This window comes from Netta rufina, assembly GCF_964035555.1.
Source record: "Netta rufina genome assembly, chromosome: 15".
Classification (NCBI taxonomy): domain Eukaryota; kingdom Metazoa; phylum Chordata; class Aves; order Anseriformes; family Anatidae; genus Netta; species Netta rufina.
Window position 1 is genome coordinate 8,555,202 of NC_140138.1, and position 56,141 is coordinate 8,611,342.

At 40.8% G+C, this 56,141-nt stretch overlaps 1 protein-coding gene across 1 annotated transcript; it reads left to right on the top strand.

Annotated features, from left to right (window-relative positions):
- Positions 1–1,436: 1,436 nt before the first annotated feature.
- Positions 1,437–49,288, top strand: BMERB1 (bMERB domain containing 1; the record flags this gene model as incomplete). The annotated part of the gene is made up of 6 exons (XM_084296128.1): positions 1,437–1,572; positions 26,443–26,566; positions 44,320–44,393; positions 47,262–47,376; positions 48,479–48,561; positions 49,176–49,288. The coding sequence occupies exons 1-6, from the start codon at positions 1,449–1,451 to the stop codon at positions 49,286–49,288; spliced, it is 633 nt and encodes a 210-aa protein (XP_084152254.1). The 5' UTR covers positions 1,437–1,448.
- Positions 49,289–56,141: the final 6,853 nt, after the last annotated feature.

The window sequence follows — 56,141 nt, forward strand, 5'->3', positions numbered from 1 at the left end:
AGTTCTCAGATCCACCAAAAAAATTGGCCCTTTCTCCCTAATCAGCCTGTTTCCCTTAGTCCAAGTCTCATCCAGATCCCAGATGGGCTCTTGTCTTCCTCCCACACTTGTGTTCCTCACTTCTACTACTGAGTCAGTCCAGCCCACCCCAGCAGGCAGCTGCACTGTCACCCAAAATCAGCTGTGCAGAGTGCTGCCACCAGCTTTCCTGCTTGACTCACAGCTTTGTTTGGGCTTCATCTCCAAAGGCCAAAACCATCGCGGATGGGGCACTGCACAGTCAACAAGAGCTCTCCAAGCAGGTCTGGTGCACAAACCGTGGCAAATCCCTGCGGAGCACAGCTGACAAGGAGAAATCACTGTGCCCTGCACATCTTCCAAAATATTGTCTAGCTCATTTTAATTTGGTAGCAATTTGTTAACAGCTCTCAGGAGAACAAAATTAAATACAATTTCGTTGTTACAGTTTTAAAACTGATGCGGAGGTTCTCTCTCCTCTAACATGTAAAGCATGACCCCTAAACACAACTGTTCATGAGTATAGCAACAACATGCATCGGTCCAACTAGTAAGTACGTCACTGAGTATAGCAGTAGTGCTTTTGTAGCGCTGAGGGTTGAAGGGCAAGGCAAAGTTTGTAGGCAAAGGTATGTGACAGACGAACTTTCATGCACCCAGTATGTATTCAGCATTACCAGTACACCACCGCTCATAAACCAGGCACGGAGTGCTACAAACCCTGATTTACTGAGGGGCACTGGGCAACCTGTCTCAACTCCTGCTTCATCATCTCTGCATAAGACATAACGATACCACACATAATAAAATGCAATGGGATTTCACCAGGAAAAGTACTCTGTAACTGCAAAATGCTGTTGAGGGATTTGATCCATAAGATTTCCCCTCCAATAAAACAAATAACAACAACAACAATAATTATCACTGCATTAGTGCTTCCTGCACAGTCCTTTCCTTCTCTTCTATGCAGGACGCTGCATAAGCAGCAAAGCTCCGTGTTTAGGAGAAACACAAAACCTCACCGCTTGCTGGGCTGCTGTCCTGGGGCTTTTGCTCGGGTGAGGGTGGGATGAGGGACATGCCTCTGGGGGCAGGTCCGTGGGGCAAGGCGTGGGGTGGGAGCAGGGGGTGAGGATGCAGGGGGGGAGGATGCAGGGGCTGTGGGAGCAGGGGAGGAGGATGCAGGGGAGGAGGATGCAGGCGGGGAGGATGCAGGCGGGGAGGATGCAGGGGGTGCCTCTACCTTTGCCCGCCCGCCTCCCCCGGCCCAGCCCCGCACTGAGCATGTGCACGGCGCCGCTGCCTGCCCCCGCCGGCCCCCGGGGAGGGGTTGGAAGGATCGGAGGGCTCGGCAGCATCGCATCGCCGCCCGGCCCTGCGCCTGCGGGGGGCTCCGGGGGGTGGCGGGGCTCGGGAGAGCGGCGGGGACCATGGAGCTGCGGAGGGCCGTGGAGCTGCGGAGGGCCATCTCGGCCGGCACGGAAGCCGAGAGAGCCGTGAGGCGCTACGGGGCGCTGGAGGAGACGGAGTGGAAGGCGGAGGCGCTGGGGAGAAGTGAGTGGGGCCTGCCCGGGGGCGCTGCGGGGGGTCCTGCCCGGCTCCGAGCGTACCCCCGGGCTCCGAGAGCAGGGGCAGGCGGCGGGGTGTGGGGGGCTGCCCCCGGCCGGGGCCGCGGTGCTGTGGCAGCGGGGGCTCCGGTGTCCCCTGGTGAAAGGGAAGGGTGGCCGCACGTTAGGTCTCCCTCGCTGCTTGCTAGGTGGGGTTTCATACCTGGCTTTTCATAAATGGGTAGCCTGTAATACACCAGCTCTGAAAGGCGCGGATGGCAACCGCGTTATTCGCCCTCGTTATCTCCGGCAGAGGGTACAGCGCTACGGAGGGTACAGCGATGCGGCGCGATGTATTTAGGAGCTCCACTCATGCTCTTTGGTGGAGCAGCTTTGCTGAAATCGTAATTTTCCAGCAAACAACAAGTGACATAACCTGTCCAAAGTGCTGGTGGAAAGATCAAGTTAAAAGATAAACAGTTGCCAATCTGAGTTATCCTCAGGACCTTGTCTTCCCTGAGGCACGGGGGTTATTCTGTTGGCAGGACTATCTTCTGTACAACCCAGTAAACCCCTCTCATTGGCAAGGTAACCATTGAGGCAAGAAATCTTACTAACGATCACAAAAAGCTCTGTGCTACTATAACGAAAAATATTTTCTAAGTTACAGCAAGTGTTTGGTTAGGTCACGGGAAGAAAAGCTTTCTGTGCATGTGCTGGGATATCGTAATCTTTGCTGATACCGGGCTTGCCGATACTCTTGTTTCACGAGCTATCTGATGTGCATCATGAAGACTCACCTGGATGCCTTTTAACATCCTGGAGCTTTGCAGCATCCCGGTAGCAAATTTTCGCCAGCACTTCTGCTATGTTCAGGCTTCTCAGCTACTGCTGTGTTTGTCAGGCTCTGTTCTGGAATCATATTTTACCTTTGGGTTTGGTTTTTCAAGAATATGTTGCTGTCTGCCATATGCTGATGACAGAGGTGTAACTTTCCCACTCCAGTGCTTCAGTTGCAGTGTTGGTTTTGTTGCAGTGCCTGGCATACATTCAGCACTGAATAACTCCCCACTTGCTAAAATGGAATCAAAGACTGAAATTGCTGTTGCCTGAGCTGGTTGACTCAGCTGCGTGCAACAGTTTTGGAGGTCCTCTGACATGATACAGACTTGTGCTTGTCTTATTCTCATAAATAAGTCTGGTTTTGTTGCAGAGTCAGCTCACAAACTGAGTGCAGTGCAGTGCCTGTAATAATAATAACTGGTACCTGGAAGTGACAGGAAGGTTACATCTTGCAAGCTTTGGATCATCTGTTTGGCAGAGGGGAGTGCGGAGGCTGAGGGGGAGGACTGATCTGCTCAAAAATGTGTGCTCAGCATTGAGCTTCCACCCAACTCACAGCTTGACCTGGTACCAGAGTGGGCTGTTGGCAGGACTGGAACCAAGTGTCCAGGTGTCCGCACCCTGGCTCTGCTGCTGAGCTGCCCTTCTACACACTAGATTGGGTTTAGTGAGAATATTTCTGTACGTGTAGAACAATGTAGATGTAGAATAAGAAGTAATCTAGAGGCTGTCTGCTCTTTGAGAAGTAGAAAATTATTATATTTAGAGTTTGCTACAGGAGTAATTGCTTTGTTTGTTTGTAGGCTTCAACCAAATACTGTAGAAATGCTTTTTATGGTAGCTGTTTTATATGATCTCATGTCTCTTTCCTATTTTAATGCTAAAAATGATTCTGGTCAAACATCTTCATTGATTAAAAATAAAGAGATCTTACTATTTGCTTTATTGCTTCCTTACAGCATAGGTCCTAAATTGCATGGCACCACGACAGTAATCTCCGGAAGGTCTGGAAAGAAGCTGAAAAAACATCATCCGATTTTCAGTAATGTCATCAGTTAGCCTTTGGTATTTGCATATCAGTCTAAATATGAAATGCTAAGTGGTATTATTAATGAAAGCAGGAGTCCATTAGTGCACAAAGGTTTGCCCTCTTTACTCTGACGATTTGTGTTGTCTTAAACCAGAATCTCTGTGGAGGCAGAACTTGTTAGGTACCTGTACAACAGTCTGCACAATACAATGCTGTTTCCTGGTTGGTGCCTTTGCATGCAAGTGTTGTTGTCTCACAAGGAAATGCACATCTTGATTACATCAAGTTTTGGTAGTTGTTAGTTTCTACTTCATCTGTTAAATGGAGAGGGGAGCTCTGTGTTAACATCTCTAACTGTGGCATAGAAAGCATTGCTGGTTATTGGCTTTAACATAGACGAGTTACTTCACAGCTGTGAAGCATAGTATCAGGCACATTTCTATTGTACAGTGCTCTCTTTCAGCCAGATTATCAGTGCTGCTTCTGTTCTACCATAAATGAAGATCTGATGCCCTTACATCCCAAGAGGGATCTCCATTGGGTTTGCATGCACAAATACAAAGTAGGTGGTTTGAAGTTTGTTCTTTAACAAGACACTGGAGCCGCCTTCTTTACATACTGCTTACCATGTACTGAGCAACTCATATGTTTTCTAGTGCATACATGTTCAATACAGTCAGGCTCATACATTGAATGACTGTGATAACGTGGCTGAGCCTTCTCAGTAAGTGATCTTTACGATATAGTCTCAGGGAGTCTGCTGTGAAGCAGAGCACTCAAGCATTTTGGTCAGTCCTTATTATCAAGTGCACAGCTTCATTTAGAATCATCTGTCTTGCCGTCGGCAGGGACTCGTAAATGCCCTGATTAAATAACTGCATGCCGTGCCAGGAAAATCGCCACAAAGAAATGAAGCAGTTTTTCCACCAGCCTTTTAAACATTGCATTTCTGCTTAGCTTTTCTTCCTCTTTCAGTTAGTATGAGGTATAGAAATAAATTCAAAATGCAAGGTGAATGTCTCAGCTTCAGTCAGTATAAAGAAGCAGAAAAACGCAAAAGATTATTTTTGATGCAATTTAGTACACCATGAAATTATTTTCATTTGAATGGTAACTGGCTATGAGCTGCCACCCCTATTGCAAAGATTCCCTTTTTCAATTGTTTTTGAGTATGAAGTGGCAATTAGGGGGAAGGGGGGAAGGGGGCCTCAGACCAGCACTGAAGACTGCAGTAGCACAGACAGTGGTCTTGTAGCCAGGTCTTTTCTCTTTGGTGAGGAAAGGGTGAAGAAAAGGCATCTGTGAATGCCCTGGGTTCGGGCACTTGCTTTATCTACTGGGAACTACTTGTGTCATTGTTAAGGCCTGATTTTCTTATCAGAACAGGATGACTACCTCCTAGGACAGGATCTAGCTTGTGATGTTTCAATGTTGCTTCTTAACACTTCATAATCATTTGAAGAATGTCTGTTGCAACATTACAAATAATCAAGTGGCAACAGAGAAATACATTTGTCTTGCACAGCAAAGATTGCACAGATAAGAGTCCTGTGACATCTACCTGTCATTCTAATCACCAAAGAGTAATTAGGATGGATTTGTATTAATCAAGTGCCTGTAGGTATTTGTCAGAAAGCAGGTAAATGTCAATTTGTTCTTGAATTTGTGTGTCAGCTTGACGGCATTTGGAGATTTAATAGCTCTGTATATCTAGTGTGGACATATTGGATAGCGTGTTGGTTCTTGTGACTTCAAACGGACTCCTGCACCTTCATGCTGTATCTGTCCCACGTGACTGTAGAAAAGCAAATTTGTTTGACTCTTAACAAAGGTGGCCACAGTCTTGATACTTGGTGGGGTGACAACTGGATGTCCTCATTCTTTCTGTCCTGCCTCATGAGAGTGAGGGGTGACATGCATTGTCCCATTACACAGAGAAGGCCCTGAGAAATGTGGTTAGAAAGATGCAGTGGTGCTCTGGGCTGTCAAGACAGAAACTGCAGAACAATGCTGGGCATTCAAGAGTGTTAGCATGAGGGATGAAGGGGCTGAAGTTACTACCCGCCCTCCCAGTTAAATCCAAACCTGTATCAGTCACAGCTGTTTCTACCATCTAGCAGTTAAGACAAACACATACCTCTACAACTTCTCCTGTGATGCCCCGCAGACCACACAAACTGTGTATTTCAGTACCTCTGGGTGCATTACTGATGAAATATTGGTTAGTAACAGGATGAACCGTGACTCTTAGAGCAGCTTCTTCCATGTGCTACTTCATGTTGGTCTCCAGAGCAGATCCCCTTGGAGATGCACTTTCCTATCTGGTGAGTCTCCCTATCACATGAGTTTTGTGCTTCCTTTGCTTTTCTACCTAGCTATGGGCTATGCATTTCCAAGGCTTCTCAACAAAAAGGGCAACAAATTTACTCCCTAACTTGCTCCATGGTTCCGAACATAACTGTATCCTGATGATACCTTTGTATCCTACACAGTCCAGCCTGACCTACAAAACACAAACAAACAACTACTCCAATCTCATCGAAGTCAAAGGGGCTAGTTGTAGCAAAAATCTGGCTAATTCTGGATGCTATCAGGGGCAAAAAAGAGATGTTGGTTGCTAATGCAAAATAGTCAGGATCTTACTGCTCTGCCATCTAGTTGCACATCAGCAAAGGCATTTCTCTCTGCTGCGATGCTCGTAAATCAGAGGGTTAATGACTCCCAAAGTCTCTGTGCCCAACTGTGTGTACCAAGTAGGAAATGAACACTTAAGTGTGTAATGCAGTGTTTATATCCAAACCAGTGCCCATCAATAATTTCTGGAAATGATGAGGCTCAAGTGCCATATTTGGGACTGTTGCTCATGATTTTTTGTATTTCCTTTAAAGATATTTTACAGAGAAAATGCATTAGACCTGGAAAGTAGGACACTTTGAACCGCACACATCATCTATGCTGCTGGTAGCCTGTGGGATTATGGATTCAGTCTCTGTAATTCTTCTGATTATGTTCAGTAATTGATCCCTTAGTTGCATAGCATGTTTTCATCAGAGTAACCACTTTTTAGAACGTATGTGTGTGTCTCAAGGGTGCTTTATAAAATAGGATTAAAATTTGCATTTGGGATTGGGCATGCGCTGCAAAGTACTGTGTATCGTGCATGAAGTTTTCGGAATTTTCTTGTAGTTATTGAGCACTGTAAAGGTTGGAACTCAGCAATCCTGAATCCCAAAGTGCTTCTCCTCTGTAGCTGAATACGTTCCTTTTTCATAAAAGCCTTCCTTAATACAATAGTCCCAGAGACTCAACGAGTAAATAATGCCAATTCGTTTCCATGAAACGCGTTCTGTTATCTAACTACATAAATGATACAGTACAAATGCATTCACAATCCAAAGATGAAAAATGCATGCTTGGAGGGCAAACTATATGAAATCACCAGGAGCACTGTTGGATAATTATTAGTTGCCCTTCAGGATCAGCATCGAAACATTAATTATCAACATTTTGTCAGCTCATAAAGGGCAAAATGTTTGAGAAAATAATCTCAAGAGAATTCATCATTAAATAAGGATGAATGATTTTCAATGAGACAGGTGGCTCATTGCTAAAGTCTAATGATTGCAAACACTACCAAAATGTAAGAGGTAATTTGTTACTGTAAGAACAGCAGTGGTTTAAGGATCTTTTTGCTACCCTGAACCTTCCCCCCTACCCAAGAAGCCTTTACTGATTAGGGATTTAAGAGTTTTTCTACAGGCACATTTGTTTTTTATATACTGATAAAACTGGCATAAAAGATTCTCATTATAAAGTGATTTAATGGTTTTGTTATTTTTTGAAGAAAAAAACTTCCAAAACCAGAAGAGGCACTAACAGCTCATTCTACCATGGAAGTCCTTTCAGTACACAAAGCCAAAGTAAATTTTAGAGTAATGTTACTGAAGCCAAATGAGCAAGACAGTGACCTGGCCTCCCTGCAAAATGACACAGAAGTTTGACTAACATTTTCTTAAATACAAACAAAATGCAGTCGTGACTTCATTGACATCAATGGAAATTTCCCCAGTGATTTCAGTGAAAGAAAAACTGGGCTCTGTGTGTTTGTCTCCTGGAGTCCTGTTCACCTTGATTCTCTTTAGAAAGCTCTGAGGGGGAGTCTGAGGGCTGCATCAGTTCCACAAGGATTCCCCTGGGGACTGGTGTCCGGCTGCTCTGAGTTGAGCCGCCCAGCCCTCACCTCTGGCTGGGCAACTCCTGCAGTCTCGGCAGGCAGTGGTGAGCATTTGCACCAGCAGGGGCAATGCCATTTCAATCTTGTCTCTGAGCAGTGAGTGATTAGCTAATAGATTGGAGTCCCTATGGTGAAAGGCTGGCCCTCAAACTGTGTTTCACAGAAGAGGAAGCCAAAGAAATTAATTCAGTTATGCATTTGTGCCCTCTCTCCCCTCATCCAAACTCTAGTTTGTGCCTTCTCTCATCTTCTACTATGAGTGTTTCCTCTGGGCATTGTGTCTGGGAGGGGACTGAAATTATTGCAGTTTGGCAGACTCTAAGAAACAAGGCAGAGACATTTTCCTTCAGGCTGGTACTTGTCTGTAGCACAGACAAAGTATGTGGAATATTATAGCAAAGGACACAGCCAAGAAAATCAAGATCCATTTGCCTCTGCCTTTTGGTAAGTTGCTGAAATTTGTTGCAATTACAACATTTCTAGCAGTGATTTCCTACACAAAGAGAAGGTGACAGCCAGCTGTCCATTTGTGTCAGTGGCAGAGATAAAGACTGCTGCGTGGCCTTTGGGTCCTCACCTCAGAGACCTCCAGGGAGGCAGTCAGCTCAGCCTCACGTCAGCCCAGTGCGAGCTGTGAGGAAGAATGTATTAGTATATTTAAAGAAAACTGAATCAAAATGAAGGATGCCAAAGCAGTTAACTTGGTGAAAACAGAGGTGCCTAGAGAATGACTCCACTTCTGCAGATGAAAGGCAAATGCAAAAGAGATTTGTGTGCCAACTGTCATCATTGTTTTTTGTGAGGTGAAGAGATGGGGCCTGCGCTGCTCTACAGGAGCACATGCTGAGGAAGAACCAGCTGGTTTGGGATCTGCTGGCTCCACGGGCTCTGGTGGTTCCCACCTTTAAAGGGCCCAGCTTTTACCTGGCTCCCTGGAAGTGCTCTGCCCTGTATGTTAGAGAGCAAGGCCCTGGTATGATTCTCCTCAGCCTGGCCTTCTGCTTTGCTACCGGACTGTGCACCTTGTACGCCAGGGGGCTTCGCAATATCAACATCCAGCCCCCTGAGAAATTACCAGCCTTTTCTCCTATGAAATGTGAAACTCCTCTCTGGGCTTCTGAGGAGCATCTTCTCAATATTTAATTACTTGCTGGAGTGGGAATCTGTTATGTGAAGCAATTTATTTAGTGTCTAAAGCAATTCTCCATACCAGTATCACTTTGGCCTTTACTGGATTAGACTCAGATGTTTATAATATTTATCGAATGGTTTTAAGGGTGCCTAAAATTATCTACCAGTTGCTGGGCAGATGTTTAGAGCACTGTTAGACAACTGTGTTATTAGAGAATCACATCACAGAGAACAGAGAAAGAGAGAAACACACTTTCTAGTACATAATTGGATAATTTCAAAGGAGAATATTGTAAAGATGTGAAATTTAGAAATGTCACTGGCCATTTTGCTCCAAATTCACTTGCAACATATGCAGCTGTTTATCAATTAATGCTTATGGGATATCTTGCATAAAGCCATATATTCCTGAAGAGGTTTTGCAAGACTTAAAATTGAACATTTTGGTGATTTTTCTTTTTTTATGAAATGAAAAAAAAATAACATAGATAAATAAGTATTTTTTTTAAATATGAAACTCAGTAAGCTTTAAAAAACTGAACATAAGCTGAAGCTGCCACTATCACAGCATCAAAACACTGAAGCTTTGTGTTAGGATTACAGGATCAGAAAATGACTCCAGCAAGGAATAAAATGGAAAGTCAGGGCTGTTTCCTTTGACCACTGACAAAAATGACAGTAGGAAATGAACGAGTCATTTTTGTTTAATGCTCCCTTTTAATTCTCTGTTACATAAGAGTAGAGCATGAATTGTTTCATTGGAATGCGCCTTAAATACAGTCTTGCTCCTGAACACACATTATCCCAGATGGGAATGTGCCTTGGTTTCTTTGGGAGCTCTGCACCAGGGAAGGTACCTACCACAGTAACTAACTGTACCGGTTGCTATTTACAGCTCTCTGATAGCACCGAATCTCACGCAGGGCTGTGGCAGGGTTGGGCACGGAAACCTCTTCCTGAGCCTTCCTGATTCCTGGCTCTCTTCCTGAGCCAGACTAAAATAGCTCCTTGCAGATGAAGGTCCAACCCAGTGCCACTAAAAAACCTGACAATGAGGGCTTTCAGGTCAGACTTTCAAAGGCAATTTTCCCTCATTTTTTGTGTCTCATTTTCAATCCATTTTCTCATAGAAACGGCTGTCAGATCATATACACTTTGCAAACTTTCCCACCAGGCTGCACACAGCTGAATATTCTCCCCATTCTCTGAGGGACACGCTGCTGTGTGAAGTGCACAAGGCAGCATTTTCAATTCATAACATGATGGGAAAAGAGGAAAGGAATATGCAAAAAGCAGTGACAACTACATCATCAGTATCATGATTTATTTGAATGTAAAGTGAGTTTTCATCTCACAGATTTATTTTGAGAAGGAAAATGCTATTTTAAGTAGTCAGCATGCCCCTACCCTGCATGAAGTGCCCTGCACTAAAGAACAGCTACCAGGAGCTTTAAGTAATGCACTGCCTTTAAGATAATTGAAGAAATGCTAAAAAGATAGTCCCTTGTTCTCACACATCTGGCCTCTAAAAACAGGTAACTAATGCAGTTTGATTTCTGGACTTTTTTTTATTTCTGCATTTTTGAGGCACTGGAGGCCACTAGAGAGGGACTGACTGGTGGTTGTGGTGGAAGGTGAAGCACGGAGGCATCTGGAGGCTGTGACTAGCATGGTCCTTTTTTTTTTTTTTTTCTTATTCCTAAAGTGATTGAAGAACAGAGGTGTAACAGTGATACAGGACTATAATTGGGGAGGAGGGGAATATTAAGACCTATTTCAAAGCTTGGCTACAGTATATGGAATTATTTCCATATACTACGATGGGGTTCTGATCAAGGTGAGTGCCAGAGCTCTTGTACTGGCTTCAGCTGCGATTCCCACTACATTCAAGTCTTGCCCTTGATTCACAGACATGGTGTGTGCTACAGTGAATGACTGGGCTTTATTCATCTGTTCTCCTTAATTCCTTCTCTCTTTACTTTGTCTCCCTTTGCCTAATCCTCTAAGTACGTTCTTTCAAAGGAAAACAAAACAAAACAAACAAACAAACAAAAAAAAAACATCAACTACAAAAAACCCTATAACTCAAAATACAGCACTCCTACCCTAGAATCATGGAACATCCCAAGTTGGAACGGACCCGAAGGATCATCAGGTCCAACTCCTAATAATACGTGAAGTTAGGCAGGAAGCTTACACACAGAGAAGTCACACTCTGACTTACACAATATTGTTTGTACACATTCCTAGATTTTATTTCACAGTGAGTACCTGACTCCAGGGTTCTGAGTACCCTAGGGTTTGTATAGGCAAAACTACAGTGATTTGAGGGCTGGACAGGCTACATCCAGTGAATATAAAGCACTCTGAGCTTGTATAGTCCAAGTTGAGTCTCTGCAGCAGAAGCATAATGCAACAGTGCATAAACTTCAGGTTAATTCCCTATCGAACGTGAAAGGAATGTATGAGAGCTGTTGCTACAGGAAGACAGGCAAAGCAATTTTTCAAGCATCTTCCTAGTTCGTTTTGTTACACTGATCTCATAACTGCTGATGTAAGTTATTTTCTCAGTAACTGGTAACAAATTCTATTGTGTTTACCTTTTATGTAGAACACTCTGGATATAAAGTACCTTGGTGATAATCTCTTACAGTGAAGAAAATCACAGCACTTAATTTCATTTTTAAAAAATTGTGTCTAGCTCACAACAGAGTTAATCTAAGGTGACTATTTCCCTCTGGAAAGCTGTTTCACCCTCATGTTGCAAGCAAAAAAAATCTGTCTCCTTTAAGTTCTCCACACATATGGGCCTCTACACAAAGAACCCAGTCCTCGTAGCATGCTTTTGTTCGCTCTGCACAAGGCAGAAGAGATGTCTTTCAGATGTCCGGTCATGTTTTTCCCATTCTATGTTTAAATGAGAAGGCCACCCCACTGCCTTCCATGGGAGTAAGACAAGAAGCAGGAAACAGAGCTCCTCCTCACAGAATATCCCCTCAGTAATTTCCCCAGGCCTCCTTATTCTGTAGGAAGGAAAAAAGTCCCAGCTAGAAGCCATTTTAGATCTACTAGAACAGATGATCAGAGTTCTCAGTTTCTGGGTACTCCTCTACAAACAGCAGGGAGAGTTTCAAGGAGACTGGAGAGCAACGACACGTCTGTGGGCAAAATCAGGCGTTGGCTGGTGTTCGCTGGTGAGCCCAAGAACCAAGCAGCATGGGAGACAGTCACTCTGAGCTGTTTATCTTTCTAACCAAATCCATACTGCAAATGAGCTGAAACCAGATTCAAATAAAACAGCGTGAAATGTTTACAGCAATACTCAAGTATTACTTTATATCTTGCTCTGCATCAACACAAATTAGGTCAGAGATAATCGATTGGGAGAAAGGTCAGAAAAAATGGCACTCACCACAAAGCCCTACTTAATCTAGGAGGTGATCAACTTTGCATAGTGATTTCTGAGGAAACAGTTAAAAGAAAGGTATCCTTTCTTTACGAATACATTTCTATGAAAAAATATTATGTAAGCAATTTAAAAATGAGAACAAGAGGTAAATTCATTATTTAATGCTATATGTTTTTCTTAAACTTCTGTATGATCCATTATTAACCTGCTGATAGCAACATATATGGGCAGTAGGCTGAAACAGGTTACAGTGGCTTTTATCTATCTGATAAGAGTTTTTTTTTGTTCTCTGCTGGTTGTGCGACGTTTTCATACAAAACCAGGGGAGATATAAACACCTAATGAAATAGGAAAATCTGATTGTAAGGCCAAAGAATTGAATAGGAAAGATTACCCGAGGGGGAAAGAGGAAAAAAGTGAAGGAAGCAATTCAGCTTAATTCATTTTTAAAAAACGACAGACTTCATCCTGGTGGCATCCCAATATTTTACTGAATGACAGATCTGTTTACAACTCTTCTTGAGCTTATGTTTAATTCACACAGGGAATTTCTACCCCTAGGAAACAGAGGAGGAGTCTGGTCTGTCATTTTTGTGGTGGCAGATTCCCAGAGATGTGTATGTCCAGCATACGTCAAAGACCTAAACCTCAGTCTTTGTAATCTGGAGATGTACTGAGATCAGATTCTGGATGCAACTGAAAAAGCTAATTGTTTTTCCAAGACCTCCCTCATAATAAAGTTGGCTTCCTATATAAGAGATCCCTGACTTTGTACTGAGTACTTCTAACACACACAGTCATGACTTTTGCAAAGCAAGGAGAAATTTTTCATTTTCTTTTGTGAGGGGGTGAGGTCACCTATTACTTTGGTACTGAGAATTTCTCCAGGAAGTATTTTAAATGGGACATACTCCTGGGTTGGATATATAATTAAGAAAATCTTTTCCAATGCTGTGATACATGAGGTAGCTGTTGTTCTGAGAAGAAACAACTGTTCAGGAAAGTCAGCAACTCCCTTTCCATACCAAAACTGTTCAAATCTTGGCTCTAAGCTGCTTATGTACAGCAAGTCAGGGGCCTCTATCTTCCCCAAAACAGGCAGGTGGGGAATGGGCATGGACATTGCTTTGTCACTCTTGTTGACTGCTGGAAAGATTTGTCAAGTGCACATTGAAATGGAAAGAAGTATGGGAATTTCCTCTGCACTTCCTCCTGAGCCAGGAGGAAGCAGAGAGCACAGCTGGACGCAGAGCCCTTTGGCTGGTGCCCTTCTTCCCATGTCAGGAAAAACCAGCCCCTGCACCAAAGCATCCTGCCCTTCCTGAGCTCAATTGCTGCAGGGCTCTGCATGCAGCAGTTAAGTGCCGAGACAACTTCATGCAACATCAGCTAATTTGCTTCATCTGCAGAGAGTTATTTATTTATCTGTGGGTATGGGGAGAGATAAGAGAGAAACCGGAACAGAATATTAGAAGCTTGCTGGGATATTGAAGGCACCCTTCTGTCAGGTTGGGTCAATAAAGGAAGCACTGATCTGAAATACTCTGTGGTACAGCACAGAAAGAGGAGGAAAAATGCCACTTACTTCAGTTGTAACAAAACAAATTAGGTTGCTTAGTTTCAAGCTGACGTGTAATGTGGTCTGGGGGAGATGCCTTTCACACCTCATCTAAAGCCAGTAGCCAAACATGAAAAATCCTGTTGGCAGAGCATCTGGCTTGACTGCAGCACTGATACCCAAACTAGAGTTCATTTAGAATTGGAAATAACAGTAGGAAGTCTGGAAAACATTCTTGCACAATTCAATTACAGTACTCTGTTAAGTCTGTCATAATTCTCTGCAGACCTCATTATATGGACAGCTCTTCTTCAAATCCCACTCCAAAGCACTTGATCCTTCTTTACGCACAACAAGAACGGCCAGCTGATACACCACAGGCTGTTTCACAAATGGACTGCAGTAGTCTTGAAGAGAGTTTGTAGCTCAGTTCACGCCCTGTGGATGTTGGAAATCAGTCTGAAATGCTCGCACTGATACTGCAGATGCCCCTCCAGGGTGCTGTAACTGCTCCGAAAACATTCTGTCTCTGAGCAAGTCCTGTTTCCTCTCCGACAGTATATCTGAGGCACTAACAAAGCTCTGTGGTGCTAGATTTTTGAGTCTGATGTGTGGTAGTAACTGTACTGCAATAATATTAAGCAGGATATTGAGCAGTCAGTTGCAGACCAGCAAGTGTGAAGGCGTGCAGGTCATCTGTAATGACCTCATCCCAGTCACCATAAGGGGAAAAATGAGACCTGCCGCATTTAGAATCTGGATCTTGACAACTGCCTCAACTCAGAAATGCAATTTATATTAAAACAGAGGATTCAGTTTCAGCTGAGTGGAGAATCACATCTGAATCCACAAATAATGTCTCTAGGGTTTCTTAATTCAGTGGGACTTGAGTTTAAAAAGGATTTTAGAAGAAGACATTAATTCCAAACTGCCTTTGCTGTTTTCATGATTCTGTTTTCCTAATTTATATGCATCTGCCCTCTAAGAGGCTGAAGAGATGTGTGCAGCTTTGTTATCATTGACTGTAATGGCAATTGGCTGAGGCATGCAAATTGCCTAGACAGTCTTGGAATCAGCTTCAAAGTAGCAAGGTTGAGCCCTGTAATTGCAATGTCAAAGGCCCTATGGGTTTTCAAGACCCAATCTGTAAGTCTCATTATGGTGATTTATGGTAGTGGGCATTAATTCTGCATACCCTGAATTTATTTATATCAGAATCACTCCCTGCAAACTTCAATCACGTTAAAAAACTCTTTATTTCTGTCTTAATAGTAAGACACTATCAAATCAGGCCTGGGGCTTTCATTTCTTTGTTTATGGGAAGACTTTCATAGGAAGTTAGATTTATCATATATTTTCAAGGAAACAATTCAATATTAATCTTGGATTCCTTAGGCATTTGTTGTGGTAAACGCTGAAATGCTGGTTTCTGATCTGTAAATATGTTTTGTATCGGCTTTAAGCTGCTGCCAGAGGGTGTGCTACTGAGGAAAAGTCCTCTCTGTCCCCCTAAAACTGTCTGTTTAGGGGACTGTCCACAGCATTGTGAGTCACAGATCAAAGACATGATATAAAAATACAGAAAGCTAGTAGAAGTCTCAGTGGTAGAAAAAAATTACATGTAGATAGTAATGATAACACTATAAAATAGCATCAGATCATACACAGATTTACAACTAGAAAGAAATTATTCTAGTTACAGATTATTAGGTAGCAAACTGTCCCATCATACTGAATCAGTTCCTTGCATAATCGAACACCCTTAGATCCAGGTAGAAGAATGTGAAAGCAGGGATGGTGCTGTCTCAATGCGATAGTTTGATTTGACAAGATGCACACTTACGACTTCTTAAATGGAGAAAGTCTGGAGTCTGTGTGGACAGTGTCTGACTGCAGAAACACTGGACCTCAAAAAGCTAAATTCTACCTTAATACTGAAAGAGTAAAGCCCCAGATAATGGTCAAATTATTTTTTTCTGCTTCCTGAGTCCACCCTCCTGCAACTGCAGGCAATCACACAATACCTGAGCTTATTCGCAGGACTTCTGCTGTTTGCTTTGTTGCCATGAAAGGAGGACAGTCCCTTAAAAGACCCAAATGCTCTGATCTTATTTTAAAATACCTTTGGTCCATTCATCCAAAGACTGCTTCAGAGTGTCATTGCTTTGGATAGTTACTAGTCTTCATTCTAAATATATTCTTTACGTAATGGCTTACAGCAGCCATTATCATTTAACATAAGTAATGCTTTCCACTGCCCTGATCCTCTCTTCTTAGCCACCAAAACATCCATCATCACAAGCAGACAAGTTCCACAATTTTGACAGCATCAGAAGTCACGAGAATGCTGAAAATTGAAAGCTTAAGTACAAGATAGAACAAATAGAATTTATCATCCAAATACAGGACGGCAGTAGAGATCTTAAGTTATATTAAGGGTGAACCTGAATATCACATTAAGTCCTAAGCATCACATCAAATTTCCTACAAGCCCTCAAGACTGATACAGATTTACAGGATCTTCACTGTCAAAAAAGGATGAACAACTAACTACTGAGAGAGGAGCTGTTTTCTCCAGATACCTTTACTACCAAAATGATGTCTTCTATGCATAGAGTAGCTTCTTAAACTACAGAGAGCTTTTTCCTGGGGGAAGTGTAAGATTAAAGGGTTGTATAATTAGGAACCCACTTAGGAAATTGGAACTGTCATAAATTGACAAAAGACAAAGCCAAGAATAATTACGGCTTGTAAATTTCTCACGATAACAAACAAGACAATTTAATTGATGTTTTTTTTAGAGGCAAGATCTTTATAGATTTACCATTATGGACTTATGCTGGAATCTTTAAATAGGGAACATGGTCAGAAAATGGTCCCTAAAGTAGAAAGTTGGGACCATCGTTTAACTATAAAACTCAGAGTTAGTAAAGTACTGTAGACCATGCTTAATTAATCATCACTTTTACTGCCTGAATGTCTACTTCTGTTTGGAAATATGTTGGATTAGAAAACTCAAAGCAGAATTTATTTCAGGTTCAGTTTTTAAAACAGCCTTTCTTCACTGCAACACTACTGTAATATAGAATAATATGTTGTAATATAGAAATACAGCATAAAAGATGCAGAGCAACGAAGAATTTCATTCGGGCATTGGGCAGGTACAGGCACTTTCTTACACATCAGACATGAAGGGAGTCACTGTGTGCAGTATTTCCAAGTATGATACCATAGAAACCGAAAAGACTTTGAGAGTTAGAGGAAGGAGTTAATATTCAACACTGTGAATCTGGAGTTCACATTTCAAGAGAAGTCTCAGTGAGACCACAGTGCACAAAAGCCTGAAATAGGAAAGAATAGACTGCTGCCGACATGCTTTTTGCAAAGGTAAATAATGAAAAATAAAAGGTCAAAGCTTAAAGATAAGAACAAGAAAGTACAGGATATGCTACTCAAAGAGAATCTTCTGATAACAAGAGGCTCTTTGATATGGAACAGAGGGCAGTGATTCTGGAAGTGCAGTGGGCAATCACACACAGTGCTTTTTATATTCTCTGCTTATCTAATTTTAAAATTGGGTCATACAATAGAGAATGAGACTTTTGAAGTGGAAAGTCAGGTTGTAGTATGTCTAGACTGTAGATCTAACTGTAATGATTTAAAAAAAAAAAAATTAATGGCCTGGACAAAATAAATCCCAACATTTTAGTTGTGCTGTTGCACTCAGACCACAGATTACTGTTTGAACAGATACATTTCCAGTCACATCAGATGAATTTAATATGCCTTGGAAGGAATTAATATGGCAAACAGCATGATCTCTGGTGTTCTCTACCATTAGTTGGTTTGTTTTCTGGTCACCACATGGTAATTTAAAGACTGACTCAAATTCTGTTGAATTCAACAAGATGGTGAATGTCAGTTCTGTCCTGGGATTTTGCTTTTTTTCTGACGTTCTTCCTTCCCTCTGCTTTCACCAAAGGTTAGCACATCACATCCCAGTTCTACAAAATTCATCAGGTTGTTAGTTTTAGGTGCAAAATACCAACCGATTTCTACAGATTTCTGAAAAGTTGAGCCTGAACTTCCAGCACTTTTTCATGCTTACTCTTCTTCAAAGGCAAAATAGTTGCATGCCTAGAAAGGCAATTTAAATATGACACATGCAAAAGGAAGGAAAAAAAAAGAAGCCGAAGTGAAAGACTCTTGTTGACTTCAGTGAGTGTTGTCTTAGGAGAAGGGACCTGCAGGGCTGATCATCTCCACAAGACAAATTCATGCTTTCCTGTCCCCTTGACCCAGCTCTTTTTTCCCTACAGAGCATATATGGTGTAGGGCTTACCACTCTTATTTCTGCATAGAAGGAAACTACGGTTTTGTTTTGTTTATCATTTTAAAGTTATTTACATATGCTTAGTGAATGCGGAGCAGAGTATTCAAAGATGGCAGAAAATACATATAAATTGCAACATATTCAGGCTTTGCATAAAACTGCACATACTAAGTCATGGTAGCCGATTAGTAGAAAACAGGAGGTAGTAATTCATATATTATGACAACAGATCATCTTTGATATTCAGCGTTGAATATTAAATAAGACTGAGAGGTGGTCAAATATTGAATGAGAAGAGAGATTAATAGAGCAAAAATAATAATCTTATTATCAGCTCATGACTTCTTCCAATGGTTCTGATAATTAATTCAGAAAAAAACAAAACAAACCTTCCACAGTGCCCATATTGGGCACACGGTAAATGTCTTTTTAGGTTTCTTGTGCCTTTCCTAGTCTTTACTAATGCTGCTAATATGTCCTACAATCACATATTGTCATTTTAATTATAAAAAATAGCTATTTCCATAAGAAATCTGTGCAAAAGCAGCTATTATCCTAAGGGATGACAAGTGTTTTTTATTCTCTCTGGTTGCAAAATAAAAATATTTTCACTGCAGCTAATGCTGCAATAGTGCTTTTCCCACTGAGTCTAAGCATTACTATAAAAGCAAGTTTTCCTTTCGTCCCACAAATGGCAAGTTTAAATGTGTGATAATTCATTTGCCTCATCTCAGAGCGGCGTCATGCTTCTCTGCAGGTTGTAGCAGAGTCTCTCTACAGACAGGAATTTGTTATCTCTTGGTTGTGAATTGCTGAATGGACTACAGACATGAAAAGACTGCTCTGGTCTAGCTCTTTATCTCAGAACATAAATGATCTTGAGGCAGAGCACCAGAGAGCTGAGTTGGCCAGTACTCTGACATCAGGTTTACTGAAAACAGCCACACCACAGTTCCCCATGAGTATCACCCATTTTCTTTTTCTCCTTCCCCAAATGACTGTTCAGGAACAGGGATATTTGGTGACCGTGACATTCCCTAACATCCTGGCATTTAATCAGCCTTCAGTATGCATCTCTGGCACCTTCCTGCCAAAGGGGTTCCTTAGGGCTGCCAGATTTCACAGCTGCCTGTTGTAAAGCCAGGCTGTAAGGCCAATCAACCAGCCCAGAAGTCTGCCCTTAGACATGGAGCACGAGAAAAAACAGCCTTGGGATTTCCAGGTGCCCTGCTGTCTGGCAAAGATGTTGGAAGCTTTCATGCTTGGTCCAAGCCAGTATTTCAGGGCTCCAGGATTACCTCCTGTGCACCTAGGAGCTGGACTGCAGTCACAACTTTTGCTTCCAGGGCTTTCTGGCTCTGCAGCAGAGAATTCAACAGCTCCAGAATGGCAAGGCTGCTCTGATTCCCCATTCTCTGACAGAAAAACAGGCTCTTTGCACAGATAGTTAATTCCCTTTGAGTTGATAGTAAACGTACTGAATCCAAAATATATCCCCCGAATACTCTGAACTCCACTTCACTGGCACACTCAGTTTTGTCAGAACGTTTCTGGCCACCATTACTTGCAAGAACAAAGCACATCCAGCCACCTGAGAAGGATATCTGCTCAGACTGTGTAAACTCCAAGTGTATGTCATGGCGCCTATGTGCCACTGATTCCAGAATGAGTAACGGTGTTGCTCAGCCCATGAAGAAGTATTTAAAATGGATTCCAAAGCTGTAACAGCCACATTGAGAAAGAAAAGACTTCAGCTTCCTGCTAGAAGTAAAATTCAACTCTGTCATCTCCAGTATTCTGTGCTATCGATGGAGGCAAAGTGATTCTGAGAACTTTAGCATGTATAAGGGCAGTAGAACATTCCATTTTTGCTCTTCCAGTAACGGTCTCTGCACACTAACTGCCCTCTTCAGAGAGAAATATTTCCCAGTGTTCAAACTCATAGGGTACGTGCACTCCTGTTGCCTTGATGTAGCCTATTAGCTGGTTACTGAGGCCTGATACAACCAGCAGCGTGATTCCAATGTTTACTAAATTGGCTGTCATCACCAGTCTGTCTCCAGTGCAAGAGCTGAAACAGGAGGGCCAGGTGACAAGTAGAGGGAAGAGACTGCCCTGAGGGAGAAGCCTGCAGCATTTCCTAGGCTAACCCACTGAACTGGTCTGTATTCTGTACTCTGCAGGAGGAGGACTGGCTCCTGGGATGTGTGTAGGGGGGCCTTCATCTCAGAGGCATTGGGACTCAGACAGTACAGAACTTTTCATAACACTGTTCATGGAAGGAGAAAACGTGAAGCACCGAGTTTATGTAATGCATATAGTAGCAGTCAATATGGCTGCACTGCTGTTTGAAACAGATGTGCAGTGATCTGGCACAGGTTACTATATTCTATAGTTATACATGTAGATTCCATTGGAATGTTTCCAGCAATCATCAAAAGAAAGGGAAACCCTGATGAAATGAGCCTTTTTCCAAGGTTTGCTGCAGTGAGAGAACTACTTCCATTTCTAACTGTAGGGGGAGGATCAGCACTGGGTACAACAAAGGCTGGCAGCTCTAAAGACGAGGTGAGCCTTGTGCTGAGAGTCATGACAAGGCAGGCAGGGGCAGCATCCTCACTGGCAAGGGTGCACTCCAGTGGTGTCTGAGCAAGGGGACAGAGCAGGTCTGGTGACTATGCCCAGGGCCAGCCACAGTCCAGATCTCCAGAAAAAACCTCCAGTGACAAGGCAGCTCCAAGTGGGAAGTCAAGTCCAGGTCTTGGAGGGAGGGAGTGGGCAGGGAAGTCTCAGCTTGAAATCTGCTGCTGAGCAGAAGGAGGGGAGAAGGACGGGGAACCTTTGCTTAGGCCTCTCAAGGTCAGACGCCTGCCCCATGTCCAAACCAGCCATGAGCCCAGAGCGGCGGGATGTGCTCAGAGTCGTGACAGTTAGGTCACTTCCACACTGGAACTGTCCTGTACTACCTTCACCCTTCCCTCAGTCTCCCCATTTTAAAATGCCTGCCTGTCAGGGAAGCCAGGAACAAAATACATTGCAGCTGCTTGTGCCGTGTTTAGCTATTGGCTATATTTATATGGTAATTCCAGCATAAAACACTGAAAAACACCATTCCACAGACATGCCAAATTTAATCATTGATAGGATTCACAGTAATAGAATGCTGCAGCAGGCTAAATTAGGAATGAGTAATTAGATGTAGCTTTTTCTGCATGTGTTAGTTATTTGCCACTGCATCCTGCCCTAGATGAGTTAAATTAAAAAGAAGGGGGAAAAAAAAGCACAAACAAAAGAAAACAACAAACACCATGGTATGTGAGCCTCTGCCACTTGAGACAAAAGTAAATGGTATAGTAAAAGGCCTGGCTACAAGACTACTCAATCATGCCTCCAGGCGACAAGCTAGTGACAAGCTGCATGAACAATCTGATAATCTGATTCTTTTCACATGAACGTTTTTTATCTGGAATATTTTGTACTATACCAGTTTATTTTTCTGCATTATGCAACTATTTCAGTTTCCACCTAGCATTCTTTTTTTTAAGTTGTACCATCTGGTTCTCTTTTCATCTGTCTCTAACCTGCGCCTCCTGCTTACTTCTGCTCTGGCTCTTCAACTAATAGTGGTCTTGAAAGTCTTGATTTTGATATCTGACACAGCACTGGGAGTTGCTCAATTAGCATTTAATATACTTCAGTGAAAACAGATCAGTTTAAGAATTTCATTCAGTTCTTGAGAAAGAGCAGTGCTGACCCAAATTTGGAACAGAATTTAGCCATTAATGGTATTTTAACAAAGATTATTATATTATTGGACAATTTACGGGAGTGGAAATAGGCCTCAAATTGCTCAGTTTAAGTCCAGTCTGGACCGGCAGTGACTTAAAATCATTGTCAGCTGAAGCACGGTAGCTGGGTGGGCTGAGGAGCAGGTTTGTTGCTCAGTGGTGTTTATGTTTGAGAAGCCATGCAACTGGTTTGCACTTCAATCCTTTCAAGAGCTCTCAGAAGTCATGGATTGACTAAAGACAATCTCACTGAAGATACTTCCTTCATATCAAAGATGAAGAAGAGTGGCAGGGAAGCTGGGTCATTACCCTTACCTTTGCTGGAGCTCCTCTGCTGCTAAATGACTGGGATGATTCTTCAAGACTGAGTGAGTGATTGATGGCTTCCAAGTGCAGCAAACTCATGAGCAAGGGAAAGGATAAGCGATGTCCTGAAGAGATGCTGAGATTCAGCAGACCTTGGCTCTGACACAGACTTGCCGTGTATCCATAAGCAACTCAGCTCTTCCTGCCTGTACTGCGAAGCGGGCACTGTTACAGGCAGAGTTCTGATTGTTGGTCAATATGACCAACAATCTATGATGCTATCAGAATAACAATGACATAGTTTTGGGTTCAGGACCATTTGCATTACTGATACACCTCACATTCTCCACGTTCCTGACTTTGACAAAGATGATGATAACAAAACCCTGAAATTATAATTAAACCAGCTAATGGTTCTAGAGCACAGGGAGCTGCTCAGTAGACAACAGGGTGCTTGCATCAAGTGACAGCAGTAGGATTTCTGCTGATGGTTAATTTTTCCATACAGCATTTCTTACCAATTTGTCTGAAACTATTGACACCAGGTACAATGTGTTCTCCCATTTCTCCTTCTGTTGTTTCAGGCTTCTTTTAAAGTTTTCTTTGTACTTATCAACTCAATAAGCATTTTATTTTTTGTTGCTTCTCATCACAGGTGGCTAATGTTCCATTTCTCACTGGCACACTGAGGATGCAGTGTGATCATTAAGTTAATGCCCAGTTTAACTATACCAGTCTACATTTAAATTGAAGTAAAAATATGCATAAGTAGCTTCCTCTTCAGTCCTGCTCATTATATGTAATAGCTTGATAATTTCATTTCTATGTAGCAATTATTTTCATGTTAATATCCTTTTGTGCATACAGTAATAATATTTTACTTGTTTCTTTGTCACTGAAAATTATCCTGGAGATTGTAGAGCTCAGAGAATAGTTCAGTCCTGTCACTAGCTGTGACTAATCTGTGTTGCCCCCACTTTCACGTTATGAATTTTGTCTCATTATCGGAGACAGAGCTTTGATTTCTGTAATAACAATATATGTGAAAAAATAGTTGACTAATGCATGCCAACTCTAAACAAAATGAAAGGTTTCTCCTTTCTGTTATGAAAAGGCAAGAGGCTTCTGTGTGAAGCTGTTCAGAATCACGTCTCAGAGCACTAAAGGTGTCGGCAGAGCTAGAACTTTACTCGAAGCCTTAACAATGTTAACATATTCTTTTCCAAGAGCTTTCATCACAGGAGCACAAATCATTTTCTGAACAATAATTATCCATTAGGATTGCTGCTGCCAGGTAGGCCAGTTATCCACAAAGTTAGAAGAGAAATTCATATGCAAACAGGTAAAGGTGTGAGGTGGGAATCCTGATCTCTTCAGAGGCTTGTATTTCCAGAGTATCTGCACACTTGTGCTGCACTGTTTCAGGATTCTCAGGAAATACTGCCTGCCTTAATGTGTACTCTATAGAGAGGGCCAAAGCGGGTGGCATACTGCAGCATTGTTGGGTTTATCAGACCTAGGGACTCACCTATATAAAGTAAATTAGCAGCTGCCAAAGGAGCTTACTTAGTCTTTATGTGTTAGGAACGGAGGTCTAGATAAAGCTGGAGATGCAAAATGACTTCGTTCCTTATCAGCGTACAAGTGAACATGCATAAAGCAGGGCCAATATCCTTCAGTCCCATCTCTTTGGAAGACCATGCATACCCATCTAGAATTGTCTGTTAATCTCTTCTAGCACCACAGAATCCCATGCTTAGTTCTCTGCATTCTCACCTTCAAATACTTTCCTATGTCAACTGCCCTGGATTTTTGTCTCAAAGTTGCCTTCATCCATCTTCTTCCTAATACTCCTTCCAGTCTGAAATCTCTGTGAGAATTAAGTTCTTTACAGTAATGCTCACAGCACACATGCTGCTATGGAGATAAACTCCACTACTCCTTCTATGTCTGTATTGTTCTAGCTGCATCTCTAAGTTCAGAGACAGGTTGTGAACTAAGATCTTATGGTTTCTATATTTATTTCCCTCTACTTTCAAACCTGTGGTGCCTTGCTTATATTTTGGATTATTTTGAAATCATTGCATAATTTTGGATAGCTTTCAAGACTATTTTCTCTGATTCAAACACACGTTGAGTGGGATGTGAAGGAGAATCTGTGACTGTTCTGCAAGAGGTCAGACTAAGCTACTGCTGTCACAATAATTCTTGCCTTGTCTCTAAACACATACGGCATAAGGTTTGTCCATGATTTCCCTCCTGAACTACTGAAATCACATTATGATACCTGATCTGATCCAAGGGGTAATACTGTGGCACTTAAGCTACAGTTGCAGAGTGGAAATAAATTAGTTCCTTTTTTCTTCTTTTTCCCTATTTCCTGAGCTCTTGAGAACTAATTTTAAAATGTATATGCGTTTATCTGTGTGTGTGTGTGTGTGTGATACTCATGGCTTATCCTTCTAATTACTGGTATTATTGGCTTTATTTCATGGTAGCATCAGAATAACTTTCTATATCCTGCTTAATATTTTTGGAAAAATTATTTGCATCAAAGCTAACTTTGCTGCAGGCAGTTAAAATAACTCCACAACACTGAAAAGCAACAAGGGGCAGTACTACACTTACAGAATCTTTGTCCTAGTTTCTTTTAAATGCTGTCTGATAAAACATCTCAAGTATTGTATTATAATTGTGACCACCTGTTAGTGGTAGGACAGCACTTAAGTGCTGTTAAGTTCCAGACTTCGCTATAGCTCCTCATTCCCAAACGTGGTTGAGGGTGTGAAGGGAGGAGTCTGGATACGGTCCCTGAGGGTGTTGTCACTGGGGCTCACCCTTCCTGAAACATGTCTAGAGGCTCCACGTTTTTAAGCTTCTATTTCACCACCTAAGTTAATGGCTGGGATTTCAAAAGACACATGAGCTTTACGCTGTGGAGCTAGCCATCAACGACAGAGCTGGAACAAGGCTTCTTAGGACATCTAGGCTATACCTACAGTAAATATGCTCCAACAAACAGTGATTTCTGATAGGAAATTCCATCTTCTACAGGCAGTAGTTGTGTGTTCAGACACACAAGATAGCCTTACTTTACCAACAATTTTGCAATCTGAGTTTTAAAAACAACTGCGGAGAAATGGCTGTTCTCTCATGAGAGAGATTGTGTCGCTTCTTAATATTTATTTATCCACTTTCTTCATTATGAACAGAAGCCAAAAAAAGTAGACAATATAACTTTAAAAAAAAACAACAACCACCAACAAACAAGCAAACAAAAACATTAGGGTCAAATTTATTTTCCTTATATCCTCCAGAATTTCTTTAATTTGCTTCCATTTTGAGAGAACAGCTGTTTGTGAACTACGCTGATGCAGAGCTTGTATTTGCTGAGACTTTGTAGTTCTGTTCCTACTCCAAGTTTCTGTCAGAAATTCCTCTCAGCTTAGTCTGTCATGAGAAACTTTGGATTTTGTCTCGTAATAATCAAGCAGCTTTTTGTCTCCTGTTTTCTGCTTAGTCATGGATGATACGTTTTGACCTCTCCATTTTTTATTTTTCAAACCAATAGGGCTGAAACAGGCCTGCTTTCAGGGGTATGTCTGCATTTGGGTACCAAAATATGCAGGCACTCAACATGTTAGTGTCTCAAATCCTGATTAAATTTTGTTTGAAACAAATCAGTGCCCTCAGTGGGAACACTCAGCTCTATGAAGAATTAGGCCCTGTGTCATTTCTATCCCTATCTTTGGCTCTTCTATAGTGGGTCTGGGCTGTTGCTCACACAGAGATAGTGGAATGACACAGAGAGTTCCCATAATTAAAAACAAGAAACCTGCATCTTTTTACATGGCCTGTACTTGGGCCAAGACAAGACTCCAGAGTTGAAAGTAATTGCTTTGAATGAGTTTTGTAGCTATGGCTATACTTGCAGAGTTTGTAGTGATACCAGTTAAGGAAGAGTAGCTGGTTATGCACTGGGTTAGGATTCCCCAGAGGTGTGATGGATTCTGACTAGAAATTAAGTCATTTTGGCTTAGGGATTCTTTGACTGCAAAATGATTACATCAAAAGTAATAAGCAAAACAATAGAGAAAGCAGTCAATGTAGCACTCAGCTATTCTCCACTACTTGCATTAATTACTCCACAGCCAGACAGCTCCGTGATTAAATCCACATTCCTAAAAAGCCCTGTTAAGACACTTGGACTAGCTTCATTCATTTTCTCTCTTCTTTCACACACAGATCAACTTGACATAATTTCAATGGCTGAAACAACAATGATGCCTGAGGAAATTGAGCTAGAGATGGCAAAGATCCAGAGACTTCGGGAAGTCTTAGTCAGAAGAGAATCAGAACTCAGGTTTATGTAAGTATCAATTCTTCTGGGAAAATACTATGCAAAATTAATCAAAATAGGAAAGGATGCTATTTAGAAGACTTTAATCTGCTTGACATTTTAAAAGGAAGAAAGATAAAGAGCATTCCAGCTAGGTGAATGCTTGCAAAATGCCGCTGGGAAATGATTTTTGTAGTTGCAGAGGAAATTACCTTTTCTATTCAGCATGATTTGCAGACTGTATAAAATGGATCTATTACTTACAAAAGGAAACTTTAGTGAAGTGTGTGTCTACAGAGCATATTTTTATACCTGACTTCAGTCCGTTGTGGGAATGATATTTGTCTGAAGCTAATTCAGGCTTTGCTCCTCACTTCATTAGTGGTCTTAGCTCATGTCACAAGAGAGCACACTGTGTTCTGGACTAAAAGCAGCCAAGGTTTGACATTTGTTAAATGGAAGCTGTTAAGTTTTGAACACAAAACACATTTTGATGCATCAAATTAAATAGTAAGATTCCATGAGAGATTTTCAAAACTGCCAAAAGGGTCAGGCATAGGAGCCCCACTAAAAGTTAATGAATATTAATCCCATTCTGATGATGAAGTCAGTACGGTTTATATTCCTTTATCACTAAATTTAGAAGATAAGGACTTATTAATAGGGAGTATATTATTTTGAAGTCCCATCTGTCTTTGACTATTGGAGATCAGAAACTAGCGCCTTTGCTGACAGGCCGACTCCAGTAGGTCTAAAAACCTGCTGAACACCATTTCTTGGCAATAATGAAGCTACATTACCAGGAAAAAAAATCTCGCAGAATCACAGAATGGTTTCAGTTGGAAGGGACCTCCAGAGATCATCTCTTCTGCTTGTAAGGTAAAAAGATAAGACTGGCACTTTAACTATTATTACTGGAGGTTAATTTCAGGGCCCTGACTTACTTGTGCTGCCAGACGTAGGAAGCTTTACCTGCAAACAGCACAGAGCATATATACAGTCACTGCTTAGAGATTTTTGGAAATAATGACTCGTTACAGTTACTCTGACCTTTAACAGTGCTGTAGTGCTACAAATACAGTAAACAAACCCAGTTTTGTCATATTTGCTCCTGGTAATCAAGTTAGTACTTGATAATTGGCTTGTACATAAATTTAATCTGAAAAAAGCCACATAATTGAACCCTACAGTTCTCTTAACGTTTTCTATATCAAACAAAGCACTGGGACAGAAATAAACTACCATGGCTTTCATTCACTGGGACAGAAATAAACTGTCCCAGTGAATGAAAGCCATGGTAGACACCAGCTTGTCATATTTCTGCATGTTCTCCCCTTGTTCTATTTGTTCTTGTATTCAGTCTGTTCTTTTCATTTCCCCTGTGCTCACACTCATCACACTCACCCCTCTGTATTGCTTGGCAGGTATTGCAGTAATGAACTGAACACAGAGGAGCTTGGTTATTGAAAAGGGAATATAACTGACATTCGTTCTGTGCACACTGCTTTTCCTGCCTTAGATATCCAAACATGCCCTGCCTAGAGCTACCCAGGAGGACTCCCCAGCTGTCCACTGTCTCAGTGAGCAAAGCTTTTCTGAGCAGCTGTATCAAAGTCTCCACTAAAGCTGGTCCTAGGTATTAGCAAAGCAGGCAGGTGACAGAGGCAGCAACTGTCAGAGATGGCTCTACTACTTTGTATTTCCTAAGTCCTGGAAAGCTAAGCTGGTTGCTGCTGCCACTGCCTTCAGACTGAGGTCTGTGCCACAGCCCCTCTCATTCCTTCAGCAGCAGCACACCAACTGTTCCAGGGATGTTCACCCATGTTTCTAGCCTGACTCCTCCCTTCTCTGTAGCACAATGTCCTGGCTCTGCTCATTAATTGTTCAGGAAGTAAAATTCAGTTTGTTAACACCACAGGGTAAAATGGTGAGATACATCTCTGTCTGTACTGGCACTCTGCTTGCAACCCAAGACTGCACTGATCATGATTTTTAAAGCCCCCTGTAGGTTTCCTATCTTTCTAAGCCCATTTATAAGAAGCAAGTTCTTTATATTGGCTGCACTATATGTGAAACAAAAAGCAGTCCCTCTCACACAAAGACCTCCAGAATTAGAACATGCTTCCCTTAATACCCTTTTGGAGTCCAGCAAATTATCTATTTGACTTTTGTCTAATTTGTAAAAATGTTTTTTACATTTTATTCCTGACAAAAACAGTGAATGGGAAGGATGTTGCTAGTGGTGCCCAACTAGTGTGTCAGCAGCTGTTCTTTACTGCCTTTCATTCTGAGTAGTTTACAATGACAGGGGCCCGGCTGTATTTGTCTTTTAACAACATATATTAACCTGAATACATTAACCTCCTGCTGAGATTAACAGCACAAATCACAGTTACCTCAGTGGTCCAAGTTTTGTACCTGTTTAGGCAAATTACATAAACTCTCATTCACAGACATACTGTGGAAGACTTTATATGTGGCCATATTTACTGCTTTTCAGTTATTTCCTGAAGTAGTGGATTGCCAGTATACCAAGACAAGAAGTCTGTATGTAGGTCATGAATTTTAGTAATTAGTTTCTCTTGACAGGACTAGATTCTCCAATGAATGACCTATAAAACCAACTACATGAAACTGCACTGTGTCAGAAAGGTTTAAAACTCACTTGGCTTTGAACATGTGGCTGCCAACTAGTACTGCTACACCTGTGCCCAGACCATAGAATTGAAGATAGCATTAATGAGAACAAGATCGCTTTAGTTTGTATGCCCACTTTAGCCTTTTGTTCTATTATAACAAAGGATAAGACATACATATAGTAACAGAGACAACGTGTGGTATGTTTGTATTCCTGCTGTTTTTTCTCTCATGCTGTTAGCAACAGAATAGAAATTCTCTTCATTTAAACTGGGTGTTATTTAGTTCTTACAAAAGCATGAACAATATGATGCACTAATTCCGTATCAGTTACACATCCAGCCACAGATTACATTTGTATCTGCTTTTTAAAAAATAATGGTTCATTCTTCTCACTGTTTCTCTGTATTACTTATTTTTTGCATTCACATGTAGCCAGATCCTAAAGCTAGGACAAAGTATATTGTAGCTGTTATTTAAAGGAGAGGGAAAAAAAAAAAAAAAGGAATAAGCTAGAGGGTTTATGCTCTGAGTGTATCACAAGCCCAAATGGTGGCTGTGGCTCTCCCCTGTTGGAGGCATTGCAGCCTGTCAGCTTTACTTATACACACCAGCAACTACCACAGTTCTTTTTTCACCACACAGATTCTGTATTTTAACAACGTTTACACTTAAGAATAAGGAAACAAAACACCCCAAGCCAGACCCGTTGTTGAGAGAAATTAGAGCAAGCCTTTCCCCTGTCAGAGCCATGGAGGTTTAATCTATGGAAGTACCTTGCTCTGGCAGCTAACTGAAATTACTGTTTACCTTGAAGAAGATGCACAAAGCAGACCAAGGTGCAATAATAAAACTCACCTTCACTGATGTATGGAACAGCTTTGCAACAAGACTTGTTATGTTCTAACAGTTATGTCAACATTTTGCCCAAACAAATGCAGTAGCCATAAAATAAGGGCATTTGGCAGAGAAATGCTCCAGGTTAGCATAACAGACAGTACAAAAACAAACAAACAAAACCTAGCAGTGTGTGGATGCTCAGCAGGCCTGGTGTCAGTTTGCATTTTCTCAGTCTTCTGTGCATGAACCAGCTAAATTTTCCTGCTGCTATGCAAGATCATCAATATAATGTAATATTCTTTAAGGCAGTTTCTCAGCTGTGATCTACATATTGTATCTCTGAAATTTTCGAAGATCTTTTTCTGTTCAAAGCAACGTGAACTCCAGTGAGGGAATATTTAGCAAGACATACAGATAACTTTGCTCGCTTTTAAAGTTAAGGCAGGGAGACCTTATTTTAGTTGGTGTTAATATTTTGAGGCACATATTACCTTCCCCCGCAGAAGAAAATAACACCAATGACTAATGGAGTCTGTAGGACAACAAAAAGGATAAAATATGTTGTTCTTCCATCACTACACAAATGTTACATCACGGTACTCATGGTTGGTATCACTTCAGTAGCTAGAAATCTTTACTAGATAGTTCCTCTTAAAAGCTTTAAAAGGGTCACTCAGTAGGGGTGAAAGAAAGAGTGGGATGGTGAAGAAAGAAAAGACAGATACTTAATCATCATTATTAAGTCAAAGCAAGACCTAAAGTATCAGAGGAAGAGAATCAGGCAGTGGGATTTAGTTTAAAAATAAATGGACTTGATAATATCAGACTTTAACGGTGATACTCAGTAGTGTTCCAAAGTCATCTAATACCATATATTTATCTTTTTTCTAATATAAATCTAAGCAGGTTCTATTCAGTATCTGATCTGTTAGCCTATGTCTGTCAAACGTATCAGTAATTCAACAGACCCAGATTTTCAGTTTTCTCAAATTAAAGTGAAGAAACTTACAATTATATTTGGACAAAAAAAAAATCATATGGATTTCTGTAACCAAGTATTGAGTTAAAATATCAAAACTTTATTTATTTATTTATTTTTAATGAATTTCCCCCCTTTTTGCTCCACTTCTTTGCAGTGGTGGCACTAAATAAGCAAGTTACTTTATGCTCTATTGGAAATTAAAATTACTTACAGTTGCTGCTCTGGGCGACTGAAAGATTTGTCTCTTCAGGAAGAAGGTTTCCACCTTTTGAAAGAGATTTGGGTACCCAGTCAGCAGCAGTCACTCACATGATACTGAAATCAATCACAAAAGACTTCACCTACCTGCAGGTTCATGATTCGGGTTAAAGAAGGGAAAGGGCATCAAAACTTCCTTTAATGAGAGACACCCTTTTATTTTTCAAGTTTAGAAGGAGTCCTTCCACTGTGAAGCCACAGGAGGCAATACTACCTGCCTACTGGATCTCACAGGCCAAATAAACACTGTGTCTTTCTATGAGACAAAATGGCTGCCCAGTCTGTGGGAACTCAACCACACAGCACAAAATGGCTGCCAGTTGGTGGGTGCTCAACCACACAGCACAAAATGGCTGCCCAGTTGGTGGGAGCTCAGCCACACAACACAAAATGGCTGCCCAGCTGGTGGGAGCTCAACCACACAACACAAAATGGCTGCCCAGTTGGTGGGTGCTCAGCCACACAATACAAAATGGCTGCCCAGTTGGGGGGCATTCAGCCACAGAACACAAAATGGCTGCCCAGTTGGTGGGCGCTCAGCCACACAACACAAAATGACTGCCTAGCCTGTAGGGATTGCGCAGACTGATCTCCTGGTACCCACCTTCCTCTTCCAATAGTTCTGAGGATTTTTTTTCCTTCCTCACAAGCTACCTGCACACCTTTTACTGTGTCTTGGGCTGTGTGGCACAGAGGGCTGTGGGCTGCCAGCTAAGGCTCTCAAAAAACTATGTTTTTCCAGTGACCGCCTCCAATGACTACAACTACTACTGACAGGTTCCAGAAATTGCATCTTCCCTGACCAGTGGATAATTCAGGTATAGACTTATATCTGTCAACATTATCTTAAAATTCAGGAGACATCCTTAAGGTGTTGCAGTTTTACCTGTACCAGGCCCACAAATCATGTAAAGGCCACAGCTCCACAGAGCAATATTTATGAGTTTACAGTGCCAGGCCAAAAATTTGCTGTTTTCTCAAAGACAAATATAGATACTTATGTGGTCTGCCTATCACTGTGCTAAAGAAAAACTTCCCGAAATACATGGAACTCATTGAAAACAGTGGAAAGAGATGATTTCTCCTGTCTTAAAATGAAATAGCAGCGATTTTTAAGTGAAGACCACAAATACAGTTTCGATACACGTGGTTGTTCTCTCTTTTGTACTGCTTTTAAACTTCTTTCTACTCTTATGTGTCTGCCTTCCAGACAGAAGTAGAAAAATCTTGCTAGTGTGCTAAACATAATGTGAGACAAGTCTCAGTAATAAAAAATAAAATAATTGAAAAACAAAATACATGTAAACAGTGTGACTTTGTCAAACTTTGAAATTTGTGATGCTTTTTTATTGACAAAAATATTGTAAAATGTGGGGTTTTAATTTGCTTAGTGAAGTTCAATAAAATTCAAAGTATGATGGCAGAATGATTATATTCTTAGCCTGAAACCTGAACCCTAATAAGTTGTGACTTCAAAGGCAATTGAAGTAGCTGAACTCTTCTATCAATTAAACAGATTACACACTTTATACCACAGAGGAATATTTCATATTGGTAGCATGTACAAAAGAGGCCAGCTTTCTGATTATTTGTATTTTTCTTTTTTAACAATACAAAGAAATACAGGAAGCAAAATCATCTGAAACAATCACTTAATGGGTCATGATGTTTCTCAGAGCTTGGTGCAAACTGCAAGTAAGATATTAGCCTTTGTCAACCTGTCCTTTGCTTAGTCCCTTCTATTGTTTCATACTTTAAGGAAAAGAAGGGCAGCTGAAGACAGCTGTACTCTTCATATACAGGTTTTCCACATTATTTCCAGCTGAGTACCTTCTTGCTATGGATAATTACCCGAAGTGGAACAAATTTTCAGATTATAAAAGCAAGCTTTCCTTGATTAGATAATGCCCCAATTTACATTATACAATCATATTTTAGCTGAGACAAATATCTATGCACAATATCTGCTGATATTTAAAGAACTTTCACAATTATGCTAGGAATTGTTGTGACCACCTCCAACCTGCCCAGGAGATGAAAACACAGCTTAAAACCAACATCTACTATCTCCAGCTCTTCTGAGTTTATTTTCAGAAAAGCTGAGGACTCAGGCCATCTTGATACGAAGTAGACAGTATGTACATAAAAGCATCCATTTATAGTTAGATGGCATTCCCTCTCATTCTCTTCTCATGCTTCTCTCAGCTCATTTCCTAAAATGTTCTCTGTAATATGAGTTTTGGGTCAAACTGTAAATTTCCAATCTGTCTTTGCTGCTAAGGAAAGCAAACATACCACTTCAGAAATTGCACACGCTGTCTGCCTTTGAAATTCTCCTGTTCCACTTTTTTTTTTCCCCCCCCTTTTCTTTTCTGGGTAGATAACAGACCCAGAAGCCAAGGGAGCTGCTCATGCAGCGTCCTCCACCTTGTGCATTTAATGTGTTACTGCTATGGATACTTGTGTTTGGCTTCAGAAGCAGTTAGGATTCATATCACTGCAGAGCATGGAAATCTACCACCCTGAAAAACATGATTGTAAAAATGGATAATGCATGTGTTGGCTCCATTCAGCTGATGGATGGTCAGGCAGCAAAACCTCAGACTACTCTGTGAGACAGGAACAGATAAAAAACTGGAGTTCAGGATCATTTGTTGTGCAGAATCTGTGCATTTAAAAATATATTAGCATATTCTGACCCAGTAAATATTAATAGCATAGGTGAGATTTTATCATCCACAGTTACTGCCTATGGCTGTGAACAGAAAAGGCACTGAGTTCTTATAAAATAGCATTCCCTGTCATCATGAAACATGCTCCTTGGGAAATCTGCCAGTGCCTGATACTGCTGGCCTTCCAGATGGAGAGCAAAACTTGAAGCCAGCTATATTGGATGACCTTGAACTAAAACTGTGGAAGCTGCTTCTGCCTGTGATAGCTATCTTGGGAGTGGTTATTTCTGCCACGTGGGCAATATTGAATGGCAATTTTTTAATGTACAGAGCATATAGGATATTAAATAGTAAGCCCTGTTAGTTTGCTCTAGGTGATTGTTGAAAATAGTTTTACTTACCTCATTAACCTTGTTTTATTGGTAAAAATATTACCAATATAATACACACAATATTTGCTTAATGTCTGTGTGGTTATTACAGTGCTAAACTAACACTGAAAAACCTAGATTTACCTCCACAATGACTTAGAATTAAAATCGGTCATTGTCTTTGTACGCTCTCCATACACACTTTAGATCACTCCCTCATCTCCAGAGTGCTCATAACATCTACATCATCCAAATTCTCCGTAGATCCATTCTGTTTTTCAGACCATTTTACACTATTACGTTTGCTTACTTATAATCTCAGGAACAATTACCTTTTACATAGATACATTTATACATTTGCTGCAACTAAACATTGCCCTGGTAATAAACTCCTGATAGCAGCCCCACAGCTTCATTAGCAGGCCAGCATAAATAATTAATCCTTGGAGTTTTTTTTTTTTTTTTTTTTTTTTTTTTTTTTTTTTCTTCCAATTAGGCTTACTTTGCCTTTTTAATCTTTATCCTTTTCCCACTTCACAAAAACAAACAAACAAAAACAACAAGAAATCTCTCTTTTGCTGCTATGACATTGATGTACCTATTGCCAGTAGTAGTACAGGTGGGATAGTAACTAATGGTTGTTAGTCTATATCATATTCATTGGACATTAAGGTGGATTTTTAAACTTAGGGTAAATTCATCATGGAGAAAAAATAACAGCGAAAGTTCTTTTTAAGGATAGTAACACACAACGAAGGTCAGATAGGATTCTTACCTTTATGTCTTTTGGATTATTGACAGCTTATCGGTATTTTGAAGTACAGCAAGGTTTGTTGTACTGTGGAGAAGGACTTGGGGGTTCTGGGGGCTGCAAAGCTCAATGTGAGCCAGCAGTGTGTGCCTGCAGCCCAGAAGGCCGGCTGCATCAACAGAGGTGTGACCAGCAGGGAGGGCCGGGAGGGGCCCTCTCTGCTCTGCTCTCATGAGGCCTCACCTGGAGTCCCGCGTCCAGGTGTGGGGCCCCCAGCACAAGAAGGATGTGGAGCTCTTAGAGCAGGTCCAGAGGAGGCCATGAAATTGATTAGAGGGCTGGAGCATCTCTTCTGTGAGAGAGCTGGGGATGTTCAGCCTGAAGTAGAGAAGATTCCGTGTGGACATCATTGTAGCCTTTCAGTACTTAAAGGGAGCTTAAAGATACTTAAAGATGGGGAATGACTTTTTACATGGGCAGATACTGATAATACTAGGGGGAATGGTTTTAAACTAAAAGAGGGGAGATTTAGATTAGATGTTAGCAGGAAATTCTTCGTTCAGAGGGTGGTGAGGCAATGGAAAAGGCTGCCCAGAGAAGCTGTGGATGCCCCATCCCTGGAGGGGTTCAAGGCCAGGTTGGACAAGCCCTGGGCACCCTGATGTAGTGGGAGGTGTCCCTGCCCATGGCAGGGAGATTGGAACTGAATGGGATTTAAGGCCCTTCCAACCCAAACCATTCTGTGATTCTCTGAAGGTATGTCTGCTGATTGCCTGGCTTTATGCGGTCACTGTAAAGTGAAGCTATACAAGAACTGCAGAAATGAGAGGTTAATTCATTTGGTTATGATTACCTTCAATAAAATGAATTAGAAAGCCTGTGTTCAAATTTAGAATGGGTACAGTAAATATCCTAGACTCACACAAAGTAGGAAAATTAAACAGTCTCTCTCTCCTTACTGGCTAAATTTGAAAAGTACTGCTGTGCAAAGGAGCCTGCGTAAGCAGAATATTTCTATTCTGAAGTAAGAAAATGCTGCAGTGATTGTTGCCTTTGTATGAATGAAGATCATTTTAAATTTTAGTTAAATCTTCGACCAAATGCTTTGTTTCTAGTGACTCGTGAATGTAGCATCAGCTGTTAATTTTCAGTGGCTTAATGCCACATGTGGCAAGAGTGACACACAATGAGCATCACACTGGGTGAGTGTAAGAAGGAGGGAGAGGTGTAAAAACATGCACCAAATGTCAAAGGTGTGGGTAGTGGTAATCACTTGCTGGCTATGTATTGCTGAGCAGATGTTCCAGCTTTTGCTTTTTTGGCTAGTTTTGATTCTTTCCCTGCTACTTTTTCTTTGCTCTGTGTATTTTCTGTTTTCTCTCCTCTGTTAAGCATGGAATTCTCTTAAGACTACTTCTATGTATAACACCCAGTACTTTTCTCTGATTTTGGCATCTAGCTGTTACTATAGTGCAAAGAAACACCACCAACTTTTTTTTTTTTTTTTTTTTTTTTTTTTTGTTATGAATAGAGTTGTAGCTGTTGTCTGTGTTTCTGATAAAATCTCTTTTCATGGAAAGCAGTAATAAATCTGTCCTTCACAGTACTATAATCTTAGCTATGCAATATAACTTGCTATGAATTCCTTCCTGTGGTGTTTTTTGTTTTTTGTTTTTTGTTTTTTTTTTTCTCTTTTCAGATTATGTCTTGCTCTAGGAACATACAGTGCACTCTGGGATCCTAGAGAGAATGAGGCAGTTGTGTGATGATGCATATATTTCAATAAATATATGTGTCAGGATGTGGGCAAATCCCATAAAGGAAAATACCAAGCCCAGCTTTATGAGGGATGTCCCATTGGCATAGCCTGGTGTGGTACACGCTGTTCTGCAAGATAGGGTTAATTTGTGGCTGTGACTCTATTTTCCATTCACCTTTCCCATCCCAAGCACATTCCAGTGGTGTTTCATCTGTAAATACCCAGCCTCTTTGAGGGAATAACAAGGAAACTGTAAGCTGGGAAGTGGCCCAAACTAGTACCTGTAAGGGAAGTTGCCAGGCGCCAAGCCTAAGGCTTCTGAGATTAGGGAAAGCATTTCTAGGGGACAGCCATGGACTTGGAAGCCCCAGGGAGGTCGGTGTGCCCATTGTAGGACTGGGAACTCCTGAAAAGTTCAGCTCTAGTGAGAATCCCCAGCTTTACAGATGGGAGCCTGGAAGCCTCAGGAACGCAACTTCAGGATAGAATTGCAAAGCTCGATATCATGCACATTAAGATGGAAGTGTAAATACAAGTTAGCTGTCAGAGAGGCAAGAAAAATCCGTTTGTTCACATTGATCTCTCTGCAGACCCATCTCCTTTGCCCTGTTTGATCGCAATCAATTGCGGAGGAAAATTTGGCATTACAATTTCAACCATGTGGCAGTGAAAGTACTATGCTAAAAGACTCAGAAAATAAATATATTTTTATATTGTTGTATAATGATAAACATAATTAGAAAAGTATTTAATGAATTGTAGGCTTGGTACCTGTTAGTTAAGATATTTGCATCTTAGAAAAAAATGCAAAAGGGGGAAATTCTCATTACTATCTCTATTGGGCAGCTAGGAAAATAATTATGTCATAGCAACTTTTCTTTAAATAACATTTTCTACACTGAGTAGATGCTGTGGTTGTCACAAATTGCTGTTAACAGAAGAGGAAGCAGCTCTGTCCATCTTTAATCTTTTGAATTAGTCATTCTTAGGTCAGTAATTTAACACTGCATTTCCAAATGTAACTGTTCATAGCAAACTGTTTTTGACTTCAGTTCTCAGCTACCCATGGACTGGTTTGCATGATTAGAGAATGGAGTGATCTCTGTTAATAGATAATGTGTTATAAGATAATGTATGCTTAACACATCCTGCATATACAGTACTCACAGCAATATTGTGCCCCCCCCCTTTTGCACAGTTGATCTTCTACTTGGTGGAGATGCTCTGTAATAACATACAACTCTTGCTGTGTGATCTCTCTGTGGTCTCTCTCACTTGTCTTCAGCTATAAATAGAAGAGTACAGATCAGCTGTGATTCGGCAGTGAATTGGAAACTCCTGAGATAGACTGGCTGCCAGTGTTTAATTTTATGCCAGATACTTTCATATTCTTTTCAGCTTTGGTAGAAAATAGTTGCTCTTCTGGTTTTAAAAATAAGAAAAGTCAAATATGGAGGCAAATTAAGAAGAAAAGTTATCGCTGATTCTGCTAAAAATGATACATGACCAAAACTAGAGGTTCCTACTTCTACTGCCTAATAACAAAAAATAAAATTACCAGACCAGTTTAAATGAACTGCATACATAAGTTGGCCCTGTGCTTTTAACATTCAATCTTCTGTATGCTACTGTGATGGCGCTTAGATACTTCTGAATTTAAATCCAACGACTGTATTTTATGTTTTTAGATAAATTAGATTAGACAATTTTTGTCACAGAGAGAAATATTTCCTTCTACAGTGCAGCATTTCGAGGAAAGCTCCTTCTCTTATTACTACTGAAGCTGGCTGTAAAACTTCATAACTGGCAGAGATGGCCAAGCTCAAGAGAATTTAACAATGTCAGTAAGAATGAAATACAGACAGCTTCTTTAGACACTGTTCTGAATTTCTCTGAAATATGCCTTAAATGTGACCTCCAGGGACTAGGATTTTCAAGTCCTGCCATCTTCAGTTGAATGAAAAGACAGCTGAATTACAACGTAACTTTACAATGTGGCAGTCCAGGGCTTCTATCCATTGGAGAGTGTTTTTAACTAGAAAAGGTGGAGTCCCTTATTTTAATAGTTAAAGTTAATCATAGGGTTTTGATTTGTAACCTGACCTGCCAAGCAGGATGGTCAGCAATCTGTTATCTTAATTGTCAGCTCTGTCTTCCAGCATGAGCAGCACCAGGTGCTGAGCTAAATAACAAGGTGATAAACACATACCATAATGACTCAGAAAACGTGTGGTATATTCATTAAATGTCGCCTGTGATTTCACAGCTTTATAATTAGGAGCTTTAAGAAACTAAGATAAGTTGACAGGGACAAAATGAAGTCAAACATAGAAGAGCGGGCATACTTAAACTTCTCCTTTCCGTCTATTCACAGAATACTTTCACCATTTCTGTTTCCCCACAGCTTCATGAAGGCCTTAAATACCTGAAGTCTCCAAAGGCATCCTCCCTGACACCTCAGTCCTCACTTTAACAAATCTGCAGCTTGACTACACTTTGCCATCTCTGTCTGTAGCAAGTTGCTTCTATTTCTGCACAGCTCTTTACTTCAGCCAGATCCCTCCATCACTTCTGGCTGTGCTTGGCTGGTGTTCAACACGTTCATTGGTGACACCACCAAGAAGATGAGCGTCTTATCCCTATAAGACCTTCTCCAGATACATGCACTCATGTCAACGTGTGATTCAGCATGACAGCTGATTCTTGTGCCATCTCTTGGGCATGCACTATCAAAGTCTTCAAGAACTCTAACATTTCTCTGAGTATTTTCCTTCTGGGATGGGTGTACATTAAAACAGAACTAAAAATAATCTAAGTGCTTGCAAAGCCTCTTGAAAGAGAGGGAAAGAAATCAACAAAATCCACTCTACATTCTTTTTTTTATTTTTATTTATTTATTTTTTTTAATATCTTCACTTTAATACAATAACAGAAAACATAATCTCACCCCCCACTCCCCAAGACATGTCAGAGGGAGCACAGACCTTTTTCTATCTTCAAAATTCATTCAGCAAAGGTAGCAGCTGTCTAGACAAGCTGAACTGCTCTGCTTCTCCTAAAATAAATGGAAAATATATTTGATGGTTTTGCAGCTGTTATTAATAGCTCTTACAATTTTAAGCATTTGACAGACTGGTTGGCCACCTCTTTTTCTTTCTGGCTGACCATTATGGTGAGCATTTAGTGGTTTTCCTATTGCTTTTTACTATCATTTTTGCTTTTCTTCTTGAAGAAAGCATGGCTATAGATGGTACCTGAGTTTTATACTATTGGAGTCAGGTTTTCTTCCCCAGGTGGAAATAAAGAATGAAGAATTTAGCTGTCCTGGAATAATTTCAGTTGAAACAAAACAAAACACTCCTGCCACGTCCAGCACAGAACGTTTCTTTTTTAATCCCTCCCTGCCTGCTGTTAATCTTCCCCAGCCTTTGAGACCTGCCAGGGTGCAGCTGAGTGAGAGGTCTCCTCTTTCTGTTTCCTTGCCCTGCTCCCCTCTGCCCAGATGGTGCCGGGCAGAGGTGACTCACGCTGGCACCTCACCTGGGGCTCCTGTGGCAATGACAGCGCTCGGAGCGCTCTGCTCCTGGGAAGTGGACCAAAGAAACATGCATTAGGGCTGAGTCACCGTGCCCGATTATTGCAGGCTCTTCCGACCCACTTATTTTCCTGTCATTTTGTGACATGTTTAGAAAATCTTTTGCTCGCGCTGTTTATTCGTTATGAGTATTTTATCTTTTTTTTTTTGGGCAAACCGAGAGTCTGCTTTTAGGTTTTGATAATACAGCTAGAAAAACCAAGAGGAAAAAAAGAATAATGCATCCTTCTGTGATATCGCCAAGCCTACAGAAGGTTCCTTGCAGTAAGCCATCAAGAATGAGAAAAGGAGATAATCAAACAGTTCATCAAGAATACATGGAAACACACTAAGAATTCAGCCCTACTCCAATACTATTGCAACGACTCCAGGAATGGATTTGGGCTCTTAATAAGAGAAATGTTTTATCATCCTTGTAACTCATGAGTTTAGGGTTGCTGAGCAGACATTTAAAGCTTGGCTTTGGGGGGAACTGAAATTTATAACTGCTGTTTGGTTTACTGGTGGTTTTTCTACATCAAAAATGGTTTTGCAGGGACTGGAAAGGATGTGTTGTCTATTCCAGAGGACTGAGAGTTCAGCAAAGGTTGTGTTTATATTGCAAATTTTATACATATATGTTGAGCAGCAGATTGCTGAAACAGGCCTGGAGGATATTATTTCAGTACCCCATGCCATGCTGTATCTATAGGGATCCTATTGCATTCAGCACAGAACAACAACCTGATTGTGCTGCAGGTGCACAGGAAGCGTAACAGTGCTCTTAAATATGCTGGACAACAGTCTGTGTAGCTTTTCCTCTTATAATCTGACAGATTTCACCTAGAACATGCAACTGAAAGTGCTACAGAATTAGTCTCACCATATTTCTCCAGCTTCTCTGTAGAAGGTTGAGACCCAAAGGAGTTTTATTTTTCTCTATTATGCATCTTCCTGTACTCTTATTCCCCAAACCTCTTTTTTACTTCCTTAAGAGGTCTGACAGTGCTACAAATATGCTCTCAGTCTTGCTGACTATCCATTTTTCAAATGAAAAATCCACTGGAATTTGCCTCTTTTTCCCCCCAGAAGTAGCAGTAACTTCTCTTAAGCTTTAACTGCTCACATCCAAGAACCAGAGAACATGGAAGAAAAGAGAGGGAGATAGGGAGGTCCATTGTAATGGTTTAGATTAAATGGCCTTCCAAGGGCTGTCTTATCCAGTTCTTCCTCTTTTCCTTGAAAGCAATGAGGTGACCCTTGCCCAGGACAGCAAATGTTGCCCTGTGTTCAGTATTAATTGCTAGCACATGTGATTTTTATTTTTTTTTTTAATAGTTATAAGCAACTATACCTCCTGCTTTCATGGGGTTTCTATGAATATATCCCAGAGCCCTCCTTTACTCATTTAACCACATCTCCCCCCCTGCCCCCAGTCAGCACCGTGGATTGGATGAGAAGCAAAGGCGATTTGACACAGATGGGAGGAAAGATGTTCCATGTGCCTAAGGGATTGGTACAGATGGTCAGTTTAATCTTTGTTCATCATCGTAACACGCTGGCCTACAGAGCTCGGACTCTAGAGCGAGCACCTGGAGCGTGACGTTTGGAAGTCAGGGTGTCACAGAGCTGTTAGAGCCTTTAAGTGCTTGGCCACATCTTCACTTCTCTTCTGGGGGTTAGAAGCAGGAGCAAAGTTTGGGTGTCAGGAAAAAGAAATGTATAGAATAAATAAGGAGAGTGCAAGCTATATGCTCTGCAGTCAGGTAAAAACAAACAAAAAAAATAGGGGCAATTGCACCTGCAGCTGGGGTAAAAGCACAGTACTTTCCCCCCAGTAGGTAATATTGAGCATAGGGGCTGTAGGGATTACCAGATATAAGTGATCTTGCTCACTTGGAACATACTGCCAATGATAATTTAAACTCCTGAAAATTCAAAGTGAACTATTTTAGTTAGTATCTTTCAGATCACCCCAGGATGAAGCCCAATCTACCTCACACAGGAAAAAGACTGCCCTCTCTTCACACGTCATGGAGATCTCCTGCTGTAGAAACTCCCTGCTCTCTTCACTAGTTGTGGGTCTGCCCCCTAGATATCATTTGTATACAGTAGTACGATAGTGAACAGTTCTGCCAAGAAACTGTCTTCTTTCTGTTAACCATGGTGATTTTCCTCGAGCACATTAATGCTCCTTATATTAAGATGACACCCAAACTGCCTGAACGTTGAATGGATAAAGAGCTTTGGCGCTTGCTCACATCCCAGCCCATTTTGAATATTGATTCTCCTGTGGGAATGGTGCTTAAGATCGTTAATTGATAAAAGTAACTTCAGTACCATTTAACATGATGGGTCTCAAGAGTAAAAAGAGCTTTGCTTGTGATAAGCGTGAGTAACATGGGGAGGCCACGTCAGAAAAGTCACCATGTGATGGTCTCTGCCTGCAGGTGTGCTCAGCAGCCAGCCTGGGGGAGCCCTGCGGCTGGCCTGCTGACCGTCCCCTCGAAAGCCAGCTGTACAGCAGGGGAGCAGGCCCCCAGCTGGGGGGACAGCAGTTCCTAAACAAGGAGAAGAGGTTAGCAGTGAAGAATGTTATGAAAGGTATTTCACTGTCACAGCTGGGGAAGAAAGAAGTACAAAGACAGCAGGAAGGGCTGTCATAGCACAGCGGATGTAGGAGAACAGGCAAGATGGAGTTAACCAAAGCAGCAAATAATGAAAGGATCAACGTGCTTTAATAACATGAGCAAGGCAGCTGAGGGACAGCTCCCCGCAGGGACCCGCGTTGCATGCAGAGGCGGCAGGGAGAGTAAAAGCTCTTGGATTGTGATTAAAGTCTTATTTGTGCCAGAAACACCTACTTTTTCCACTCTTCACTTAATTCTATAATTTGACTGCATTATCCTTTGTACGCTTGCTCACTCTCACGCACATGCTTAATCTCTCAGCTTTCCTATCCTGAAACATCACTGTGACAGCCCAGGCTCTGACAGCACTAGTTACCTTCAGGTGCTTAAACAAGCAGTTCAGGCACAGCATCATGCAACAAAGACTAACAGATCCATGGACAAGGACAGCACTGGTGACATCTGAGGTGAAGAATGTAAAACTAATCAGTTGGGCTGGGTTTTGTGCTCTTTATGGGGTGGTTTCAGAATAGAAGCCTGTGTTGGAGCCTTCAGAGAAACACCTGAGGTGTGGCTGTCAGTATGACAGAGGCACTAAAATACATTTGCCAGAAAGCTAACACTGAAATTTGCAAACTTACAGGGGAATATTTGAGTACTGCAGCTTCCAGGATAGGTAGCAGTTTCGATAAGAATTGAAGGTGTGCATCAGCTTCTGCTAATGTTACAGACTTATTTATCTTTAATTATCTTCTGTGTCTCAGCATTAATGGGTTTTCTGCACCCACCAAAGGTTTGAAATACTTACATCAGCCATGGAAGACATTCACCTAAGGCTCAAGACCTCAGAATAGTTACATGCCTAGTTAATGACAGCTTCCAGATTTTGTGCCAAGGCTAAATCATTAGTAAGGTCACAAAGGAAGTTGGTAGTGCAAGGTAAACTTGTCTTGGCTGTGCCAAATAATGGATCAGCTTCTGCCACCCTTCCCGGGCTCCCTGCTATTCTCACCGTTGCTCTTTTCCCAGTGAAAGCTGTTGCTGCAGTATGGGCAGTGTGGTGCACCTGTCTTTTCTGCAGCTATTCAGTGCATACAGAATGGTACACATACAGAATGGTACAGCTTTTGCCAACTGTCAGGATTAGTGAATGAGTAGCATCAGAAGCCCAAGGTTAAAACCCTGCATTTCAAGCTGATGCATAGGTCTCAGGCAAGGGACAGCACCACATACTCAGATGAGATCTGTGATTCCAGCAATGCAGGATGGAGTTTGCATGCCTCTGACGTTATTTTTTCTGTTTCTGCAGGATGGATGACATCCAGCTGTGCAAAGACATTATGAACCTTAAGAAAGAGCTGCAGAGTTTGGTAGCAATCCCAGGTACGGGCTGTTTCCAGCTCAATTTTAGGATAATGCTTGGGTGATGCAGGGGTGGGGCTGGTGTCAGAAGCATGCCTCTGCTCCTAACACAATCAGAAATGTCCCCACAAGGTTGAGTTTCATGTCTCCTGTCTTCATATATTCCCTCCAGCCCTTATTTTTTATTCCCATTTTACTTCCTTCCCCTCTTTAATCTCCCAGTCTCTGAATTTCTTTTCATGCTATGCTTCACTGCTCCCTTGACAGCAAACCTGCAACTATCACTCAGACAAGGTGCATATTCACTCCCTCTTACACCCCCTTGGAAATATCAAGGGAGCCAACTGGCACAGAGATTGTCAAGTAAAGACAGAATGCTGAGATACCTGAGATAAAAGGGAGAATGGAGAAGGATTTAAAACCATCATGGTGAATAAGATTGTTATTTCCTAGATACACCAATTCATTGTCACAGCTGCAGTTATAGCTACCTTTCAGAAGAAAGCCTTCCGCAAAAAGCGAGAGATAAAAGGTGTGCTTTGCGTTTTGCCTTTAATTTGCTGCAAATTCACTGCTCTAAGGAGAGACAGTTGTGTGTGTGTTTGCAATTCTTAAATCTAAACTCTAGCTGAAATCAATGAGGAATTTTGCTTCACTACAGCTTTGCTGTTTTAGATCATTCATAACAGCCCTACTCTATTCAAGAAAAAATAGAAACACTGCAAAACACTCAGTACCTCAGTAGGCTACCTACATTAGATATTATTATTTGGCTCTAGCACCTTTCACAGATAAGTTGCTACAGCCCAGCTACTCAGGACAGGTTTTGATGCTCCTTCTGTTATCCTTATTTTTCCTCCCATATTTTGTTATGCAACTTTGAAAACCTTTCTCCCCAGAAAGAACAGAGCAGGTCATTCATGAAATAGAGAAGTTTACATTTGTCTCACAGATAGGGTTAATCAGTTCTTTGTTTTTGTTTTCTAACCTTTTCAAAATTATTTTCTAGTCCATTTCTTAAGCAGAGATCAGACAGCCTTCTGTCTGAATCAGACAGCTTTCTCCTTAGCACTCCACAAATCTCAGCAAAACTTCAGAATTTGAGTATACACAGTTCCAGCAGCACCACCTTTTGGCAGACACAGTAAGACTACTTTTACCTTAACAAAGGCATCACTGGCACTCACACACAACTGAGTGCTTATGTGCCTAACATAGAAAAACACTTCACAGAAATGGGTTCATTCATAACATCCAGATCAGTATTCACCAGCTGATGAGCAGATCCCTACTGTTTGGTTTCAGTGGACATGGATTGCAGTCATCATGGGATCAGGCTTTTAGAACACAGCATCTAGAGTACACCACAATTTAATGTGCATACATTTATCATTTGGCAGTCAGTTTCCTGAAGAATGGGATGGGAGATTCAGGAAGAGGATAAAAAAAAAAAAAAAGCAAAAGTTAGCTCCTACTATCAGTAGCAGGCAGAGAAAATCCCACATTCCATAAGCTTAAGAGGCAAGGCAAATCTAAATGTTTTTAAGTATTCCCCGCTGCAGATTCAGCATTGCTCACAACCATGAACACTTTCCATAGGTAAAAATACAGGTCTTAATATCTTTGTAGAATTCAACCACATTCCTGCATTGTTTATAAAACACAGAAAATACTTCTGACAAAGCAAAGCAGCCTAATATTATAAATCATTTACTCTGCAACTAACAAACCATAATCTGAAATTCTCAAGGAATACAACTTCTAGACTGAGACTTACAGAATGACAGTGTCTCAAATATTACACTTAAGGTGCTTTTGTCTCAATTACTAAGGAGTGGATTTACTGCAGAAATTCCCAGTAGGAAGTACGAAACCCATGATTCAGAATTAATCTGTAATAAGCAATCATTGTCAAATGTCCGATTTATTTAGCTGTTTCAAATTATTGAACGTATAAGGTCAACCAGCAGACACAACAAATGCTGCTCAGATGCATCAGACTGCAGGAGCTTGCCCTTCTCAAAATTCTTATATTAGTTTTATGGTTCCCTAAATGCAGTTCTAATCCTCAGAACCAAAATCTTTGATTTAATGCAAAGTGTCTACTCAACTAATCAAAATTTTAAACTTACTGAGGAAACGTGGGCTGGGATTTGCCTCTGGCTTTCTCATCTCTGCCCTTCTTACTAGGTTTGAAGATGTCTGTCTTAACTACATGTGGCTTTATAACATTGAACTACAGTTGTGTAATCCCTAGTATTTACGATGATTTTAGCTTGTGACAGTCCCATGATTCGTGTCACAAAAATCATTGTTTATAGACAACCTAGTCACGAGACTGTCTAATTAACAAGTTCATATTAATTACTCAGACTTTTGAAGCACAAAAACACCTTTGTTTATTTTTCCACATTATACAATTCATTGATGCTATTACTTCAGGATTTGCAGCTCGCCTGCCTTAACAGGCTTGAAAAACTGTTGCAGCCAACAGCCAGAGCTGTTATAAAATAGAAAGAGTTTCTTTTGGCATGGTCTCATTTTCTGCACAGCCAAGGGGATTTTGTACTGTGGATTTTTTTTAATGATTGAACTTCTTTAAATACCAAAATGCTTTCAAAAAGTTAGGAAAGCAAAGTATTGTCTTGTAGAGTAATTTAATATTAAAAATAATCTTGACAAACCCCTCAGATTAGACAGGAGAAAACAAGTAGAAGAGAAAAGAAAAAGCAGCCAGAATTTGCTGGATTTTGGTGACTCAGGTCTGCAAAACCACTGACTTCCATCAGCAAATCATTCTTAGACATCTGCAGTTTCTCCTGTCCAGCTCCCTGGAATCTGAAGTCTTTTTTTTTTTTCTTTTATTTTCCCTCCCCTGTTTTTGACCAGAAAAAGAAAAAACAAAGATGGAGAAACAAAGAGAAGATGAACTGATTCAGAAGATCCATAGACTGGTACAAAAAAGAGATTTTCTTGTAGATGATGCAGAGGTAGAGAGATTACGGTAAGAACTAAAAGCAACCAAATTTATGCCCAACATTTCATGAGTCTTAATTCTATGCTGGAGCAACTGCCAACATTTACATTAATGGGAGAGAATTGATTCTTTAAAGACAAGTTACAAGTCTCTATCTGGTTCCACAGAAATATATAAAACTACATTATTGCACTCCTGTTGCTCTTTACCCCGTAAATAGCTCCGTCATCATCTAATGATGGCAGAGGGATTTGGTTTCTTTCTTTCCCAGAGGGTGACTGGGCATTTACTATTACAAAGGGAAGGATTTCTGGTGCTGCCAGAGAATCTTCTTGGCACATGTAGAAGATGTGAAATAGAATTCTACAAGGGGCATATTTGTAGACATATAGAATCTTTTTTTTTTTTTTTTTTTTTTTTTTAAATAAAAATGAATACTTTAGTCATTTATTATCACTATTCTGTCTATGCCATTGTCTGGAAAGATGAGAATGGAATTGCTACAGGTCTACCTAACCTGACGTATAAGTTCAGAATCTCAATATTTTAGCTCAGATTTGCATAACAAAAAACCTGTGGTTTCCTAGACAGCTGATTTCCAGCTGTTGCACTGAAATCCAATGCTGTGGAAATAGGGTTTTGTCTATTACTTCCCATCTTTTTTCAACAGTAATGTTTCAAGGCTCCAACAGACCATTTATCCTAAATGACAGTATCTGTTCCAACATGTTTAAATTCTAAACAGGCAAAGGACAGGAGAGAGAAGAATGTTTGCCAGAGTCTAGCAGTTGATCAAAGAGAGGCTGGCCAAAGGTAGCAGCTGACAAAAGCCTGAGCTACTAACGTAATCCAGAGCTCTCATCTGCTAGTTCAATATGCAAATTGCAACAGCTTCAGTGGCAGCCAGACAATACGGAAGCCTAATCATAGGCTACTGAAAATGTATAGCTGTGCACTATACAGATGTGAATACATTAGTGTCAATTTACTTGTGTAGTAAAGCCTGATGCTTTTCTTTAAAACTCTTGACAAAGTCTTTTTCACTGAAGTGTTAAATCAGTATCCTTTTACTGTCCCAATTTGCTGAGAAAACATTATTTCTGTAACAGATTCTTTTTTCCCCCACCAGAGAAAAAGAGGAAGACAAGGAGATGGCTGAATTCCTACGGACCAAGTTAAAACCCTTAGACAAAGCAACACAGTCTCCTACCAGTGAGTTTCCAAACAATAATTAAGAAAAACAACAACAGGAAAAACTCCAGACAGCAGGATGAAGGAAGGGCATTTTCAAAGGCTGTGCTGGGCCAACCACTGCCAAAAGATAGGCTACAGCCACTTAGATGCCCAATTACCCCTTAACATTGAATCCAAATCATCTTTGTAAAAAATTGCTTTTTTATTTTAAATGTATGTCTGCCTTTTTCTTGCTGTCCTGGTTTGGACATCCAAGTCTGAGAGAACAAGCTTTAGCAATATTCTTGTTCTTCAGCTCTGTAGTTGGTGGGGTTCCACACAGTAAGTGCCTTTCTACAGAGGGATCTGTTATCTGACTCTGTGGCTGTGAAGAGGGGCACCCGAATTGAACAAGCTTACCCTTAAATGTCTGGATTCTTTAAACCCTAAAGGGATAAGTCATCTTGAGCAGTTTGAATCCACAGAGCAGCTTGGTTTCTACCAAACTGATATATGTATCATTGAAATAAAAGTTAAAAAGGTTCAGGAAGGGGGCAGGGGGAGGAGGGGTTTATGTCCTTTAAGCCAGAAGTACAAAGAAATAGCTTAACCAACTCTTGGTTTTAATGGTATCCTCTTTTTGAACACTGCAGGCAGCCCAGCAGAAAAGAAGGCAGAACCTCCTCCAAGCAAGCCCACCATCGCCAAGGCAGGATTGGCTATTATTAAAGATTGCTGTGGAGCCACACAGTGCAGCATCATGTAGCTCTGGGCTCTCTACCATGTTTCTCGTCTTTTCAAGTGTTTTCATTGAAAGAAACTGTAGGGTGAAGGGATTAACAGCATCCTGCTAAACTGAATCAAGAGCAACTATGGTACAACAGTAATACATGGAATGTACAATGGCAGGTTCTTCACTGTTGCATGGATCACTCAACACGCATGCCTAAAAAAAACAAAAGAAATCCATATAGTGGCTGTCCAGTGACCAGAAAAGATCTGTAATAGAGTTAACGAAAATATTCAAGTCATAAAAGTGAAAGAGGATATATTTCATCAAGTAATGTGTTAAAAAAAAAAAGAAAAAAACAATTTTAAGAGGTCATCACTTCAAGAATTTTTTGTACACTCCCCCCCAACAAATGGCACTCAACCATTTGCTGGAATATTCTATTTTGGCTACTTTTCAAAATGAAAGCCACAAATAGTAATGCTCTATATAGTGCAACTGATAGCTGAAGCAATTATAGGATAACTGATGTTGCATACAAAATATTTACCAAGCTAGTGGGATGTTTAAATACTTTGCTGTTGAGTATCACTTCACTTCCTAAACACTGAATATCAGTGACAAGGACACTACAAGTAGATACAGGTTTTAATACCATATGAATTACTCAAGTCAAACATTGCTTGCACCAGAAAAAATAAATATCTGGTAAAGTTCTGGCAGGCACAGATACACTAATCTGCAAATGAATGATTAGTCCAAAGCTCTATCATTTATCTCACAGATCTCCACCTCACATGGAGTCAGAGGGGTGACCACTCCACGTTCTGTTCACTGTTAAAAGTTACACGCAGTATGAGATCACCTACCAGTGGTAGGTTACTGGGAGAAGAGTTAAAGACATGGACACAAACAAAAATTAACTAATAGTGCTTAAAAACAACTATTAACCACATCTCTAATGACCATGAGAAATGTAAGCTATTGAGCATTGGAAGACATGAGCTACTCAAGACAAATTGTCTACAAGACAAACAAAAATAGAGAAGTAGGTATCTGTAGCAAGTATACCACATTCTACACAAAATGGATTTAAAATTAAGGGAAATCAGACTTACCTGCGTTACAGCATTTAATGCATTTCTGGTCTCTATGCAGATTAAATTTTGTGGAATCTAATCTTTATATTAGCTGTCAGTAGCTGGTATGTGTGACAGTATTCCATATAAATGTATTGTGATAGGTATCAATAGTAAAATAAATGTACATGATCTATCTAATGTGAAAAGTGAAAACAATCTCAGGCTTAGAAGTAACAAACAAATAGCAAAAAGTTCCTAAAATAAAAAGGTTTTTAAGAGGAACTTCTATTTTGCAAAGCCAGCTAAGTGAAATGTGCACTTGTATACAAAGGAACCACAGTTATAGGAAAGGAGATTAAAATTAACAGCAGAGCTACCCAAAAAGGACAGGCACTGATATTCTTAGAAAGTATCTTACCAAGACTCAAGGAAATAGACACTATAAAGTAAATCAGACTATTCTTGTACAAAAAAAAAAACCACATCCCTAGTATTGGACTGGTTTATTGAAGAAAGTTTGCATTTCCAGAAAGTTTCAGTACTGCAGACTCACATTAGACAAGTGATTTGTCACCACCATTTCCTTAAGGTTTAAGAATCAAGGAGGAAAAAATACCAAGGTTTCCCCTAAGACATGAAGCACCTGAAATACTTTGAACAAAGATGCAGAAAGAAAACATATTCAAGGCTGAATAGTCATATATAGTTAGACATCCTTATGGATACACATCATATTAAGCTCTGTAGTTGTTCACATCTACTCTGGTATGGGTTGGACTCTGTGTAGCACCTGCACACATTGGGAGAACTGTGAGGGGGGACTGCCTAGCCTTTAAGAGAAAATACATGGGAGGGAAACGAATTCCCACTGACTTCTGGAGAATTCAACAGCCTCTTTCATTTGCTGGTGCCCAAATAAGATACTGATAATTCCTGATGTCTTTAAGGTACAGGTGTTTGATATTTCTAACAAAATGCAAAGGGAAGTTAGGAAAAGCAATCTGTAGTGAAGCAGCCAGCTTAAAGCCTTTGGAGGGTCAGCTGTAACAACCAAGCACTACAAATGCCAGTAAGTGAAGGAGCGTGAAGGACTTAGTTGTTGGAAGAGCAGAGGTGACTTAGGCACATTATAGCATTAAATGTGCTGATAGCTGGGCTAATTCCTGTGTGCCACAGCTGCCTACAGTCCCTTGGGAAGGAAAATAAGATCAAAAGAACAGAGGTTTGCATTAAAAATTGAGCTAAACGTCTCTAGGATTCAGGACGCATGACTAGGCTACAGAGCCCCCCCTCTAATTACAATGAATAGAAAGCACAGCAAATATAGAAGAAACATTCATAGGCAGTTAGCATTGCTAGCCAGTGCCCCAGAGGGACTTGATCTACAGCAGTATTAATGAGAGTGAACTTTATTTCCAGAGGCTTGGCTGAAAGGTTTTCTTTATGTGCATTTATTTTGTTTTTAATTAGCAAATGCCTTAGTTCTGTTTTCACTTGTCTGCAGTGCACCAGTGGTTCCTTTGGAAGTGGAGTTAGTGATGCTGCTTAGCAATAAAGTGTTTGTTTTATTTATTTTTTAAAAGACTGAGGTCTGATTGTCAACCATGGTCAACACTGGCTTACAGCATTGTCCACCCAGAACACAGCAAAGCCTTAATAGTTTACTTTAATGGCTGTAACTCAACAAATTAAGCTCTGTATTTTGAACCACGTTAAGTGCGTGAACTTCTCAGTCCTTGGGTTAAAAAGAAAATTCAGACTGAAACAGTATTTGCAAAGACGGTCTCTGTAGCTTCCATGACCCTATGAACACAGTACAGTGTGCACCCCCTCATATTTTAAATCAGCAGAAAATCTTTGACAAGGATGTTTAGGGGGCTACACGGACCATCTGCCATCATTTCAGAGCCAACTCTCAGATGTCTCTTACTGTCTGCAAAGAGGGAGGGTGGTTGACTGAAGAACCAGGACTCTCTTCTCAAGGAAGTCCTGGCTGTTCATCCAGACAAAAAAGGCAAGGCAGCAGAGACAGAAGAAAGTTTGAGGTGGATGTGACACTTCTCTGTAGTAAGCAGTGCTCTTTGTACTGATGACCAATTCTACCAGCAAATGGCTCTTGCACCTTCCCGTAGGCCTACTGACTCTCTTCAGCAAAGTTAAACGTATTTCTAAATAAACTAAGCTGCTGTGTTACATTAAGCATGTGTTTCTTCCTTATTATTGAAGTGGTGCAGCTATACTTTACCAAATGAGGATTAGTATTCTGGAGGAAAGGATTTTCTAAATTAATGATGCTACTAAAAAAAAATTAGTATTTCCTCTCGGCAAAAAAATTCTCCAGGGGGACCCCCATAGTGGAAAAAAAAAAGCAATAGTCAATCTTGTGACTCTCCTGACATTGAAACCTCACTACAGCCCAGAGCAGAAGACCGTTCCTAGCCCTGCATAGGGAAGATAAAGGTCTTGGCATACCCAAATATCATTCCAGAAAGACTTTTTTTTTTTTTTTGAGTTAATATCAGGACCATTCTAATTCCGCCTGACAGAAAAATCCTGGCACTGCTGACCATCTTCAGGTTCTGGATAAAAATACAGCCAAGCCAGAGTGGCTTAGCAACAGTAAGGAAATTCAGTACTGCCTGGTTTCCCTGGAGTGGAGTTTTACAGATGTTCCTCATGCTGCAGGGCTCCGAGCAGTCTCAGGGAGCAGAGTCTACGTGACCAGATAGAGGGGATGAGATGCAATTGAATTCATCTTTGCTCATACTACCCCAAGCATCCTGCTGCAGGAGGCCAGCATGCAGTGAAACCAAAGTTTGTATTATCAGTGTTTGTCCTGAAGAAGTTTTTGGGCAACTAATACCTAACAGCAGCAGTTTTACATTGCCTGAACAAGGTATGTGGAAGATGAGTTTCCCTCCCCACCTCTATCTCAAATAATTAAACTCAACAGAAAGCTCTAACATAACCCTGCAGCCCAACCAAGAAATGACAGTTCAAAAATCAGCAACACACAGGAAAGTGACTGCATCATCCGGACTCTGCCTGATTGTACCCTGGTGACAACAGGTTACTGTCTTGTTGTCCATGACACTTAATGAGTTAACAAGTGCTTTCAGGAATATATCCCCCTAAAATATTTTACTTTTTTTTTTTTTTTCCCCAGAGACAGTTCAAATACCAGTATCAAGTGCCATTTGACTGCAGGCTGAAATGCAGGGCTGCAAAAGGTACTTGGGCATGCCTTCGTCTTTGCAGCTGGTGATCATAAGTTCCTGCGTGAGTCAGTCTTTGTCACACTTCATCCTCCTACACAGGCATAAGAGTTTCACTTGCAACTAAGCAGATGGTTAAGGAAAGCGGTTTTCCCAATACTCTGTTCAGCTTGATCTCAAATCATGCCACTTCGAACTAAAACAGTGAGGTAATAGATTTCAGTGTGATGGAAAATAAGGAGTTTGAGCTCATTCTATACAAGATGTAGAATCATAACCCTGGAGACCTGCTTGCTGGATCTGAAATGCAAGTGACAACATTGCTTCAGAGGCAGTTAATGAATAGCCAGAGTTCAACTGCTGCAAAAAGCAGGCGATTTCAGACTTCACAGTGGGTAAGAATCACAATTTCAGCTGAGAATGAACAGAGACTGAAATTTAAACTCACCAGCAAGCAGTTATCAGAAAATATTTTTTGTCACACATTTTATTAGAGAAGAATTTGATGAAACTGAGTTCAGATTTTTCAATAAGCATATCTAAGGAGCCTCTTCCAGTAACAACACAACCACAGACTCATTTCTAAATGCCAGTCAACAACCTAAAGAGTATCAAATTGTTCTGTGGGCTTCTACCAAAAGTTCTTCTTCAGGTAAATTGTAGAGCAGTTTAAGAATGCTCAAAACCAGCAGAGATGACTGCAGCTAATCCTAAAGCTCTCATGAGGCAATTACCTCATCCCATCCACACTAATATATATATATAGAGATATATATATATTTTTTTACCAGCAGATTTCATCATGCAAAATAGGTATTCTGGCAAAATTCCCTTTCCATAGCTTTTGAATCCAATAACTAAGAGGCTAACTTGACACTTTTGGACCCACAGCTTAGCTTATGAGTGCATGGCTCCCAAAACACTGTTCTGAAATACTGTAACGCCTGCGGCTTTAACATCTCCTATACCCCAGTGTCACTGAGCAAGGATGGAGGAAATCAGCACAGCATTACTGGATGTGCCATAAACTAACCGGGGTAGGTGGGGTAGTATACAGCAGTTAATACATGTTACGAAGTTCAAGCTGAAGTAAGGTGAAACAAACAAGCATCAGCTCAAAGTGTCTGCAACAGCTCCTATGTGTCACCTTCTTTCTTCTTGAATTACTATGAACTTATTTCTAGCACAAGATCACAGTTCACAAATTGCATTGCTTTTGAGTTAGCAAAGGCAGTTCTACAGCCTCCCGAAGAAGCATGCAAGGTTAGGTTAGAGTCACTCCAAAAACCCTGCCTGGTACTAATACATTTTAAAGGAAGCTTTTTTGAAGGCTTGTTGCCTGTGGACTGTCCAGCTCAAAGCATTAGAGTTCATTTCCAAAAGGACCTCATTTCAACACCTGGGTCATAATGAGCAAGACTAGCGCCCTAGAATTGCTATCATTTGTCTAAGGACTAAGCAGTCCCTAATAACACAAAATATAAGGACCAGAAGCACAAAACAGCTGCTTTTATACTTGGTCCATACTACACAACCCGTAAGAGTAAAAAGTCCTGTGGTACAAGAAGATCTCACTCAACTTTTCAGGAAGCAAACTACCTTAATGAGGGTAAGGATCTTCTGTATTTGCTATCTTGCTATTCTTTTTTAGAGACGTTACCAATGCTTTGAACAAAGTCCTGGATATCCTGCAAGTCCTGCAGTACATGGACCCTTCAATATAATGGCAATAAGCTTAGGAAAACTTCCTGAAAATTTTATGTCCCTCTCCCAATCCATTTCTGATTATTTCATAGTAACTTGGTGAGAGCATCCTGGAAATTTGCACAGTTGTCCTATCCCACTCTTGCATTCTCATCTCTGCACTTTAAAGAGTAACAGAATATATAAGAAATTCCATGTGAATTGTTTCTGTGTAACTTAATTGTTTTTTTTTTTGTTTGTTTTTGTTTTTTTCCTGAATTTCCTTCACACATTAGATGTTTATCCTACTCTTCAGGTAAGTTACTTACCTGCAATCCAGTAAGGCACTAGGTCTCACTGCATAATCATCTCTTTATCCCAAGTGTGTTGGCAACAACCTTCTGTCCTCCACTGAGATTCCTATCCTAATGCTTGAGCTTAAATTTAGGGGATCTTCAAATACACAATCTGATGCAATCTGTACTTCAACCAACTGTCCCTCTAAGTACAACCAGCATTGTCATTGTCTTGTCATTGTCAGGCTGCTTCTGTCAGGCTTGTGACTGCTTGAAGACAAACTGCACAAATGCTCGGGGAAAATAAATGCAACATTGTTAGTGGCAATTAACCAACAGAAAAACAATCTTTTCCTTGGATGAGTATTCTAGACAGCAGGGAGCTAAGAATATAGCAGGACTAGTAGAACATCTAAAAAAGGCTTTAAGTGTTTTGTTATAGAATCATTTCTTACCCTACAAAAGAGGGCTCAGAAATAATATCTTGAAGTGGCGTCTTACCAATGAAGTCGCAACTTCCTTTGAAGTTTATTAAGTGGCATTTATTAAGTGGCATTCTCTATTTACTATATTTATACCACAGTACCACCATCTGCTCCCTGTAACATACACA